At 36.1% G+C, this 72,089-nt stretch overlaps 1 protein-coding gene and 2 long non-coding RNA genes across 3 annotated transcripts; 1 reads left to right on the top strand and 2 right to left on the bottom strand.

Annotated features, from left to right (window-relative positions):
- The first annotated feature begins 32,120 nt into the window (after positions 1 to 32,120).
- Positions 32,121 to 51,080, top strand: LOC123879075. The gene is made up of 3 exons (XR_006798943.1): positions 32,121 to 32,192; positions 42,462 to 42,469; positions 51,070 to 51,080. It is a non-coding gene; the product is annotated as an uncharacterized LOC123879075 (long non-coding RNA).
- Positions 51,081 to 62,733: 11,653 nt separating this feature from the next.
- Positions 62,734 to 67,985, bottom strand: LOC123879026. Its single transcript, XM_045926513.1, has 4 exons — positions 67,981 to 67,985; positions 64,854 to 65,307; positions 63,364 to 63,531; positions 62,734 to 63,122 (listed from the first exon to the last, which is right to left on the bottom strand). Exons 1-4 carry the CDS (start codon positions 67,983 to 67,985, stop codon positions 62,763 to 62,765), a joined length of 987 nt encoding a protein of 328 aa, XP_045782469.1. The 3' UTR covers positions 62,734 to 62,762.
- Positions 67,986 to 68,593: 608 nt separating this feature from the next.
- Positions 68,594 to 69,856, bottom strand: LOC123879069. The gene is made up of 3 exons (XR_006798941.1): positions 69,813 to 69,856; positions 69,495 to 69,563; positions 68,594 to 68,887 (listed from the first exon to the last, which is right to left on the bottom strand). It is a non-coding gene; the product is annotated as an uncharacterized LOC123879069 (long non-coding RNA).
- Positions 69,857 to 72,089: the final 2,233 nt, after the last annotated feature.

Here is a 72,089-nt window from a genome sequence, read left to right as displayed (position 1 = left end):
CATGGTAACCCGTAAACATGAAATACAAATACATTATACAATATTCTCCATAAAGAAAAGAAAAATCATAGTATTGTAGGTCCCCTCTATTTTACAAAATCTCGAAATAGTACTCATGTTAATTTATTATTAATCTCAAATAAAACAAACACGCACTATTGCTATATTAAAAATATGTCACGACTAGTTAGCAAGCAAATTTCAAACCAAGAACATGCCATTTATTTATATGATGGGTGTCTTTTACATTTTCCTACACAGGAGAGATTAGAAACCCACCGACAAAATGTGTTCATATCATTACAGAATTACCAAACAGTGAACTATCTAAAAAAAAAAAATTGGTTTGGACAACCATCATCAAACAACAAAATAAAGTTTGATAAGCGTTTTTAAAACCAATAAATTCATGCTCAAACGATCCCTCTAAACCTTTTACTGAGAATATTCAGAAATATGAAGTGTATAGTTTCGGATATTATATTAAATGTTCATACGATGATAGCCTTTCAAAATATGAAACATACAGTGGTCCAGATTGCACTAAAGTATTAGAGGACATAAAACTAATATGTAGAAACAATACTTTTCAAAAACGTCCAAAACCACTAACAAAAGATGATGAAATAACTATTGCAAATTCTCATAACTGTCACATATGCGAATCAAGACTGATTGTCATATTCCTGTAATTTTACATAATCTTAGTAATTATGATGCACATTTCATTGTTCATTCATTAAATTTTACGGAAGGTGAAATCGAAGTAATACCTCAAAATAAAGAAAGATATATTTCATTTTCAAAAATATTAAATGTTAATAACCAACAGATAAGTTTGAGATTCATAGATTCTTTCAAATTTTTGCCGTGCAGTCTTGATATATTAGCAAAAAATCTCAATGACGATCAATTTAGATCGTTAAAAAGAAACTTTCTTAACTTTTTTAAAAGGTATTTATCCTTATAAATACATGACTTCCATTGAATGTTTAAAATCATCATCACTCCCATCTCAACCTCAATTTTACAATTTGCTGTCTAATTCCCGTTTCCGATGATAATCATGCAAAAGATATTTGGAATCATTTTTCTTGTCAAAACATGTTGGATTATTCGAATCTGTATTTGCAAACGGATGTTTTGTTATTAACGGATATATATGAAAATTTTCGTGATATTTGCATCAAAACTGGGTGTCTTTTACATTTTCCTACACAGGAGAGATTAGAAACCCACCGACAAAATGTGTTCATATCATTACAGAATTACCAAACAGTGAACTATCTAAAAAAAAAAAAAAAAAATTAATTGGTTTGGACAACCATCATCAAACAACAAAATAAAGTTTGATAAGCGTTTTTAAAACCAATAAATTCATGCTCAAACGATCCCTCTAAACCTTTTACTGAGAATATTCAGAAATATGAAGTGTATAGTTTCGGATATTATATTAAATGTTCATACGATGATAGCCTTTCAAAATATGAAACATACAGTGGTCCAGATTGCACTAAAGTATTAGAGGACATAAAACTAATATGTAGAAAAAATACTTTTCAAAAACGTCCAAAACCACTAACAAAAGATGATGAAATAACTATTGCAAATTCTCATAACTGTCACATATGCGAATCAAGACTGATTGTCATATTCCTGTAATTTTACATAATCTTAGTAATTATGATGCACATTTCATTGTTCATTCATTAAATTTTACGGAAGGTGAAATCGAAGTAATACCTCAAAATAAAGAAAGATATATTTCATTTTCAAAAATATTAAATGTTAATAACCAACAGATAAGTTTGAGATTCATAGATTCTTTCAAATTTTTGCCGTGCAGTCTTGATATATTAGCAAAAAATCTCAATGACGATCAATTTAGATCGTTAAAAAGAAACTTTCTTAACTTTTTTAAAAGGTATTTATCCTTATAAATACATGACTTCCATTGAATGTTTAAAATCATCATCACTCCCATCTCAACCTCAATTTTACAATTTGCTGTCTAATTCCCGTTTCCGATGATAATCATGCAAAAGATATTTGGAATCATTTTTCTTGTCAAAACATGTTGGATTATTCGAATCTGTATTTGCAAACGGATGTTTTGTTATTAACGGATATATATGAAAATTTTCGTGATATTTGCATCAAAACATATGGATTAGATCCAACTCATTATTACACAGCTCCTGGTTTAAGTTGGGATGCCATGCTTAAATATACTCAAATTGAGCTAGAGTTATTGACCGACTATGATAAAATAGCTTTTATTAAAACTGGAATCAGAGGAGGCATATCTCAATGTAGCAATCGTTATGCAAAAGCAAATAATCAGTTTATGGAAGATTATGATAAGGAAAAACCTAAATCGTACCTAACATATTTAGATTTACCATGTCCCAGTATCTTCCAACAGGTGGATTTGAATGGATAAACACTGAAACAAACTTTAAAGTATCAGACACATCGAATATTGGCTTTATTCTTGAAGTCGATTTGGAGTATCCTAATGAACTTCATGATTTGCATTCCGACTTACCTTTATGCCCTGAAAATCTTCGTATCGGGAATTCTAAAGATATCAAGTTAGTACCCAATCTTAATAATAAAACGAAATATAAAATTCATTATAGAAATCTAAAACAATGTCTTAGTATGGGTATAAAGTTAACTAAAATTCATAGAATATTAAAATTTAACCAAAGTCCTTGGTTACAAAGATATATAGATTTAATAACGAATATGCGAACTTTGGCTACCTCAGATTTTGAGAAAGATTTTTATAAATTAATGAACAATTCCGTTTTCGGCAAGACTAGGGAAAATATTGAAAAAATAGTCAATGTTAAAATGTTAACGCATTGGGAAAATCGTGGTAAAGTCTTAGGGGCACAAGACTTTTAATTGCTAAACCTGAATTCCATAGCTTAGCCGTTTTCAACGATAACTTGGTAGCAATACAGTTGCGCAGAACCAAATTAACTTATAACAAACCAATTTATTTGGGTTTTTGTATTTTAGACATCCCTAGTCTTGCCGAAAACGGAATTGTTCATTAATTTATAAAAATCTTTCTCAAAATCTGAGGTAGCCAAAGTTCGCATATTCGTTATTAAATCTATATATCTTTGTAACCAAGGACTTTGGTTAAATTTTAATATTCTATGAATTTTAGTTAACTTTATACCCATACTAAGACATTGTTTTAGATTTCTATAATGAATTTTATATTTCGTTTTATTATTAAGATTGGGTACTAACTTGATATCTTTAGAATTCCCGATACGAAGATTTTCAGGGCATAAAGGTAAGTCGGAATGCAAATCATGAAGTTCATTAGGATACTCCAAATCGACTTCAAGAATAAAGCCAATATTCGATGTGTCTGATACTTTAAAGTTTGTTTCAGTGTTTATCCATTCAAATCCACCTGTTGGAAGATACTGGGACATGGTAAATCTAAATATGTTAGGTACGATTTAGGTTTTTCCTTATCATAATCTTCCATAAACTGATTATTTGCTTTTGCATAACGATTGCTACATTGAGATATGCCTCCTCTGATTCCAGTTTTAATAAAAGCTATTTTATCATAGTCGGTCAATAACTCTAGCTCAATTTGAGTATATTTAAGCATGGCATCCCAACTTAAACCAGGAGCTGTGTAATAATGAGTTGGATCTAATCCATATGTTTTGATGCAAATATCACGAAAATTTTCATATATATCCGTTAATAACAAAACATCCGTTTGCAAATACAGATTCGAATAATCCAACATGTTTTGACAAGAAAAATGATTCCAAATATCTTTTGCATGATTATCATCGGAAACGGGAATTAGACAGCAAATTGTAAAATTGAGGTTGAGATGGGAGTGATGATGATTTTAAACATTCAATGGAAGTCATGTATTTATAAGGATAAATACCTTTTAAAAAAGTTAAGAAAGTTTCTTTTTAACGATCTAAATTGATCGTCATTGAGATTTTTTGCTAATATATCAAGACTGCACGGCAAAAATTTGAAAGAATCTATGAATCTCAAACTTATCTGTTGGTTATTAACATTTAATATTTTTGAAAATGAAATATATCTTTCTTTATTTTGAGGTATTACTTCGATTTCACCTTCCGTAAAATTTAATGAATGAACAATGAAATGTGCATCATAATTACTAAGATTATGTAAAATTACAGGAATATGACAATCAGTCTTGATTCGCATATGTGACAGTTATGAGAATTTGCAATAGTTATTTCATCATCTTTTGTTAGTGGTTTTGGACGTTTTTGAAAAGTATTGTTTCTACATATTAGTTTTATGTCCTCTAATACTTTAGTGCAATCTGGACCACTGTGTGTTTCATATTTTGAAAGGCTATCATCGTATGAACATTTAATATAATATCCGAAACTATACACTTCATATTTCTGAATATTCTCAGTAAAAGGTTTAGAGGGATCGTTTGAGCATGAATTTATTGGTTTTAAAAACGCTTATCAAACTTTATTTTGTTGTTTGATGATGGTTGTCCAAACCAATTTTTTTTTTTTAGATAGTTCACTGTTTGGTAATTCTGTAATGATATGAACACATTTTGTCGGTGGGTTTCTAATCTCTCCTGTGTAGGAAAATGTAAAAGACACCCATCATATAAATAAATGGCATGTTCTTGGTTTGAAATTTGCTTGCTAACTAGTCGTGACATATTTTTAATATAGCAATAGTGCGTGTTTGTTTTATTTGAGATTAATAATAAATTAACATGAGTACTATTTCGAGATTTTGTAAAATAGAGGGGACCTACAATACTATGATTTTTCTTTTCTTTATGGAGAATATTGTATAATGTATTTGTATTCATATTAGTTTTATGTCCTCTAATACTTTAGTGCAATCTGGACCACTGTATGTTTCATATTTTGAAAGGCTATCACGTATGAACATTTAATATAATATCCGAAACTATACACTTCATATTTCTGAATATTCTCAGTAAAAGGTTTAGAGGGATCGTTTGAGCATGAATTTATTGGTTTTAAAAACGCTTATCAAACTTTATTTTGTTGTTTGATGATGGTTGTCCAAACCAATTAATTTTTTTTTTTTTTTTTAGATAGTTCACTGTTTGGTAATTCTGTAATGATATGAACACATTTTGTCGGTGGGTTTCTAATCTCTCCTGTGTAGGAAAATGTAAAAGACACCCAGTTTTGATGCAAATATCACGAAAATTTTCATATATATCCGTTAATAACAAAACATCCGTTTGCAAATACAGATTCGAATAATCCAACATGTTTTGACAAGAAAAATGATTCCAAATATCTTTTGCATGATTATCATCGGAAACGGGAATTAGACAGCAAATTGTAAAATTGAGGTTGAGATGGGAGTGATGATGATTTTAAACATTCAATGGAAGTCATGTATTTATAAGGATAAATACCTTTTAAAAAAGTTAAGAAAGTTTCTTTTTAACGATCTAAATTGATCGTCATTGAGATTTTTTGCTAATATATCAAGACTGCACGGCAAAAATTTGAAAGAATCTATGAATCTCAAACTTATCTGTTGGTTATTAACATTTAATATTTTTGAAAATGAAATATATCTTTCTTTATTTTGAGGTATTACTTCGATTTCACCTTCCGTAAAATTTAATGAATGAACAATGAAATGTGCATCATAATTACTAAGATTATGTAAAATTACAGGAATATGACAATCAGTCTTGATTCGCATATGTGACAGTTATGAGAATTTGCAATAGTTATTTCATCATCTTTTGTTAGTGGTTTTGGACGTTTTTGAAAAGTATTGTTTCTACATATTAGTTTTATGTCCTCTAATACTTTAGTGCAATCTGGACCACTGTATGTTTCATATTTTGAAAGGCTATCATCGTATGAACATTTAATATAATATCCGAAACTATACACTTCATATTTCTGAATATTCTCAGTAAAAGGTTTAGAGGGATCGTTTGAGCATGAATTTATTGGTTTTAAAAACGCTTATCAAACTTTATTTTGTTGTTTGATGATGGTTGTCCAAACCAATTTTTTTTTTTTAGATAGTTCACTGTTTGGTAATTCTGTAATGATATGAACACATTTTGTCGGTGGGTTTCTAATCTCTCCTGTGTAGGAAAATGTAAAAGACACCCATCATATAAATAAATGGCATGTTCTTGGTTTGAAATTTGCTTGCTAACTAGTCGTGACATATTTTTAATATAGCAATAGTGCGTGTTTGTTTTATTTGAGATTAATAATAAATTAACATGAGTACTATTTCGAGATTTTGTAAAATAGAGGGGACCTACAATACTATGATTTTTCTTTTCTTTATGGAGAATATTGTATAATGTATTTGTATTTCATGTTTACGGGTTACTATACAAGTTCAGATTTTGTAGATTTATTCAATAAAAATACAGTAGAAAAAAATATATTTTTTATTTTAGTGAGTTATGTATATCAATATTCGAAGGCAAATAAAACCCATTTTAAAACCTTTGAAACCCATACAATAAAGCATAGAGCCAGCGAACAATAGAGCGTCATTAGTAGGTGATTAAGCAATTAGATAACGAACTAGGGATTAATTTTTCGAAAAGCTAACTTTGCAACCGTTAGAGATACGACGTCGGGAGTGAGCGCAATCGATTCAGCGTACCCCAAAACCTTTTTTTTTTTTTTTTTTTTTTTTTTTTTTTTTTTTTTTTTTTTTTTTTTTTTTTTTAGGTTTCGATCTCGACCGAGGCACGGAGGGGGCTGAGGAATGGGAGGGCCAGGGCCTGGGGCAGAACCGGCGAATCCCTTACTGTTATTGAAAACGTTTGCCCGTCATAGACGCATGTTGTGTGACAAGGAAAACTGCTTAGGTACGTACCTATTTACTTTAATTTAAGTTATCCATTTACTTTTATACCTATTTACTTTAATTTAAACAGAACACACGAAGAGAACTAAGGTCTCATCGATGCTCTAGGGACTCCGATAAGTCAATTTGGGTTTATCCATGAGCGCTTTGCACCTTTAACTGCCAGTAGTCAAATGGAAGGAGGTGCTACGCCTACGGCCACATGAGTGGATTCTACGGCCCTTTCGGCCATCGAATCCACTAATGTGGCCGTGAATATAATGTGGGCTTTATATCATAACAGAAGCCTGTGCTTTAGCGTGAGTAAGTAGATAAGTAGGTTCAGGTAGGTAGGGTAGTTTTGTCTTCTTGTCCTGACTGAAGCATTCGGTTTACCTTTATTTTTGAATAGGAGGAAATCTTCTCAATATACCCGATCGGGTACGTTGAATTTCTACCCACTAAAACCTCCTCGGTGGCCATCCTCAGAGGCCCCTGGGAACTCTAAGGAACGTGCGCATTCGTGTACTTACCTACCTAAGTACCTTTTTGCACTTTGAAATGCACACCTAATATACTTACATACTTACCTACCTATACCTGACTGCAGAATTGCAGTTGGGATGCAGTTGTGAGTTGACACGACTGCTGCGTCACCATTATTCTGGGTTGACCAAATATCTAGTCCACGTGCAATTAACATGCGTAGACCTAGGTATGTCCATACTTACCTACCTATATTCGACTTGCAGTATAAATGGAGTCCGTCTGTCTATCTATAGACCTTGTTTATCTTACTCTACTAATTTACCGCATTATTTACATTGCAAGCAAGGGTAATACCTAAGTAAGTAGATTAAACTTACTTAGTTAAATGTGATTTAATACTAAGTAGATAGTAATGTAGATAGATACTCGTACCTATCAGGATTGAAGAGGGTTATCTAAAGGTACCTCTATAGTCCATAGGTACTTAATTGGATTTAGCGAGGTATTACAAGCTGATTTACCTGACTTCCGCAAGCTTACTCTACAAACATGTACCTGAACAACAACACGGCGGTAACATCTGATTAGGTTGTTAGGTAATCTGTACTTATAATATACCTAGGTATAAAAGGAAAAGCTGACCGACTGACTGACTGATCTATCAACGCACAGCTCAAATCACTGGACGGATCAAGCTGAGGCATGCAGATAGATATGACGTAGGCATCCACTAAGAAAGAATATTTGAAACTTCATCCAATAAAGGGTAAAATAGGGGTTTGAAATTTGTCCAGTTCACGCGGACGAAGTCGCGAGCAAAAGCTAGTTCTTCATATTTAGGTATTATTCCATACCTGTTACCTACTTCGTGGGTATTCCATCTGCATTATGGCTCGGATAAATCTACACTAGTGGATCAAACAAGGTAGGGAGCCGACAGTTTTTTTAATACAAAACCTTGATAACAAATCAGCTTCAGGTTTATTTTTAATCTAGTAGCTTCCGATTGATCATTAATGGCCATGATATTCAAGACATTGGTGCTGGCCTTATCTCGCTGGATTGCCAGGTTTAGCCGTTAAGCTACGAGATAAAGTTGAAAACTAAAACCCGACTATGCTACGATCATTTCGTACTATGTCACCCGTGCTATAATAAGGAATCGATTGGCAACTCATTCATCAAAATCGGCTCAGTAATTTAGGCGCCACGGTGGACAACACATAGGTAAGTACAAACCAACATATTATGTACATAAGTAGATACATAGACTGCTAAAATCATAACCCTTCTTTTTGGCTTTGCCGTAGTCGGGTGAAAATATAAGTGGCTGCAGCGTTTGGGTCACCTAGCAGCTACATAAACACTTTCTTGGATATCCTCACATAATTAAAGTACCTAGTCATTACGACTTGACTGATTAGCACCTATCGTAGGTATGAATAATTAATTATTATGAATCAGCAACAAGCACACGAGCTAAAGAACAGACGAGCCGAATGCCGATGCGTCGGCTCGCCAGTGGATCACCCACTCTTGTATCGTCTTCGTCTATTCGCGGTAGAATAGGTAGATACTTATAGGCATAAGTACTCCGTGATCCACTCCTCTGCGGCGCCGTATTCGCATCGGAGCTAGAGGCATCAGCCATGTGAAGAGATAATGCCATAGGTAATTGTATCTTCTTCATATAACAAGCTGGTTTGTACTTAGTGAATGGTTTTGTGAGCCATCGGCAGCGGTGAAGTAATAGACGACGCGAGGACGTCATGCGGTTGTGAGAAAAGCTAAACATGCCATAAGTTCCTACCTACGCTGTAAAAGAGATTGGCAATTGAAAGTGCCCAGGTCGAAATGAAGGCGGGCAGGGCATGACCACAGATGACCGATGGACCCGTTTGCTACTTGAATGGAGACGTATCAGAGAGGCACGATGACGTACTTACCAGAAAAAGAAACGTTGGAATGCAACCATTTTGTTAGTTCAATGACATCACCAAGCTTCCGGGAAAAACAGAAGAAACTCGCCCAACACTGGAAGAATGGTGTGCACATGAGGTCTAAGCCCGACTATATATAGGTACTTGCCTTCATTGTTCTTCTTCATGGGCAACCATGGGTAGGTTTACAACGAAGAAGGAAGAGATATAAGAGGAAAGAGATTGACCAGAAAACGGTAGGAATATAAGGCCGTGCACAGACTATACCTACCTGGTTGGATAGGTAGGTATGATCACACCAAAGCGTATAGGTACCTACTTACCCGAAGCTTTCTAACAATATTGCCGGATTGCTCTTTATCGGTCGAATGTAAATTACTAGCGGCCGGTATCTAATGGGAAAAACAAATATTGGAACACACTCAGCTCGGCTCTCGAGCGATGCACCTCGCGCTTCGCTGCGTAGGAGGGTTGGATGAGTGGCGCTTATTTGTCTCAGCTCTCAACGATGCAGGATTCATTCGAAAAACAATCGAAATATTCGATTTTATAATTCAACTAGCGACCCGCCCCGGCTTCGCACGGGTGGACATTTATTTTTTAAGCTCTCCCCTGCGGTTTCGCGCGAGTCGTGAGACACCATCATTCATTTTAATACCAATTACAATTTTAAATTCGTAATATCTTTTGAATGGATTGTCCGATTGGAATAAAATAAAAAGTAATTTATAGCTATTGAAACAATCTTGCTCAATAAATAGTTTATTTGGATAAGGATTAGTATTTGACGATAATATGATCAATAAACATAGGCTAATAATTTTAATTACTTTTATTCTATGGAAAAGTGGTTATAATGGCTAAAATATAAATGTTTGGTTTATACTATCGCGGACTTTTTTGTAGGCATTATTGAGTTCTACAACTTTTCTATAGAAGTCAACCATACATCTCTAACCATTTAGGCAGCGTTCGCGAGAATCGTTAACGTACGGTAGTTTTTTCGACGCCTTACTCCACAATTTTCACTACCACGAAAAATCCTATCTATTTTCCGGGATAAAATATAGCCTATACGGATTTGGCAGAATCCCTCTAAGTAATGGTAAAAGAAATTTTGAAATCGGTCCAGTAGTTTTTGAGCCTATTCAATACAAACATACAAAAATACAAAAATACAAAGGTTTCCTCTTTATAATATTAGTATAGATAACCTCGAATTTAACAATCGAATAACAATTGAACGATCGAAAAAGTTGTTACTTAGCGCGCGAATCTGGGGCAAATAAATCGAAAATCGAATACAATAATCGCTCCAGATCGATTTTTATTGTCAATTTATTCGCTCCAGATCGTACGTACCTAATACGTTCCATATTCGTAACGAATAGAGTTTAAAAAACAATCAATTGAATCGAACAACTTGACCATCCACTGTCGATTTATACCTAAACTGTTTTTTAGGAAGACAACATTTACTTACATCACAATTTTTTTTTTAATTTTTTTATACCAAGTGGAATATCATTATGAAAGGGCTTTACCTGTACAATGTAAAACAGATTTTTATTTATTTTTATGCATCATAGTTTGGGCGCTGACGCGACGCGCAGTTCCGCTGCAGTGCAGTTCAAGTGCGTGGGCACCTTTATCGTGCAAAACGTCGGAAAGTACGGAACCCTCGGTGTGTAAGTCTGACTCGCACTTGGCCGGTTTTTTTGCTTCGATCGCCCATCCTCCACCTAAATTCCTAGTACCTCTACCTTATGAATGAAGTACGTGGACACGACGTGGACACTGATGGTGAGGCTACTCTACGAACTCGTCGCTCAACGTGCTATTATATGGAAATATAGCTATGCTCGGAATTTCTTTGAGTGAAATGAAGTTATTCGCCAAAGAACTAGAGTGACCGACTCAGAAAAGAAGTATTTCATACGTACCCAAAACATGATTTTCATAATTATGTATAAGGTATTCTTAAGGATCAGCCAATTAAAACAATCATGTGTTGCTCTGAATTAAGAGAAACGACATTAAAGTTTTTATTTTCACTAAGTTAATTGCTTATTAAAGAATTTTTACTATTTCAATTTAATCTTTTCACGTCAGTCCTCTCATGTTGTCACCACAGAATACTTCTATTCGTTATAACCTCCAATCTTGTCAAATGCTTTCTAACTTCCAAAACACAGACAAGATACAACTCGCTGACAAATGACAGTCTTATTTTGGAGCGCGGTAAAATTCAAATTCAAAGATTACTAAGAAAATGGGAATGTATTTTCTTTACATCTCCCCTCCCGGTGGAGAAAATTTAAAATTTTCTCTCAAATACAGCAATTCCTTAAACATCTAACGTAGGGACTGGTATTAATTTTGTAATATGGAAAAGGTTCGATTCTGTTTTTCTGTGCCCTGTATCAATTTTGTAAATTGAGTTTGATAATTTTTGTATTATTTCATAAGGTCCAATTTTTAGTTCATCTAATTTCTTCCTGTTTAGCTTGTTTCCATTTTCCACATAAACCATGTCTCCCACATTAAATTCATGGTGTATCCGATTCCTATCAAATAGTGTTTTGTTGTAGTTGTGTGACTTTATTGTGTTTTCTAGTGCTGTTTTTCTGTCCTCTATCCAATCACTATTGGATATCTCTTGCTTTAATTCGTTTGGTAAAATATTGACATCTGTTCCATATAAAAGATATCTTGGTGAAAAGCCAGTGACTGAATGTATAGTATTGTTGTATATATTTACACATTCTTGGGATATTGTTGTCCATGCTCTCTTTTCCCCTTTTTCATTTATTTTACATCTGATTTTATTCACTAGTGTTTGATTGAGCCTTTCATTTAAGCCATTTGAGAATGGGGCATTTACTGCAGTGAAGACCATTGGGATTCTCTTGTCATTTAAGAATTTCTTGAATTCTTTCGAATTAATTCCTGGGTACTGGTCGGTGAGAAGCATGCCAATATCCTCCACCTCTGATATGTTCATGACTAGTTTTACAAAATCGTCTGCTGTCTGCGTTTTCGATGTTACAATAAATGCATATCTTGTAAAGTGATCTACTAAGAGATGAAGATATTTCTTTGTTGATCTTGAGCCCCCAAAGCCACCAATTGTGTCTATAGAGATTATTTCGAAAGGCTTTTTGGCCGGGCCCAGATGAGACATAAGTCCAAATTTGTCATGTCCTCTTGATTTATTTTTAATACAAATTTCACAATTACTACAAACTTTTTTAATGTTTTTCATCAAATTTTTGGCAGCATAGTGTGGACTAATTGTTTTCTGCATTTGTCCAATTCCAATATGGCACAGGTTTTTATGTATATTTTCCAATAATTTAATGCTGAATTGTTCTGATAGAATTATTTTTTCTTTTTTCCCCCTCTTTTTTAAGTAGACCATGTTTTTTTCAATCAACTTGCTTTTTTGGTTTTGTATTTCTTCATTGTTTTTCTGATCTGTTAAAATATCTTCAAGTTTAACCAAGTTAACAACTTTCAATTGTTCATCTGTATTTTCTTCAGACTCTAACACTGGGTTCCTGCTTAGGCAGTCTGCTTCCAAATTTTGTTTTCCTGGAGCGTATTTTATTTTAAAATCGTATTGGGAAACATAATACATTAAATCGCCCAGCTCTTCATCCGTTCTAGATTTCAAATTCATGTTTTCTAGTGGTTTGTGATCTGAATAAACTGTAAATGATTTACCTATTAGCCAGTACTGCCAGTATCTCAGTGCTTCCTTGATAGCTAAACATTCTAAGTATATTGCCTTCTTTTTCTTCTGGGCTTCATTTAGTTTTTTTGAAAAGTATGCAACTGGTTTCTCTTTTCCATTAGGCTGGGTTTGCTTTAAAATTGCTCCAATACCTTCTATAGAAGCATCAGTGTAAATGTTGATTGGCAAATGTTGGTCAAATATTTCTAGAACTGGTTGTGAGCAAAGCAAGCTTTTTATCTTGTCAAATGCTTTCTGGCATTTGTCTGACCAAAAAAATTTTTGATTTTTCCTGAGTAAATTATGCAATGGTTCGAGTATTATTGCCCTATTTTGTATATACTCATGGTAAAAGTTTATTTTGCCCAGAAATTGTCTTACATTTTTTTGTGTTCGTGGAACTGGAAAATCCTTTATAGAAATCAGGTTATCTTTTAATGGTTTTACAGAATTATTCTGTATGATGTGGCCCAGGTATTTGACAGAGTTCGATGCGAATGTGCATTTGGTAAATTTTAACCTGAAACCTTCTGTTTTGATTGCCTCTAACAACATTGTTAAATGATTAATGTGCTCATCGAATGTTTCAGAATAAATGAGTATATCATCAATGAAATTAACTGTAAAATCCGTAAGTTTATATTTTCTCAATATGTTACTTAATATTCTCTGAAAAATTGCTGGCGATGTTTTCAGTCCGAATGGTAGGCATGTCCACTGAAAGTGGCCATCTTGTGTTACGAATCCCGTCTTTTTTCTATCTTCGATTCGTAAAGGAATGGACCAAAATGCTGAGTTTATATCTAATGTAGAAAAAAATTTGCAATTTCTAGTTTTTATTACCAGGTCTTCAATTAACGGAAATGGTTGAGCTTGAGGCACTACTATCTTGTTCAAGTCTCTGAAGTCTATGCATAGCCTGGATTTTCTGTTATCCTCTTTTTTAAATGCCAATGTAACAGGTGCCGCAAATGGACTGTATGATTCTTCTATAAGTTTATGATCCAGTAATTTTGCTATTTGGTTCTCTATTTCTTTTTTATCTTCTATAGTGCATCTATAGGGCCTCTTACTGCAATATTTGTCTACCAATAAATCTATTCTCGCTTCATATCCCTTAACAGTACCAACATCATACTTATCTTTTGCAAAAACTGATTTATATTTGCAAATCAGTGTATCTATTTTGTTTTGTTGATACTGATTTAAGTGATCTATCTTTATTTCAAAATCTTCTTCTTTAACATGTTCATTGAAATTTATTTTGTATTCTCTTGAAATGTTATTATTGTATTGTATATTTACCAATCCAATATCTGTTTGCGTATTTTTTAAAACTTCTTCCATTTTTTTTGTTTCACTCAAACATTGTTTCTGTGTTATTGTCAAGTCTTCATTTTGAATAAGTTTAAACATTTTTATCATGTCTAATCCAATCAAAAAATCATACTTAAAGTTTTGTTCATCAATTATGTATACATCCACATTTTTTTCTAATTCAAAAATTTTTATTTTCAAATTTGTCAAACCAGTTGTCTTTTTAACACCATTAATTGTTACTAAATTAGCTTTATTCAAATTGTTTCCTTTTCCTTTAAGTTTCAGCAATCTTGAATTAATCAAAGAAACATTTGAACCCGAATCGTAAACTCCAAAAATTTGTAATTTATCATTTATTAGTAGTTTGACATTTATTAATGGTGTTACTAATCGTTTTTTTGATCAGTTTCATTTAATTCAGCTTCGATCACTGAATTGTTTACATGTTTGATTACATTTTTCTTTAACTTATCATCCTCTTTTGTTCTAAACCAACAAGAAGTTTCAGCGTGGTACCGAGTGCCTTTATTTAATTGTTCACAAATCTTGCATGGGTATTTATCTTCATTTTTAGCATTAATTTTGGAATTTCCATATCTTTTCTTATTCAAAAAAACCCTTTTATTTACCATATGTTCATACTTGCTTACTTCATTGAACAGATCAACTGTGTCTTGCAATACTTCCCTATCGATCTTATTAAGAATAAATTCTGGTAAACCAGCTGCAATAAGATCCACCAAAGTACCTGTATCGATTGTTTTTCTCATTTCTAGTAAAAGTTTCTCTTTCCTCATAGCGTAATCCAATAATGAACCTTCTTTGTATTTAAATAATAATGCGTATGTGACTGGGTTCCATCCCTTGTTTGCGAATGTCTCACAGAATTTGTTTTTCCATGTCAACCATTCAGAGTTCATGGTTAATTTTATGATCATTGAACTATACCAATCTACGCAACTTTTATCCAAAAACAATCTGAGTATTTCTATTTTTTTTTCATCCGTTGTTATATCAAACCGCATGCATTCTTTTTCAAATAATTCCATCCATTGGTTCGCATTGGAATGTTTGCTTGTGAATTTATCGATCACAAACTTTTCTGCTATATGTTTTAGGCTTTTACTCGCCTGTGAACTTTCTACTAGTTTTTCAAACAATCTTTCTAACGTACCTGTTTCTGTTTTCTGAGTAGCAAGTTTTTCTTGGTTGATTTCTTCAAGAAATTGATCCCCAAATTGTAAATTACCATCCTCATCCATGTAGGTCTTTTCAAGGTCTTTTGTCAATGTTATCCATATTCTTCTTACCTGGTACCTTTTTTTTAAACTGTTTTTTACTTTAGTATAAGCAGGTGTTTTCACAATTTCCTTATGAAGACTGGCTGACTGTAAATCTTCCGGTATTGCATACACTTTACTATCACTCGTAGCTATTGAGGTTATAGAAGTAATGTTTGATTTTCCATCACTTCCAGGCAATAGTGTAAATTCAAAACGTAGTTTCTCCATTTTCAATTGACTTTTACAAACAAAAATGTCGTTTTATAAGGTATTCTTAAGGATCAGCCAATTAAAACAATCATGTGTTGCTCTGAATTAAGAGAAACGACATTAAAGTTTTTATTTTCACTAAGTTAATTGCTTATTAAAGAATTTTTACTATTTCAATTTAATCTTTTCACGTCAGTCCTCTCATGTTGTCACCACAGAATACTTCTATTCGTTATAACCTCCAATCTTGTCAAATGCTTTCTAACTTCCAAAACACAGACAAGATACAACTCGCTGACAAATGACAGTCTTATTTTGGAGCGCGGTAAAATTCAAATTCAAAGATTACTAAGAAAATGGGAATGTATTTTCTTTACATATGTACGGACCCTAAAAGAGCGAGGCACACTCCCACTTGACTGGTTTTTATTTATTTATTGCGGCCACACATATTACCCAAATTATTATTATTTACCAGTAATTTTTTTGTTTAACAAAATGATGCAAAGTAATAATATAATTTCGTACTCTTATTTTCAGTCTCGTAAATACCTGACGTGCGGCTCGTTTGGTATTTACGAAACCATTTCGGGCTGATAATACGTCGGGTATTTACGGTGGCACCTTTCTTGTAAAATTATAAAATTGGCGTTACCGAATCCTAGGTTCTCCTAACGTTTTACTTCACATTGTGAGGATGTTGTGATAAGTCAGATACTTATTTAGGTAGATAAAATTTGTATACTTTGGTTTTTGATCTTGTGTTCTTTTTGTGTTGTAAAAATTTGTTCTTTCCCTTCGCTTATTATTCTAGTGCAATTCCATATTTTAAATAGGTATTTGGAAGGTATTTGCTAATCTCATCATCACTGTTTACTTAAAAACTTCTGACTCATAATATTCCAACAACCACTAATTTCAAACAAAAACAAACAAAAAGTGTTAATTGTAACGAGCACACCGATTGCGTCTACGGTAGTATTACTGAAAATTAGGATCGATAATATAATGAAATGTAACAATTTGCTATCGATTTTTGAGAGTTCAAAAATTTCTATGGATGTTTCTAGGATTTTTTTGGTTTTTAGTATTTTCTACTACTTTAACTTGATTAGTTGATTACTAAAATGACAATTAAATATATTGTGTATTGTAAATCTGAGGATTTTTTTAAATAAAAACATATTTATACTTCCACTTTTTTTTAATAGGCGCAAGTTCTTTACTAACGCTATGACATTCATGCTTATGTATAACAACGATCATACAAAAACGACGATTAAAACCTCTTGATGTTTTCTGATCCTAGAAACGGACTGTAGTCATTCAATAAATAAATGGAATTAGTTTAATAGGCCTAATGAGCTTAGCTAATGAACGTTTTAAACCTGTAATAAGGGATTTTTATGAATAAGACTGTTTGTTAGTTTCCAACAACCCAGAAAGACCCAGACGCAACCTGTTGCATTATACGCGAGTTACTAGGAACGCACACTCCATAAGGAGATCCTGCGTTCCATCAAACCAGTTGTAAAAACAACTCTCGTACAGATTGTAGCTTTTCAGAATAACGCATTAGAGTTGATATTCAAAGGTACGCGGGTCTTTCTATAGTGGTTTTTGCACTGCGCAACAACTGACTTGTATCGTTGCCATCACATAAACATTCCGATTGAGCAAACAGAATACGATGAAAAGAAGACTTGTTATTTATTTTTAGTTTCTGAATAAATAAGCAATTATATAAAAACGAATTGCTAGTATCTGTAGATTCTTTACAAACTACTTAGTTGCTTTAGTTCCATTTACGGTTACCTAAGTGAGTGAATTTCGTAATTTAATTGCTACAATTTTTATCACATGATTAATAATATAATATCTAATACTGTCTAATATCTATTACATCTGCAAAGTGTTGTATTTACAAAAAAAAAAACTCATTTTGCTGAAAATTACCTAATGACACCAACTTACCCTAAAAATAGTAAGTATGTATTATAACTTGCCTAATCAATGTGTATAGTATTGGAATAAGTCTCTTCCAAATAATGGAAAAGGGTAGGTTTACTGTAGTAAGCAAATCTATAAGGTGGCTAATCCAAATCTAGGTGTGATCTTTGAAGACCGTCAAATGGAGAGAAATCAACTCTCAAAAAAGTGCCAGCAGAGCATACAAGAAGAGTCGTAAACGGTAAATTTTCAAACTTAAAAATCACAAGTTACTAAAAAAATTCCAGCTGCTAGAACTCTCTTCTCAGGGGCTAGAACTCCTCGATTTCTTTAAGATTATTAACATAGCTATTAAAAAAAGCCAAAAACTAGACCAGAACTCTCAAAAAAGTGGCACATTAGATACTTACCGGCTCTTACAACTAAAAATGATAGACAAAGTAGCTGAGAAGAGGCAAGTTGATCTCAATCTCAAGGTAAAGTCTTAGTTCCACAACACCAGAGAGTGGGCAAATAATTTGCTAGTTGGAGAGGCACTTGAAGAAGAAGAACTGATTATTGCTTGCCATTATATACGATTGTAGTCAAAGCAACAAATTAACTTTTAGGACTGTTAGATTCCATAGTTGTACTCCCTAAGCAATGCCAACACGAGACGCTTAGATGATTTAGTACGGAGTGGTTCGAGTAGGCGCTTCAGCAAAATTTGTAGTAACAGGTTCTAATTAAAATAGAAATTCAGTGATTGGCTTTTAAGAATTAGATTTCAAAAGAGGCAGTGGAGGAACTTCTTTACCTGCCGGAACCAAATGACCGTGTTTAAATCAAATACTGGTTCTAAGTTCTAACTACTCAACTTCTTCTATTACGACGTCGGATTTAAGAGACTCAGTCGATTTCAGGAACACTAGACCAGAAAAGAGAATATGCCTTCCATAGGATTCTATATTGAGTTTTCTCTATTCCCACAGGGTTTCATTTAAATGCCCAATGTGCCTACTCAATGGTTCTTTAGCCCGAAGCTTGAAGACTGCGAGGGACTTATTTCTTTTAATCCAATCCTCATTAATTATATTTTCTCGGTTACTCCAATCTTGCATTTTACATTGTTGATTATAGCCGTATGTATCTACTTGAATTTTTGAACATTGTTTTGAACTGTTTTATATTTTTTAAATATTAATAAGTATAATATAATTTTATATTTTTAAGGTTGATAAGATCTTACCTACCCTGGATAATGTAGAATTACAGGCCAATAAATATTGTGGTGAGGCTTTATCATTCCGTTATTTTATAGGTAGTACTGCTTGGTTCTAAAAAGCTATCTTTTTAAGCTTTCTAAGCTTTTACTTAATGAGGCATAAGTTTGATTGTGGTTAAAATTGTTTATGATCGAGTGCTAGCTGCAAAAGTTTTGTCCAATAATTGTAACAAGGTAGTGTTTTTGTTATATTATGAACTCCTGTTTAGGTTCGAATGTAATGAAGATCCCTATCGCAGGATAAAAAGAATATGTCAAGCATTTATATAAAGACCACCTACAGAATACAATTCGATTCCTGTACAGGAATCAAATAAAAAAACACCAAATGTCCCAACAGCCACGAACAATGTCGACTATGTATGTTCAGAATGACAATTGATTTGTGTTTCATCGACGCATGATCGCGATGGCCTCGTTCTCATTGAATTTCAACAGGCGGCGATCACGAGCTGCTCATCTGCATCCCGCATTTAAATTTGTAATCAGATTCGCGGGACCCTTCATCCATCATTCATCGCCTCCACTCGTCGATGCCTATTAACATCCACGCTAACATCCTTTGACGGTGCCTTCCTCTAATCAATTAAAGGTTGTACGAAAAAAGATGAGATCGCCGCTCTCGGTTCTCGACTCGCCAGTAACCGCTCATTATTTCTTCTCACACGTTTTTTATTGCGGCAACATTATATGTGGGTGTGGTTGTAATTTCCTTTCACCGACGTAAGGGCACACACGCAATCTTGTTGCCGGATAAATCGTTTCCGACCTTAGGAATAGGTTGATTAGGTTCTAATTTTTAATGGCAGGGGCAACACTGATGAGGAGATGACTGTAAAATATTAACGCAGCCATCCCTTTCCGCCCTGTAGGGTTTTCTCTTTCGCACTCGGAGCTCGGCTGACGTGAATGTTTTTACGCGCGCCGGGGGGCAAAATGTTCGTTGTTTTGGCGGCAAAACGCTTCGGGGATCGCGTAACTTAATAATGTGAATGCTTCGAAGGGTGATCGTTGCAACATGTTTTATTTACGGCGTTTCAATCGAATCTTGTCGGTTTTCCGAGGAGGCACACTCTAATAGTTTGTGAGTCAGCATTTTCGACGCAACGTGTGCGTGACAGCTCTGACGATATTGCTTTTATTTGCACAATAGTTATCCTACTTTATTTTGGAAGGGTAGCCTATTTCGGAAGGTTAAAGGAACATTCATATTGCAACAGCTTATCTCATTAAAAGCATTGATAAGAAAGCAGGTAGGTAGATAGGTATCTATATAGTGCTCTATCTTTTTATCGCCGTTTGTGGTTTAGGTTCCAAAATTATTTATTTAATGTTAAACCAAAAACTCAAAAGACGGGCTGATAAATTTTGTCTTTTTCTTATAGAAATGTTTTTACTTTTAAACTAGGTAAGTAAATAGTAGATAGAGGTAGATTATTTATTGTTAGTTATCAAAGTGCTCAGAGAATTCGTTCCATAAACTACGTTCAGTCATAACCTCTATTTAAAACAAAATCCAATTCCAACACAAAAAATTCAGATAGTGTGTCGAGATAATGCACTAACTAAAATAAATGGCCGCTTCAACTCGGCTCATACAATATTAAAATGCCAAACGAATTCATGCATTACCCCAATTTAGGCGCGCAATTAGTGCACGCAAGCCCTCGGCCCCGGGGGTAATGGGGAGGCACCCGGTTCACCCACTTTGCTCGCTTTACCCTCTGAGGGAGGCAGGGGAGCGGATAGCCTTTGTGATCCCCCTTTGTTCTGTTCCATTTCCACAACGATACCCGGTCAGAGGAAATGAAATTGGAAAATGATTTTGCTTTTAGCTGATTGCTGCCTTTTTTCTGACGAAAGCACTCAAGCACATTGCTTATTCAAATCATATTCAGATTATCGTAGACTCTACCTATTTATGATAATTTTACAGGTTTTCTTGGGAACTCGAGTATCAAATATTCGATAAAATCGATTCGGATAACATTGGACATAGGCCTATAAAGAGCACACCATTCACTTACCCTCTATCTTTGTCATCTTGCCACTTCCCGCAACCTTCTTACGGTCCTACTCTAGAACACATCTGCCCCAGTGTACCCAGTATATGGTTTCTGCAATAATTATGACCTGCGCACTGCCATTTCAGCTTACTAATCCTAATATTACAAGCTATAAAATCGTCAAAATTTTCTCAATTCTAAAGAGGTTGCAATTCTCTGTGCCTCTGATATTTTTTTGACAAGTAATCAAGTTTTCAAGAATTACACAGATTCTGCTAAAAAAAATTTGTAAAAAAAGATTCCAACGAATTGAGAACCTCCTCCTTTTTTGAAGTCGGTTGAAAATGGTTTGATTGGAAATTGAAATGACTCGAAGGAAAACGTTCCGAATCAGCAGTGGATTCATTTGATTACTATCAACGGGAAGGTCTGATGAACTTGTTCTACAAGTGAGAAATCAATGTACCTATTTGATAAAAGCAGTAAAGCAGTGATATTGATCTGAAGCTTTGAGAGATTTTCAATTTGACATAATCATCAATTAAGGAAAAACGACACCGATGCGGGTTTGTAATTCTAAGTTCCAGAACTTTCAAACACTTCTTTTATGGTGGTACCTAATCTAAATAATAATTGTATGTCTCTTGATGGTTTTGGTTTTCTATGATGTCTGTAAAACATTGCTCATTTCTTTTCATTGCTCATTTTAAAAATTTATTCTTTGCTACTAACTTTAATGAACCAATAGTAAAACTTCCGTTCTATTCTTACCCACACAAGAATGAATCCGATCTTCATAAATCGAAATTTCGAATAATTCAACTTTATTGCCTGCTTCGTTGAGCTCAAGTCCCAAATAATCCACTACGGGAATTCAGGATACTTTCAAGATTTGCATTGGACATCATTGTTCCAAAAAAGATTTGGATTCCAGCTCCTGAATCCTCATGCTGCAGAGGACATGACCCACGGGATTTTTTAAATTCTAAATCCACGCGGGCGAAGCTGCGGGCGTCATCTAATCCTAAAATATTGGAGTGTTGACCCTACACCGGGTGGTATAGCTGGTGTTACAGAAGTTGAAGCTAGGGTACCTACGTATTTAGGTAGGAACCTATTTTCTGGCAGGTCATGATGAAAAAAAGCAATGAGTTTTTAAAAATAGGTTAAGCAGTGTTTTATACCTTTTTATACCTATGACCTGCACACCACTGAGTAGGTATAGTATCTCTTTAAACTCCTGTTTGATCCTTTACGATGCATTGAGGTTCCATATTATGACTTGTTTGTTATGACATAAATTCACGAAACAAGAATCCGGCTCGTTCACAATTGTTTTTATTAACCCCCGACCCAAAAAGAGGGGTGTTATAAGTTTGACGTGTGTATCTGTGTATCTGTGTATCTGTCTGTGGCATCGTAGCGCCTAAACGAATGAACCGATTTTAATTTACTTTTTTTTGTTTGAAAGGTGGTTAAATCGAGAGTGTTCTTAGCTATAATCCAAAAAAATTGGTTCAGCCGTTTAAGAGTTATCAGCTCTTTTCTAGTTTTCTTGTAGAAAAGAAGGTTAGATAACCGTTAGGTTCTTAATATTATGTCAATTGACAAATTTATGTCAAGCTGTCAAGATGCCTTCACTTGTCGGGGGTGTTATAAATTTTTAATTTACACTTGTTTCAATAATCGAACCGAATTATATGCTAGTGAGTTTACTTATTGTATAAATTAGCGAATCATAACAAAGAGAATGGATCCAAGTATGCATCACGTAATTCATAATACCTTGTAGGTTGAGTAATTGTAGACGGGTTAATTAGCACGTTACGAACAGTAATTATGCTCCATTATGAGGTTTAACAGGCTGTTCGTATGCTACTGTGGAGTTGTTATTAGGTATATCGTGTTTGTTATTTCAGTTGTTTCCACACCAAAATGTTCGATACATTTCGATGTGGAATGATTGAAATGATACTACTTTAAAAATGTGGAAAAAACCTTTGCTACAAGCCGAGACTTTAGAATATACCTACCAGGTATAGAATCGGCAAAGAAGTGAGGTCTTGTCGCTTCGGGGATGTTACCTACTGTAAAAGTAGACGTTTTATAATATAGTGTCTGTAATATTATGTTGCATTTAATGCTAAAGATATCCTATATTTTGTAACTATATTTTCATGAATTTGCTAAAAATCTGCGACACCCGATAAAATACCTATTAGTTAGTAAATGCCCAAAGTGTTCGCCCGAAGTATAGCTTCGTAAATACCAGACTCGGCCCCCCGCTGACGAATCAATGAATGGCTCAATCATTATCATCACTATAATGATGATGATGGTGACAATGATGTGATGGTTATCGCCATAAGTAAAATTTCGCAATTTAATTTCCAAGACTTAAATACCGGACGTGTCGTCACGATACATCGGGTATTTAGTATTTTAATTAAAAAAGTTTTTTTTCTTGTACGATGGGACCTGTGGATGGGACGGAACCACAGATCATGGAAACCTTCGTGTGCGAATATGACTCGCACCTGACTAATTTTTTTGTGATTTAATCACAAATTCACGATTTTAAGGATTTTTTTTAAAATCTTTATTTTATGCTGGGGCTTAATCAGTTTGTGATTATGTCGCCCCCATGAGCAAATCAACTTATATTAAATCTTAATCACTAATTAGGTTTTTCCACTTTTAGGTTGTTCCCCTTACTTTAAATGCAATAAGACATTGCTACCTGCCCATGATTCAAAATCAACGGGAAGTAGGACGGACAGACAAACGTAGTGATCCTGACTTATTTCTTTTTATCTGGAGATACAGAAAAATCATTCTTCTTGTCGAATGACTGCGCGAGCGAGCACTCAGTGGCACGTACTCGGCGGGTAATTTAGCAACATTACGGCAGCCCGACGACAGGTAGGTAACTGTAATTTCTCTGCATATAGCCACGACAGATCATGTAGGTACCCACTCAACTAAGTGCCGCAATTCACATTCTCACGGACTATTTTTCCCATAATTTGATTGCGTTGCGTTGCTTAATTTCGTTGAAAACGCTATGCTTTAATTGTACCTACCTGTTTCTGTTAATAGTAGGTAGGTATGTGACTTCGAGTTAAATAAAATTTAGGTTAGGTAGGCATTTACATCTAGTAAGCGGTTGTATCTAACTATAGAAAATTGCAGTCATACTTATTGGCCACTAGGTAGGTAATTTTCATTTTGAAAAACAATGTTTCTTTTCTAAAATGATCATTACTAGCTACCTAGATAAAGCCGAAATCTTAGACTTATCTATCTATTAATTATCATTTAAAGTTCTATAGGTAAGTACCTACCTACTAAGTACCTAATCTTCTCTACTTATTCTATTCTCTATGTATACTCTATTTATACTTCTAAAACCTAAAATTTTATTTTTTCTCAATTTCTCCACATCTCATTTTCTTTTTACTAAGTTACTCATTTAGATTTATTATGTATAATATAACGTTCAGAAAAACTGTAAGAGGTAATAAAATCTGAAGATTGCGAAGGTGACAGTGTTCTCGTTAACACAGACCTCGAGGCATTGAAAATGCGAGCTAGGTACTTGTATTTTTAACCCCCGACCCAAAAAGAGGGGTGTTATTAGTTTGACGTGTGTATCTGTGTATCTCTCTGTGGCATCGTAGCGCCTAAACGAATGAACCGATTTTAATTTAGTTTTTTTTTTGTTTGAAAGCTGGCTTGATCGAGAGTGTTCTTAGCTATCATCCAAGAAAATCGGTTCAGATCGTTTGAAAGTTATCAGCTTTTTTCTAGTTACTGTAACCTTCACTTGTCGGGGGTGTTATAAATTTTTAATTTACACTTGTATTAGACTTTTTTTAAAGATTTCGCATTCTATTATGCATATTGGATTGGTCTATAAAGAGTCTGATGAATGTATCGGCCGCTTCAAATGCCAAGCGGATGTGCGCTATCTGTCAAGGTGATCGCGCGTCGTTGTTGCATTCCTACTTGATTCCTACACGACTACATTGTCGTAGGACGGAAAAATGTCTGTCCACCCACTGTTTTGCACCATAAAACATTTTTTTAGGGTTCCGTACCTCAAAAGGAAAAACGGAACCCTTATAGCATCACTTCGTTGTCTGTCTATCTGTCTGTCTGTCTGTCTGTGTCTGTCTGTCTGTCCATCCGTCCGTCGTGTCTGTCAAGAAAACCTATAGGGTACTTCCCGTTGACCTAGAATCATCAAATTTGGCAGATAGGTAGCTCTTATAGCACAAGTAAAAGAATAAATCCGAAAACCGTGAATTTTTAGTTACATGATTAAAAAAAAATTAAATGTGTTTAAATTTTCAAAGTAATATAGGTAACTATACCAAGTCGGGTATCATAATATGAAAGGGCTTTACCTGTACATTCTGAAACAGATTTTTATTTATTTTTACGCATAATAGTTTTTGATTTATCGTGCAAAATGGTGGAAAAAATACCCGAGTACGGAATCCTCAGTGCGCGAGTCTCGCACTTGGCCGGTTTTTTTCTAAATTCCATTATTATTTATTACAAGTACTTGGCCCTTTACTGCGATCTCACCTGGTGGTAATATGGTTCAATTAAACATTGAAATAAGTATGTAGGTACAATATTACCTAATGTAGAGACCTAACTGAGCCATCATCATCATCATCATTGTCAACCGACAGATGTCCACAGCTGGACATAGGTTTCTCGTAGGGACTTCCACGCGCCACGGTATTACGCCGTCTAATCCAGCGGCTCCCTGCGATTCGTTTGATGCAGTCTCTCCACCTGTAGGTGGCCAGGGGGGGATTGGGTCTTCCAACACTGGGCTTTCCAGTGCGAACTGAACCATAATGAAACTTATTCTAGCATAGGTAGATACCTACCTGATAACTTAAAGAATACCACGTAAAACCATTTCGGTAAGAAAGAAAAGAGAAAATAGAGAAGCCTTGGGCACTGGTGGTGTGACAGTGCCTAGTGCTGATTGCTGTGTAGGTATTTCATGTTTTAGATACAATTCCACAAACTAATAATAGACTTAGGTACTTATGTTTAAATGTGCTATAAAGATATAAAACATTAAAGTAAGTAAGTATACCTAAAACAAAGCCATGTATGATATAAGTTGCATTGGATTCTTGGCTATCTATCTGTGTGCTGTAGGCATATAATTTAAGCTAAAGTATGCAGTAATTATCAAAAAGGCAATCCAAAATAGGGATTTGTAGCAGTCTGCTACAGCGCCGGGAGCCTGCTCCGTTAGCCATATGGCCCTGCTAAGTGCTAAGTAAGAAACAAGTCACGACTAAGATTTAAAGGAAATCAATACCTAGGTAATTATATTCTTGGGTTTGGTATAAAATTGGTCACTACAGGTGGTCGGTATTTGGTATTCTATGCTATAGGTAATTTTTAGTTGCTCTTTTGGTATCCGTTCTTAGCTTCCTTGTTTTTAATCCCCGACGCAAAAAGAGGGGTGTTACTTTTTCTTGCTTCTGTCTTATCGAGACCCAAAAATTGAATAAGAAGAAACATTTCAAAGCGGCTGGACTTTCTTCAAAAGCAATTTAATAGTACTGTTTCGATACGTGGTCGGTTCGCATTGAGACACGTTTATGGGCCATAAAGTAATTTTAATCGACCATTAGTATGCGGCGGGCGGTCGTCAATTAGGCGAGTGTCGATATCTCGGCTAGTGCACGCCGTACAAGGATTGGGTTTTTGTTGGACATAATGTACACTACAGGGTTTTGTCTCTTTCTGCTAACGATGACTGGACGACTTGCAAAGAGAGGATTTAGGTATAGGGTTATGTATAAGGCTTGGGACCTATCAGGCAAATAGTTTGTGGCTAACTGTGGGCTAGCTGTGTCTGAGCTGAAAATTGGATGCAAACCCTTAGAGAAAATAGCCTTCTTTTATAATATAGAAGCCGACTGAATGAGACGGCAAGCGATACGCAGCAAACTGCGTAAGTAGATAAGTAGTTTGGTACATTATGAATTGTATGAACTTCTACTTTGTTAGCCTTTATTTAAACCTAGGCCTTACGTTAAGGCCTAGGCCTTAAGGATATACTTAGGCCTTAAGGATATACTTAGGCCTTCTCAAGTGCACGTTATTCCTCCTTGTGTTGAGCGAACCTCCTCCAAGTTATCCCTGCAAGCTTGGTGATGTCGCTGACCAATGGGATGGTTGTCTACCAACGTTTCTTTTTCCGGTACGTGGTCTCCATTCCAGTAGCACATAAGCGGGTTCCTCGATGGTTCTACAGAATGCCATGCCCGTCTCCATTTCAACCTAGACATTTGTATAAATGGAGTATGGATATTATATGAACGCTCCATCAGCAAACAGGTCAAAAAATTCTTATTTGCCTAATAGATCTGAAACCTTAATATCTGGATGTTCGAAAACCCCAGTAGATGCGAGTTATTAAAAAGAACCCTTTTGCTATTCACATTTCATACATTATTTTACATTAGGTAGGTATATCCTGGGAGCATCGTATCTACTCTATCATCGTATCTATCGCACTAAGTCCATAAATAAGTAAGTGCAAAACAAAGTCGCTTCCCGCTGTCTGTCCCCATGTTTGCTTAGATCTTTAAAATTATTCAACGGTTTTTGATGCAGGTTTTTTAATAGAGTAATTCAACAGGAAGTGTACCTAATACACGCATAATATAGCAGAGAAACACTGATATAATTTTAGAGTTTTCTAATGTGATGTTGTAAATAAACACATTTTTTGCGCTTACGTTGCAAACACTGGCTGAACCCTACGAGATAGATCAAACTAATGTACCTACCTACTACAGTTTTGTATACCTTAAAAAGATCTACAAAAAATCCGCAATGGTAGATATATTATTATAATATGTCTATCTCTTAGGGATGACCAACAATAATCATTTTTATCATCCTCCTTTTTTCGAAGTCGAGTAAAATAAATCGCTCGAGATGCTGGGATGGTGCAAATGTACTAAGAATGCCCTCCGCCTATTGGGGGAACATAGAATTAAAAACAATTTAAATAGTTTGAATTTAAATTGTTAAACAGAAAAAATCCTGTACTAAAATTTAAATTTAAATTGTTTCATTTAAAATTTTAGGACAGGATTTTTTCTGGCCTAAAATTCTTAGTATCAACATGGACGCACTAGTTTTACCTAATGAATCGTGTTTCACGAACTTGCAGAATAATAAACCGTTATCTTTTTACATAACAATGAGTTATTTTACATTGGAATGTTTAGGTACTTAGGTAGGTATATGATAATTTTAGCGATCGACTAGCGAAAGTTATCGGTGAAATAAATTATTTTGTATTATATTAATTTGTAATTAAACTAATGAATAGGTTGGAATTAGTACTGTTTGTTTTGCCTATATAAACACCACAGTTAGGTTGGACCTAAAGGCGGAGTTCGACTGTGGTATCATACAGTTACCAGCAGTAACAAAATATGACTATGACAGCTTGATAGTGATACTACACGTCACACTTCTTCTTTTTAGGGTTCCGTAACTCAAAAAGAAAAAAGGAACCTTTGTAGGATCACTTTGTTGTCTGTATGTCCGTCTGTCGTGTACCTATGTCAAGAAAACCTATAGGGTAGGTACCTACTTCCCGTTGACCTATTATCAAAATTTTACATGTAGGTAGGTCTTATATCACAAGTAAAGGAGAAAATCCAAAAACCTATGTGGTTACTCACAAAAAAAATTAAAAGTTCACGAAAAAATTAATTTACTACTTACCTACCTATACCTAATCTAATACTTTGTGATTATTATAACTTGCAGTGTTCTACATAAAGGTGTTAGGTACGTATATCTTGTACGATCGTACGGAACCACACCAGCCAACAATCTGGCCCACCAGTTAAGCGAGCTAAAAAATGTAAGATTAAAAAAAAAAAAAAACCCTCCGTGTTCGAGTCCGACTCGCTCTTGACCGGTTTTTCCCGCAAGCTTGCTGATGTCCTCGGAACTACAACGAGACGGGTATCATACCTCAGAATAATAGGTATAATAGTACTATACGTACTACTTATACCTATTATTTTACTACACGTACTTACAGAGTATACCTACTCGTATTTGCGCGATGCGCGTGCGTTGCCCGAAAAAACGTATGCACCCGTCCTGATCCGACCAGTTTGGCGTTCGCAGAAGCGCGCGGCGAAAAAAGCACTTGCCATTTAGCGGGAATGTCGTCAAGGATTTCAACTCGACAGGCGTATTTTGCTGAAACTGACATTTAAAAAATAGCTTCATCATGGTTATACGTATCTTTTAATAGTTTATTGCTAAAACAAGTCTTTGATGACTTTTATTAAACACATTAATCAATTTGCCAATCAATTATTTAATTCGAAAGTGTGAACAAGGTAATATGGCTGAGGAGCAACAGTGGATCCTGTTCTATTCTAAGTAAGTAGTTAATTAAAACGATAGAAAAGGTTAGAATTTTTTTAATTAAAACCAACTAAGTAGGTAGCTACTCTAGCTGTATGGTCAAGTAGCATAATAACTACAAAGTTGTGTCAGTAGTCTCTCTCTGTCTCCTTCGGCGGAGAGAGATGCTTCAAGCTTTACAGACGCGACTGTCTAATTGCGGTAACTTTCCAGTACGCACCAGTGCGAGGATAAAGATAAAGATGCAGGAAATCTGACCTCCAGCTAGGTAAGACATCGGTAACTAATCGAAGAAGTTCGGTAAGAGAGTTAGTACTACAACAAGCAAGGAGATTAGGTAACTACGACGGATTATGAAGACTTGTCTTGTTTACTCAAGTAGAACTTGTAGAAGTCTTCATGAAAGTAGGTAGGTACGTAATCATGCAGTGATTGATGTATATATGATTAGTGATCGTTGATCGAACCAAGTAAAAACTTGCTCGATTAAGTATAATAATACCCCAATGAGAAGTTTTTCATCATTATTACCCTATCTAGGAGATAACCGCTACTTTTTAGGATTCCGTACCTCAAAAGGAAAAACGGAACCCTTTGTTGTAGGATCGCTTTGTTGTCTGTCTGTCTGTTTGTCTGTCTGTACGTCGGTTCCGTCCGTCCGTTCATCGTGTCTGTCAAGAAAACCTAAACTTTTATTGCAATAGGTAAACATTTAATACCATAAGGCAGCTGTCCCACTGCCAACGATTGCTTAGCGAGAAATGAGTTGAACTTAAATCTACAAACGAGTTGGCGAGGAGCGAGTGTATTGTTGGGATAGTTTTGTAGCTGGGCTATGAGCTAGTGTGCCTCTGCGAGTGCGGCGGGTGAACTCGTACCGATCGCTCGATAGGTGACCGAGACAATAACATTATTTTAATAATCCTTACGCAGTCTACGCGAATGTTTTGACCGTCGCTGAGGGAGACAAACTGGCTGGCTAGAGAGTTCTCGCCGACAGTGTGCGTAGTCATTAGTCAGGGATCAACTATTAATAGGTACATTTATCTCTTTTACTGTAACGGAATCATGGATCGAATGTACCTACGTTTCTTGAGCAAGAAAATAGTTGATAGCTATTCGCTTCCTCGTCAGTGGTGGGACAAGGGCCTAAGGTGGCCTAAGTCTCTAAGATATGATAACCATAAGATTCCAGCTCATAAACGACTAGCGTGTCGCGTTTATGGTGCAAACAACACATGGCGTTAATGGCCATAACTTAGCGCAGAATGTTGTTAATTGCTTTAATATTATATACCACAGTTATTATATTTATACAGTCTTATATTTTCATGCGCTGTAATTAGCTACCGGTTTTATTAATTCATTAGTTATTATAGATAACCAAGCTTTACTCCTTATTTGGTTTGACATGTTTTTTTACACGCATAATAATTAGGTATGTGTTATAAATGTTACGGCTAAAAGTGGAAGGTTTTTGGTTATCCCTAGTTTTAGTCGGCTAATAGATTCCCCAGAGAACCAAGGTTATTGGAAGGTGACCTGGTCGACCAACCGACATCTTGAGATAGTCCATTGAAGCAGAATTTAAAAGAATGGAACTCTCGTGGAACCATGTCAAGGAAGTAGCCAAAGACAAGAAGCAGGACATATCTCCATCTTATTTGAAATAATACCTAATTGGAAATTAGATAAAATAGCTCTCTTAACACATTAAAAATCTTTTCACTGTCTACGCTGTTACCGTTTAAAGTCAAAAGATAGTAGCTGAGATTGAAAATTTACAAAATCCACTAAGTAAGTGGGTACCTACTTAGATCGCAATTACCCCAAACGAGTTACGATTACCCCGGAAAGGTCGCCCAACAAATAACCTGACTATTTTACTGTGAAATATAAACGTCCTTTTAAATAACGTGTGTTTCGGACGAGTGATTTAATTCATTTTACGGTAGTCACCATATTTGGAACCGAATGTCAGCGCTCATACTTAAGCGGTCGCGATTAAAATCATTAACATACAATTTATGCTCGTACCTTACTCTTCTTGGCTTTATAGGAAAACTAATTAATGCCCTTTTTTATCTGGGCATAGATAAGCGTGTTTGGAGTGAGGTTTATGGTGTTGTTTCCAGTTTTCGCAGTTAGCAATCCTTTTACAGTCTAGCGATTTGAGAAGGACTGTAAATGGGTGTTCTTTATTGGAACAGACGTAATTACAAAGTTATTTTAATGAATAATTATTTTGTTTGAACTTCATCTAGATAGGCAGTATTAGGTACTAAATGATGCCCGCGACTTCGTTCGCGTGGATGTAGGTTCTTTAAAAATCCCGTGGGAACTCTTTGATTTCCCAGGATAAAAAGTAGACTATGTGCTAATCCAGGGTACAATCTATCTCCATTCTAAATTTCAGCCCAATCAGTCCAGTAGTTTTTGCGTGAAGGAGTAACAAACACACACACACACATACAAACTTTCGCCTTTATAATATTAGTGTGATGCATGAGGTTTATTTTATAATGATTTAAGAAAAGGTTTTTTTCTTATTTATGAAGACTATTTTAGGCATTCAGTTCTTGTTTTGTACCCACATAGAGTGCGCATCTTACATATTTCAGCGAAAAGTTACTTGTTTACCTTTTAAATAAATTAAGGAAAACTAAAGTAGGTCGGTACCTACCATACCTACTTATATTAATTTGTACCTCATATCTTTTCGACAAATCAATTTAAACCTTTACATTTCGTGATATACGATCTTAAATACTTAATTGGTGTGTGTGGTCTGAATTGATTTATTATTTTATTATAAATACCTAAAGGTTTTATAAAGGTCTTTATACTGCCGTCACAATTTATGTTTATTTAAAAATCCTGCGGTAGGCAATGGAAAACAGTTGCCCCCTGGCCTGATACATAATACAATAGCCGCCGATGTTGCGCAGGTAGGTATGTCACGCGTAGGGATGCCACATCGATGTGCATTCAAGAAATATATTTTTTTGGCTATATTGTAGGTGTATTCAAGTCGCCAATGATGTCTTACTAAAGCCAAATGCATATTTTTGGCCAAGGTTCAATGTAATAAACATTATAAAAATACTTAATCAGTAATTAATATATTTCTGATTTCGATTTAAGCGAAATTCTATTAAATTATTTTAAAAAACCGGCTTCAATAAGCACAATTACTAAAAAGTACAAAATAATTCAATTTTATTATGTATACAAGAGTTAATGTAGTTCTGTAATAACATAATTTGGAGCCGGTGCCAAGTAGCCACACGAACCATTCACTCTACATATTGTTTGTCACTTCAGATTGGCACTTGATTGTAACATTTTTCGTACCGACTGATAAGAATGTACTTCTTTCTCCGGAGTTTCTTGCCGGTTCTTCTCGCTTGAATCTGTTTTCCGAATTGTTGTGGTAGATTAGAGTCTTCGCTCGTCAGGAGAGCCACGAGTTGGCCAACATAAAATATAGATTTTTGGATTAGAAAACTTATTGTACGGCCGTTCCAAATATCGTCACTGTGCATGAAAACTCCGCTGTTCCGCTAAAAACACAAGATTTCATTTTGAAAAAAAAACATGCTTTTCTTTTACGTCAAAATCACATAGCTAAAAAGATTATCTCTTAAACTAGCACACATGCTAAAAATGGGTTTCTACATATAGGCACACCTTTTAAAACTAAACAAAATTACATAAAAAAATAAAATCTTAAAAAAATACATAGCGGATTTTGAATGCGCAAGGACAGTTATATACTTATACGTTTTTGACATCTGTCAGTTACATAAAAAATAATATTGTGTGCCCTCTCGCACTTAATATGTCAAAATCGCATACTCAAAACAGCCGCTCTGTACATTTAAGAAGTTGCGCGTAAATATTATAGTATGTACCCTAGGTACCCTACCTTGCATATATCTTATACCGACATAATATTGTATTGAGTGTACTGAGTAGTCTCACCCGTATTTCATACAGTTAATTTTTAGAGGAATGTGCAGCGCCCAGACAAGTTGCCAAGACTTCAGGGCGCTAAGAATACAATGTAAATAGTTGTAAGAATAATGTAAATACAATAAATAAATAAAAAAATAAAATGTATTACATTTAAGGAAACGATGTGCAACCCTAAGTTTTTAGTTGTGTTTGCGTAATGTGTGAGTGGTGTGACGGCGGTGCGCAGTGACTCATGTAATCAAACATTAGGTACTAGCTGGTCTTACACTGGCTGTGTTTTTGGAATGTTGTAGATTTTCACCGGATTTAATCTTGGAAAAATCCCCAAGGTCCTTAGTTACAGAATCACCTAATAAGTATCACTACAAAACTGGAGAAACTGCAGATTTTACTTTGAGCCTATATTTTTAATGGAGATGTGAAGTGAGAACCCTTTGATTTTGTAGAATGAAAAGTAAGTAGAGCTTGTCTATTTTGAAATGACGCGCCCCACCACCGCAATTTACATATAGAAGTGAACAAAATTATGTAGTGGGGCGCGTCATTTCGAAATAGACAAGCTCTACTTAGGTACCTACTTAAGAGTCTGTCGCTTTCCAAAAGTCTCCAGGTCTTTAACTAGGTATAGCCACCTATTGTATACATACCTACATAAAAAATCACGCCGATTCAATGCTTCGTTGAAGCGTGATTGAAGGACAAACCAACAAACAAACACACTTTTGCATTTGTAATAATTATGGTAGTGATTTAAGTATAATTAGTAAATAACTTCATTCTTCCATCATTTTTAAGTAATCAATCGTTCACTTAATTATGTAATTTTTGGTCAAGTTAATGCTCTTCGACTGTCCTCACACCAGCGTATTTTAAACTAAGATTTTCTCGTAACGTAACTCAATGCCCTCCCTAAGTAGGTACTTTGCGGTGGTCTTCTTTGAACAATTCAATAGTAAAGCGGCTCATATACATCCACATCTGTTTTAGAAGATTTAGAAGTTTAAAGGCTATGCATGGAATAAAGAAACTCAGATAAGTAGATAGATACCTACCTACATGAACCCTGAAAACATTACACTCTTTTTCTGAGCCGCCGTGTAATAAAGAAGTTTCCGTTCTGTATATTTTGAGACGTTCAGGTACCTACTTATATGGATTTTTAGGGTACCTAGCCTAGTACTTACCTAATGACAAAATGTGGTACAGGTTTTTTTCCCTTTAATTTCTGAATCTCCTCTTCCTCTTCTGTGGATTGGTCTTTACGTCACTAGTTAAAGCCAGCTACAATGTAATAAGCTGCGACCTACGATTTATGGTCATAATTTCATTACATTTTGATGGCCCTATTCAAATGTTCTTCTTCGCGTCGCGTCTGTAATTTTATGGCGTTGTCTTGTAAATAATAAAACCTTTTTATGTCTTTACCTATACACTGTTGATTAATAGCAAAAACGTACCTATTAACGTGAACTTACGGTAAGTTGGTAAGTATACTTTTCACTTTGAGAAGAAGAAAACTATAAGGCGAATAAGGTCTGCGAATCTCAGCCGGTAAGCACCTTGTTAGTCTTACTTATCCTTAAGCTATCCTATCTAGCTATCACTGAAGAAAGATGACCTGCAGAGAAAGAAATTCATTTGAATTTACAGATTTCTTGTTCTTCTGGGGGTTATGATCTCTACAAAGAATTACTTCTTTAGCAAATACAGCTATTGTGGATACGAGTCCTTCAGGCGTGGGGAGTACCTTTTACCTTCTTTCGCAGCGCTTTGTGCAAACCAATGCTTGAGATACATCCTTTTGCAAAATGACGAAAAATATGACTAGTTCTTACGCAACCCTCGGTGCGCGAGTCTGACTTGCACTGTCCGATGAAGTGGGAGAAAAATGAATAGGTAAATATCGAATATCGAGGATTAACAAGTCAACAAGGTACGATAAGCTATATCTACTAACGAACGTAACTACATATACTTATATCATCTAAGTACACGACCACCCGCAGTTAACTTAGTAGGGACGTCGAAGTGACGAGGCACATTTTACTACTTGCCTACTGGTGCAGTAGCGATAACATCAACATCACTTACTCGTATGACGTCATAATTATGTTATACTTACCTTATAACTTAGTGTTAGGTACTTAAATGTTTATAGGTACCTAGGTACTTACAAGGGTTTGCTCAACTCTGCAGTACATGAAGCGTCACTTTTAAATTAGGTATGTTTTCCGCTATAATTGCTAATGTAAAAAATTAAATCTAATCTCCATTGAGTGACCAAATCGTAGGAGAACCAGAGACCAGAGTAAACGATATGAGCTACACGGGGGTGAACGAACGACCCTAAAAGAAACTTAATATTAAGTCCAGCTGTGGACGTTTATCGGTTAATATTGATGACGATAACTCTTAATTAGACTGTTCTCTCCCAAGAACTGGACAAAAGCAGCCCCCTTTTGTGAATGGTATCATTCCATAACGCACACATACCTACTCATCAAGTGACGGTTACCTTTGCTTCCTTTGACTTTTCGGAGCATACTGTCCTGAGTATTTATTCGTCCAAGGACTCAACTAAGTAATCGATCTTGACCGGCACAGAGATGGTTTGTATGAGGCGTATGTTTAGATATTGGGATATTTATATTTTTTTTACACTTACTCGAAAATCAAAGACTCTATCAACACGAATGAAGTCGCGATTATCAGATAACGTGTTAATCCCTATCCACCACCCAGTTACGGTAAATTAGCAAACATCGAGGGTAAGTACGTACCTAATATTTTGAAGTAGCTACCAAAATAGCTAACCAAAAATTTTGATAAGTATCGATAATTTAGATCACATTTTACTTTAATAAATTTTAATTTAGATTAAAATACGTTGTACCTACTATATACCTAGACTGTAGTTATCTCTAATGAAGGAATTTAGTAGTCGTTGACTCATTGAGTGATAAAGTGTTTGAAAACATAGCATTATCTTCGAAGATAAAGAGAGTTATTGCGTTCGGTAATTACCAAGTAGGTATTTAAATTATCACAGACTGGAATATTAAGATAAAAGGAAAATAATAATGAAAGAATAACTATCTAAGAAGAAAAGTTTTTATAAGAAGATCTCAGCTCGCGAAGGAGCCTTGTATGAAGCGAGCCTACGAAGGTTGAGTAGGTGAGCTGAGTGAAGGGGCGACGGAGCGAGTCTTCGATCTTTACCAAAATATGGGACCACACTAAAGATATACCTACCTACATACCTACCTACATACCTACCTAACATAATAATGCAATATGAAATTAATCATTTTAGTTCTCTCTATCAAACGGTACTTAGGTAGGTACGTGCTTAGGTACTTACCTGCCTATAAGACAAAACTAAATATAGGTAATGAAAACACCTAGATAATTGATATGGACCGAATAAAATTGAGAACCTCTCCTTTAATGAAGTCGGATAAAAAATTTAAAACAATAATGTAAGTACATTTTTATGCGACCACAATAATCACCTAGGTATATGTATTTATAATATTCAATGACCGAACGAGCATTGAAAAAGGGGTAATAAAAAACTAATAGAAAAAAAAAACAATTCTAGCGCATTTGAAAACAATTTAAAACAATAGTGAATGTCTAATAGCTAGGAGCCGTGGCGTTAGACAAAGAATCCGAACAATGCCAGCCGCTACTGGTCTCGAATAGTTCGAACAACAATGACTGTGCAACTATTGGACAATGGAAAAGTTAAGTGTTTCAATGTTCCGTCGTTTTGAAATCAACAGTGCTACTGGAAGTTAAGGGGGTTTCTAAATGTATTTGCTGAGAGAAATACCTAGTTGGATACACAGAATTTAGAAAAGGCTTTGAATAAAAACCCATAGAGAAAAGGTATAATAGAGATAAAAGAGCGAGAGTCTGATGATTTGTGAAGCAGGATGCATCATTGCAGAACCTAAGTATTAGGCTGTCTCAGAACCGATGGCCGCTGGGGCAGACGTGTTCTGGTCTCTGGAGTGGAGACCGCGTATCAGCAAGCGCAATGTGGGACGACCTCCGACCCGCTGGATTAGGAGTAGTGGGAAGTGGGTGGATGAGAATGGCGGAGGACCATGTGTGGCGCGCTCTTGGGAAGGCCTATATCCAGCAGTAGATGTAAACAGGCTGATTCATTGATTGATTGATGCATCATTGCGCGTATTGTAACGTAATACATAGTTTAATTTACGTTGTTTTAGTGCTTACCTATCTAGTGCTTACGGACGTGAATATAATTATATTATGTCCGTAGAAAGAATAAAAAAGTTGACTGTACTCTTACCATTTCAATTGTTGTGATTGGCTGAATTTAGATATATTGGGTAAGTATTTTGCTGCAACAATGCGTTTTAGCAAATAGCGTGAGAGTAGAGCAAGGTGCCAGCCAATCAGAGTCGATCGTCACACTGTAGAGCTGTCAAACAACCGCGGCAGGGCCCCATAGAGCCCTCGAAAATTGTCCATGATTTGGATAGAACTACCATTACGTAAGGGCACGCGAATGAAAGTCACTACCCAGATGATAGCCACGAACAGTCTGTCCAGATTGAGAAGAAGTTTTCTAAAATAAATATTGCAGGTAGTAGTCAAACAAAAAATGTTACTTCTTCTACTTGATTAAAACAGTTTATTGCTATTTTTACCCGACTGCGGTAAAGCCAAAAGGAAGGGTAATGATTTTAGTTATCTCTTGCAGAGTTCAGCATGACAGAGATTGAAATGAGTCCTAGCTCTCTCTATCTCTATATAAGTTACTCAAGTATCCGATAGGTGCTTAACTCTACACGATTTATAACTCTCCTAAGATACTGCTAAAGGGCTACTTTATTTGCAAAAGTTGTTTAACAAAAGGTCTTGTTGAAAACCTTTTGTTGAAAATTTTCTCATCGCGATGAGAAAATTTTCCAACTAAAGATAAAAGGCGATCTAAGAAGAAGGCGAAGGACTAATATAGGTACCTACTTACACAGTTGTAGAGCCGCGGGAAGATGAGTAGCTTAGGAATGATAAAATATATCTATTTACTATCTAGCGCGCACAAGTTTTTTATAATATTTCGGCGTCGGTGTGTGTGACATCATCTCGCAAATATGAATTCCCTCTCAGACTTTTGAAAGATCTATAAATTGTTAACGATAGGAATTCTTTGTTATTCGTCGAAATATTTCTGATATTCCTCGTAACTGGTGTTCCTCCTATGTAAAACTGTAAATATTACCTACCTGATAAGCACGTCTGGAATATAGGGCATAGATACAAATCTATAAGCCAGTTACTTAGCTTTATTTCTTCTTCGAGAAAGCGTTTGTCTATTCTAGGCTCTTGGTTGCCTCTCGAAAAACTGAAATTGCCGATGCTCTATGTAAATTGTAAATCATTATTCAGCGACCAAAATGGATCCCTGTTACTTGTTAGTTGTTGGAGATATCGTAAGATAAATTGATCGGGTATTAAGTATTTGGCCTTCTCCTCATTCTGAGAGGAGACCAATGCTCAGTAGTGGATGGGTTGATGACGATGATGGGAATGTCATTAGGCAACGATTAGGTACTTATTCAAATCTACCCAAACAAAGCGACAGAGACAAGCTAGTTCCTCACAAGCTAAGCGTGTTTGTATAAAACGAAAACATAAAAATAATTTATCAGGTTAGTCGATTGAAACGGGTATTTATCCAAGCGTCGTAGATAAGAGCCGACAGACCTTGGGCACAAGGCTGCGCCGCGTTTTTAATTCAGAAAGGTTATTTGAAAGCGAGCCGAACTCAACCGATGCTTTTTATTGGTCAATTAATTTTATTGCTCGAGATTGTCGTTAAACTAAATTCGAAAGGAACCGTTCTTAAACATATTTGCGGGTGATTGTATATTTTGGCGGAATTATGCAACGGATAAAATTATACTTACGGTAGATAACGTGAGTTTCAGATAAACAGCGTAATTAGCTCGGGGTTCTCATATTATTTTAGTTTCGGGGTCTAAATTTTGAATCTCCTTTATTTAGGCACCTTAACTATTAAGTAAACCTTCCTATCCACACTGAACTGTTTAATATCTGATATGAGGTTGCTTTGACTGGAGAGAAAACGAGAAATTCAGGCATTAGGCATAGTATGTGGAATAGGGAACTTTCTGAGAAGATTTTGTCGCGTTCTAAAGCGAATTCTGTTTGAGTTTTTCAGGAACTTTACTTGGAAGTACTTACTTAGTGGCTAGTACTTACGGCTGGGCATTGATCAAGAAGACCACACGATTTCCAAGAAGAATCTCAAGACGCGGCAAGTAAAAAAATTGTAAAAATCTGTGAATTTAGGTTTTGCACAATTTCGAGGGAACTCTGATTTTCTAGGATAACAAATAACCACCGTCTTTAACCATATTATCCATGTCAAAACACGTTCATCTGTTGCTCCGTTACGACGTGATTGAAGGACAAACTAACAAGCAAGCACACTTTCGTATTTAGGTATAATTTGTGATGTCCATCTGGAATACCTTTCAAATGGATAAAGAACCTTTCAAAAAGGTGCAGTGGTTCTGGGAAACTACCCTCACAAAATAACACTTCTATCTTTGTTGTACCTATTCTACTCCCTTTACAACCTCTCACACTGCCAAGGGTCACTGGTAGAGATCTCTTATACTCGTACTTACCTACTTACTTACTTAGAGATAAGTGCTTCCCTGTCCACTTTTTCTTTCTTTTCTCTTTATTGTTACAACTTTCTGGTACAAATAAAAAAAAAACAATTCGTACTCTCTCATTATAATATTAGTACTTACTTCCACTTACCTAATACCTATTGATGATCAATAAATAATATTAAGTATATTATTCGGTGATTATAAGGTATAAAGGCATAGATTGCAAATAGGTCTCAGTTAATCATCTGTCAAGTGGATGTGCGAATTGAGCTCGTGCCGGGCCCGCGTCAGAGCGGCAGCTGCGTGCAGCGGAAGCCGATAAACCCGCCACTGATAACACTATCAGTGATAGGCGTCACGACACTCGACGCTCGCCGACGGAGCGCCACCTGGGCTAACAGAAGATGGTGGAATTTTAGCTCTTCACTCTTTGTATGAAATTAATACATACCTACCTACCTACTACCTATAATATTATATGTGTCTGTCTGCCTGCTAGCTTTTCACGGCCCAACAGCTTAAACGATTTTGATTAAAGGCACAGAGTTAGCTTACATCCCGGGGAGGACATAGGCTACTTTTATCCCGGAAAATTAAAGAGTTCCCACGGGATTCTTAAAGATCCATCCGTTTAACCGTTTTATATGAAAGTTTCAGAGCTTTGCTTGCGTCCCGGGAATTGACAATATGCAACTTTTTATCTCAGAAAATCAAAAAGTTCCCACGGGATTTTTAAAGACGTAAATCCACGCGGATGATTCGCTGGCATTAGGTACCAGGTAGGTAAGTACCACATAAACATGTCTGAAAAGAAGACTGTAAAGAAGTAAGTATAATTAATTAAACACCTACCATTTTAATTTCAACTGAATTTGTTGTGGTCTTGGATAAGGAAAATCTTGGATAATAAGGAAAGCCTTAATTAAATGCTTGGTTGCTTATCACGGATTTTTTTAATTATGCTCAGGTAGGTAGATACCCATTAATCTTTTTATTTTTTTCTTTAACAGCAACTCAACATCAACTGGCAACAGAGATTTATTTGTCTTTTTTGGTATTTTTCCACAACGTTAATTTTTAGGATTCCGTATTTAAAGAGAAAAACCCTTTTACTATTTAAGGCTTAGCATAGGAGCTCATCTTCGCGTTGTCTGTCTATCAAGACTCGTCAAGAGAATCAAAACCTGTAGAGTATTTCCCGTTGACCTAGAATAATGAAAGGCTTACTTATACAAAATTATAAGGATATTTTATAATAGGTAGGTATTATAGGTAGTAAAGGAAAAACTGGTTAGATAAGTAAGTACCCAGATCACAATTTTTTAGGGCTCTTGTTAATTCCGTGATGAACGAACTGTTTATAACACCACCTACCTACCGGAACCCTCAGTGCGCGAATCCGTTTCGCACTTGGCCGGTTTTTTCCGCTTCAGCAAGAATCATTGAGAGAGGTGGGTGCTGACAGCAAGCACCTATAAAAACAAGGAAAATGAAGATAACAAATATCTTAGTTTGAAGAAACGCGGGTAAATACACAGGTATCTACGAGTAAAAAGACGTTCTAATTACTTATTTTACCAAATGCAGAACGCTGGGCATAAAAATTAAAAACTAGGCTTTCTACCAACTTTCTGCGCAAAACACTCGAATAGGAGCATGGTCTTTTCATGTCATCTTTTCATTTCATGGTCACATTTTTTTTTTTTTTGAATAAAAATAGCGAGCAAATTACTGCGGTCCATGAATATTTGTAGTAGGTACCAGAAGAACCGCCAATGCGTTGCAGGCCTTTCAGGATATTGTCGGTCCGCGGTCCGCCCCTTGAACAACCCCATTACATAATCAGAAAAGATGCGACAAGCATAGAAAAGCACAGGGAAGGGGAAGGTAGATGGAAAGAAGCCACGCAGACGTAGCCCGAGACCTTTTCGACGGACCAGGTGAAGGAAGCATTGGACTCTACTGTGCTTCTACACGGCGGAGAACAGGTTACGTTAGAGTTATGTATAACAAGAGGGTGTTATCAGAAACCTCGATCCTCAATAATGGGAATGAGCGAGTGATTTAAAGAGGAAGATTCTTTACCAAAAGCTTAAAAAAAAGAGATACTAGAAATACTGCAGGGAATAGGGTGTGTGGTACCTAAGCTACTTATTAAAACTGCCAATTATTTGTAACGATTTTGGGAAGTTGGCTTCTTTGAAAGCGTGGCGTCTATCCTACTGCGACATCTATCGGTACTTTACCAAAACCAATTTGTACCTATTTACTGCAGGTAAGTATGTATACAATATTTGTAATATGGTAAGTGAAGTCTGTGTGTATTGATTTTGGGAGTTACGACAGCACAGCTGAACTGACATCAAGTAATATTAGACTACCTACTGAAATCAGAATTCAAAACCTCTCTTGGCTTTGCCGGAGTCTGGTAACAAAAGAACCAGCGAAGTACGAGTCAGACACGCGCACCGAGGGTTCCGTACTACAGTCGTATTTTTTCAACATTTTGCACGATAAATTATACGCATGTTTCGCCCCGACACCGGAGCATCCTCAGGAAAGTTGTAAGTATAAGTACCTACTACCTACCTCGTGTGTCTTTGCAATTTGGCATTGTAAGGTCTACATCTCTTGAGGATGTTCCGGTATCGGGGCGTAACGTGCGTCGAGTAGTTTTGGTATTTGTGTAGTGCTGCGTAGTGGTGGTGCGTATTGTTTGCTTGGTGGTTGGCTTTTCCTGCATGTTTTTAACAGTGGGAGGGCAGACGGTGCATATCGCATGCTGCATGTTGCACCATACAGGTTTATCTGGTTTAGCGCGTTTGGTCTTATTTGTTCATGAACACATTTTTTTTCTTTGTGATGTAACCCCAAATTCACGGTTTTCGGATTTTGTTCTTTACTTGTAGACTTGCTATAAGACCTACCTGCGTGTCTTTCATGATTTTAGGTCAACGGGAAGTAGGTACCTACCTACCCTATAGATTTTCTTGCAGACACGACAGACGGACGGACGGACAGACGGACAGACGGACAGACGGACAGACGGACAGACGGACAGACGGACAGACGGACAGACGGACAGACGGACAGACGGACAGACGGACAGACGGACAGACGGACAGACGGACAGACGGACAGACGGACAGACGGACAGACGGACAGACGGACAGACGGACAGATGGACAGACGGACAGACGGACAGACGGGCAGACGGGCAGACGAACAGACGGACAGACGGACAGACGGACAGACGGACAGACGGACAGAAAGACAGACAGGCAGACAACAAAGTGATCCTATAAGGGTTCCGTTTTTCCCTTGAGGTACGGAACCCTAAAAATTACCATAGCGGCGCGCTGCAGATAAAATATGCAGTGGTATTTTAAAACAAAACCGCGCCGAAGTCATTGACTGCCGAGTGCCGCCAGATTAGAAACGCGCTTTCTACTAGCGCGAGTCGATGCCGGCGCGGCGTTGCCAGCTCGCGCGGCAGACCAACTCGGAAAATCTATTGCGTCAACAGCGCTGCTATACATTGCTGAATAATGTTGTTCGGTTGTATCTTGTATTTCGTTATGTGCTTGAGTACTATATAGGGATTCTTTTTGTTTATTATAATATATACCATATATTGTCTCTGTCTAGTAATCTATCTATTTTATTATGAGTTATGACTAATAGTTTGTAAGTATATCTAATTAAATCTACCAAGGCTCAGTTAAATATCAATCAGACCCAATCCACTACAAACTGAGATGTAAGTAGCTGTAAGATGATCAGAATAAGTATATTAGAGTGAGCAAAGTTGAAAGGGAAAAATTAGTAGGTGGGTTCAATGTAGAAAAAACATTCGTGTACAGCCTATGATTCTGTAAAATAATTTCATAAAGGTTTAAAATTACTCAGCAAGTGATGAAGAGAGGTTGACAACGTCTCAAAGTTATTAAATCAGAATCCAGTAGGTACCTAATGAAAAGATTTCGCTCAAGAACCAAGGATTATAAGTGGCTGAAGTGCTGAACTGGCAAAATAAAGCGAAAGAGTGAGTTGAGCGTGTAGCTCACCCCAGAGTTCATATCCTCGTTATCCTTAAGTATACTAACTAAAGGAATCCTCAGTGCGTTGATGATGCAATAATTAAACGGCACGAGTTCCTTTGTAAAAATTAGTTTTTATTTTTCTCACAACATGAAATAAACAACGTTAACAAAACAGTCTTGACGTATATAATATTGAGTGATGATTTTTTCTTTTTCTTTTTTTCAAACATTTATTTTTAAATAAGTAAGTGTGTACAGTGTAACCTACACTAACCATATTTACCTAATTACCACTTTCCTTGTACTTATATTCTATCTTATCTTTTATACTGTACGAAACTTCTGGCTCCACAGGAGATCAGCGCTATGCCTGTGTTGTCACTTCCCGCCACAATACAGCAAATGCTAAGTGAAGTTCATTTTCGTACCACACACCACGCATCCTATTTCAAGCAATTTTATCTGTATTCTGTACTTTCTGTGGCACCAAATAAACACTTTTTGTTTCTTTCAATTTGCATAGTAAATACGTCTGAGGACCTTCAGATGTTGGGATCCCAGATGCTGTAATGTAATGTGAACTTCGTATCAGGAGAAATTTGCAGACCTCCTTCTGGGAGGACAGGACAACATCAATCATCGCAACGAACCACCAAAAACATATACGCGACAAAGAACGTGTATTGTAGAAATCTCTACAAGAGACTTAAGCCCAACAATTGTTAGTCATTGATTGAGATGACCACAATAGTTTTTCAAAAAAGATAAAATTCCTTAGAAATTTTGAAAGGTTTTTCTTTAAAATCGAGACCGTAGATGGAAAGTTTCGAGTATCGTACATGATTTGCGTGTAAATAAATTTTGCGTAAAAGTCATTAACCCTTATAAGAAACCTTAGAATCCTTAGAAGAACCTTTAGAAGTTCTTAAAAGTTTTCTGTTAAATCGAGGCTGTAGAGTAGAATTTTGACGGTTATACATATTTTGCGTGTAAACAATTAGTGTAAATTAAAAATTCATAACACCCCCGACAATTGAAGGTTACAGTAACTAGAAAAGAGCTGATAACTTTCAAATGGCTGAACCGATTTTCTTCGATTATAGCTAAGAACATTCTCGATCAAGCCCCACCTTTCAAACAAAAAAAACTAAATTAAAATCGGTTTATTAGTATAGGAGCTACGATGCCACAGACAGATTCACAGATACCTGATACACACTTTAAACTTATAACACCCCTCTTTTTGGGTCGGGGCTTAATAAATGCTCCGTAGAATTCATTTATTCACGCTTCTGAAAAGTCAACAATCTTCAAGAACATCTTATGATTGAATCTGCTAGATAGAAAAAGGAGCTATCTAATACTGTAACTTAAAATTAAAGCTTGCTAAGAACCTATATTATACGTACTCCATCAGTTCAAAAAATATTGCTGAATCTTGATCCGCTTTGTTGGGATAGAATTTGGTCGGTGTCACTCCATAACTTCATCAAATCTGAACTTATTTTATTCGTTGGCAAGATTGTACGTGTACCATCAAGTTTGTTTTACTCTTTAATAAATAAGAAGGTACTATCAGAGATGAAGGACGGAACTCCTCAATGGAGCGCAGTAAATCGCTTGCAAAAAACATATGGATGGATATTAAACGGCATTCATATGAGAATACATGACGATCTTGGATACAGATAAGTATACTCTAGTCATAAATTATATTACAATGGCAGGAGTTTTCTTGGAACTACTATAAGGTGGGCTTTTATATCCTTATCCAATATACGGCTCAATAAGAGTACGATTTCGACATTAAGTTTTAACGATTTGTTTTAGATTTTAGTGTAGTTAGGGCCGACAGACAACAAATTCCTTCTCTTCCGAACCTCCCAAGTTGATCACCCATCCATTTGCAGACTACATGATGATGATATATCAATGATGCTATAACAACTCCCACCAAGAAAGAGTATTCTGCAATTCCACTCGATCAAAGCCAGAATGGGTCAGCTAGTATGAAATTTTACTAAAATATCTTTATCACGATATTAATGCAGCGTAATGTAGGTACCTACCTACTCTTTGATAACAGCAGCCTTGAAACTGATTGTTTACGAATCCGCATTTAAATTACGATTGATATAGGTACCTACTTACCTACCGAAAAATTGTTTGTTAAACACCAAATCTAATTATGTACCTATATCGATTCTTTAAACAAAATTTAGTGCTGCATTAGGTTAGATGGAAATGACCATAGAGCGCCATTTTCTGCGTGTCTAATTTAGTAATATGATGATGACATAGCTTAGTCAATTAGCCAGCTGAAGTAGCAGTGAACAGGCCACGTCTACCAGAGAACCGATGGCCGCAGGGGCAGACGTGTTCTGGAGTGAAGATTGCGTTTCAGCAACCGCAGTGTGGCAAGACGACTTCCAACCCGCTCGACTGACGAAGTTCCTTCAGAACATTGCTTCAGAAGGTAGTGGGAAGTGGGTGGATGAGGAAGGCGGAGGATCGTATGTGGTGGCGCGCTCTTGGGAAGGCCCATGTCCAGGACGCGAACAGGCTGATTGATTGATTGAACTATTACATACCTACGCTGTACTTTGGGCTATTTGTAGATGCTATTAAAAAACCTTTAATTTTTACATTGTTTCCAGTCTATAAATAGCAGGAAGTGCATGAATATGTTTTTTCATCCTTCATTTTATCCCCTTACATTTGAACTCTACTAAAAAAGCATTTTGACTCTATGTTTCCAAGGCCAATCTTTAGTGGTTTAAGCTGTAAGTAGGTTTTTAGTCAGCCATGAGCACTGTCATTTTTTAATCGTGATTTTGACTCAGCAAGTTATTAAAGGTGATTTTCAAGAAACTAAAAAAATGATTTTGTATAAATTTAACATTTAAGTGGGGATGGACGTGAAAAATTCACTAAACTGGTTCGTAGAAACAAAAATATGTATCGCTTTGTGAAGAGATCTGAAGGAGGCCGTACTAAAGATTTATATTTAAATTAGAATTTATTGTTATTATTCATGCTTGTGAGTTTTAAATAAGCAGCTATCGAAAGTAGAAACATATAGGTACAAGCACACAATTGTTAGTTGATGGAAAGATAACCATGAAATCCAAACATTTAAAGAGATTTTAAGGCGATGCTCAATAATTCTGGCTGGTTTGGCTTATCTACTTAAAGTAAGATAATATTATCTTTGTAAATTGTTATGTCGCTTTAAATTTCTTTCCTCTATAAGTATAAAGATTAATGTTTTTTTGAAGATCAGATTCAGGCATCCAAAAAAGTTATTCTATTTGTCTCATGCATTTTCCTTTTACTTCCTTCAGGCTTCAGTGGACAAAAATATGAACACGGTTTCTATGAAGTATTTAGTACTTATCATTATTTACCAAGTAGATAACTACCGACTTTTTTATAATGCTGAAGCATTATCATCTTAATTAGGTATTTGTACTTAAATTAGGTATTCTTTTATAACTTAGTAACTAACTGAATGGACTTAAGTGAGTGATAAATTATGCATTTCTTGTCCACTTAGTTTTAATTTTAAATGCTAATTTGACATTCAGAATACAACCCAAACAAAAACTTGAAACGTAATACAACACTATAAAAACTGTGTTTATACATCTTATTAGTAATCATTTATGCAATTTTAAGATCCTCGCTAATACCACGACCTAAACAGGCATTCAAATTATCTACCTACCCACCATCCAAATTAGCAAAATTACGTAGGCACGAATTATCATGCTGCATCCAAATCTCGAATATCGTCTCGATTAATTAATTACCAAGGATCACGAATAATCCTCCACGTCCAGATAAAGCCGACGTGTTATTCGTATCGAACCGACCTATACATAGCCACCTGGACGGTCACATAGAAAAACACCCTATTAGAACAAGGTCGGATTCTACTTCAAACGAGATCAATATGGACCCTACTCCCAAGACTCAAAGTACAGTTTATTGCTCCCTTAGAAAAATAGAACCCTGTCGTCCTAAGCGTGCGTCAGTATTCTGTTAGTATACAATAAATATTCGGCGCCAGTTGTGTCAGGAGTACACACATATACATAGCAGTGAACACTGAACAGCGCTGTTGCTTGCTCGGAGCGGCAACGTCGCATCGCTTGACGACGGATTCCAAGCTAACTTTAATTTACGATGATGAGATTGATAGAGTTCTAATGATGCATTGCCAGATAAATATGAATCTTATTGACAATAATATAAGGTGTAAATTAATATTATATTCAATAGTTAGAACTTTGTAATATTAGTGAGTTTGAAAGTCGACGTTGAGGGTAGCGGGACGTGTGGCGTTGTCGACGCATTGTGTTCGTTTTTTTATAAGCATAATAGAATCGATGTCAGTTGGCAGATTTTTTATTTTACCGTTTTTTGGCCTTGTTAGATGCGAATTAGATGAACAACAATAGACGCCGATAGCTAGGCAAACGCTTTAGCGCGCGTTATTGTGACGAAACGCATTACGAAATCTTTTGTTCGTTCAAAATGTCCAAATTGTTTGGTGTGATGACACTTAACCATCACTTAACACTTAGCTGTGACGAAGGTCACACTGTTAAAATTGCCTACATTACATAAACTTGATTTCATTTCCTTCAATGAACCTAAAAGCGTAATTGAGCTGATTGATCTTCATCTAACAAGTGTAATCTGGTAGTAGTCATAGTTTCCTTTCAAATGGCAAAAGAATTGTAGAAATCGGTTCAGATTTAATGGAGATATGAAGTAAAACGCATCGTAAAGAGATAATTGCGTCGAACTCTTTCGAACGGCAGAAGAATTTAAGAAATCGGTTCAGATTTGATGGAGATATGAAGTAAAACGCATCTTAAAGTGATAATTGCGTCAAACTCTTTCAAATGGCAGAAGAATTTAAGAAATCGGTTCAGATTTGATGGAGATATGAAGTAAAACGCATCGTAAAGTGATAATTGCGTCGAACTCTTTCAAATGGCAGAAGAATTTAAAAAATCGGTTTAGATTTGATAGAGATATGAAGTAAAACGCATCGTAAAGTGATAATTGTGACGAACTCTTTCAAATGGCAGAAGAATTTAAGAAATCGGTTCAGATTTGATGGAGATATGAAGTAAAACACATCCACAAAATATGATTGTAGAAATTGGTTCAAAGACGGAGGCAGGTAGGGAAAATTGTGTCAAACTCTTTCAATAACATAACCGAAGAATTGTACAAATCAGTTCAGATTTGACGGAGATATGAAGCTTAGACTACTTAAATATTATGAAGTATTTACTTCGCATCAAATAGAATTGCATCGAATTGATACCTAATATCCCCCTTTTTAGGTCTCAAATATACCTATTGGGCCCCTTTTGCCGCATTTTATATATTATACAAAAACATACACACACACCACAAGAAAGAAGGAATGACAGGCCCGTTTCGCAAACAAAACGCCAGAAAATTTTCAATGGTGCAACATGCAGTATTCGCTAAGGACCGTCTACCCTTCCACTATCTTGGTAGTATTATACAATGCCTACTCATTATCCTTATTATCAACCGATACCTACTTAGGTCTCCACCGCTGGACAGACATAGATCTTTTGTAGGGAGTTCCACAGGCCACGGTTTTGCGCCGCCTGAATCAATCGGCTTCCTGCAACTCGTTAAGGTGCATGACACGGGCCGCGAAATTCAAATTTAATTTGGTTTTTCGCAAATTGTAAACTAATACGACTAAGTAGGCATACCTATGACATTCTAATAGCGCCTATGGCAGTAGGTATCATCTGCACAGGTTTATATAAGAATCTTTACTTGAAAGTGCCCAGCTTAAGATATTGCGATGCGCCGCCGCCGCCGTGTAGAAAACCAAAGGAGTAGGTATTTACTTATGGGTTTAATGGAAACTGCCATACGCCTACCAAACTAGCCTGCTTTCATCTTAGATTGCATCATTACTTTCCACCAGGTGAGATCGCAGTCAAGGGTTAACTTGTATCTGGATTAAAAAAAAAACGATTTCCCTGCAATGTAGAGCTCCGCTTCCCAACATACGAATTGCGCTACCCATCTTTCTTCGCTTATGCTTTTTTTGGTAAACGAAGGTAAGCGATCATCATCCGAAAAGGTTCTCTATCTAAAGCGGCTTCCAACCATTTGCGTCTTCCTTGCTAAACAAGGCCTTTGGGGTAGGTACCTAAATGGAATATCGCACCGCAGGTAAAACTGACCCCAGATCGGCTCTGATTATTATTTACTTGTTTAATTAAAGTTGAAACTAAGAACTATACAAAGGTTGCCTGGTAGAGATTGCTCCAAGCAATAAGGCCGCCTTTGCACACAATTGTTTTTTCTGTTTTCTTCTTTCTGTGTTGTGTTCCTTTACATGTGTTTTTGTGTGCAATAAAGTGTTCTATCTATCTATCTACACATACCTACCTACCTTGAGCCATGATGCGAATCATGGGCTGCGACTGCGCCTGTTCACTACGCATGGGTAGATAGTTACATTCGGTATACATCATTGATTGTTTCAATCGCGTCGGTTAAAACTTTCTTGACATTGAGAGAGCCCTCGGATGAATTTACCACTGCAACTGTGTTCTAATGGTATGCCTATGCCTACCTAGCTGTCTGCGAAACAACAAAACAGGCGTGTCGAAGTCGTAGCACTTCTCTATCAACCTAAATATTATGTAGAATGTAGATATACAGATTTTGAAGAAAGAAAGAAGAAAGAAAATTAGTCTATTCATATTGTGTTGTGTCATTTTCATAATAAACCTTGAAAATAATCAGGCACTATAAAAAAACAAGGAGTAAACATTAAATAGCGACATAGAAAACACATTTTATGTTCAAAAGTCAATCGCGGTCGGCGAGTCGTAAACCGCTCACAATGGCTCGTAAAAATGCTTTATTGCGATTGCTGCCTGCAGAAAAACTACTATCGAAACGGTTCTGCAACTCGAAAGTAAGTCGAAAGATATCATTACCAGCCTCAGTACATCCACTACTTGACATAGGCCTTTCCAAGCGCGTCAAAACAGGCGTCCTCCCTCCTCCTCTTTTCTATATGTTTAGTGAGAGGTTGACGACAATGATGGGATCTAGGTTGAAGTTACCTAGAAGATGCCTGTTCACTCTTGTCTTGAAGGTATATAGTTATACTTTCCTATCCACTCACCTCCAGTCACATTCTTGAATTCGTCGGTCCAGAGAAATGGACGACGCTCAACTTTTGCTGGTGCGTAGTCTCCACTTCCGAACACGTCTGCCCCAGTTGTCATCAACATAGGCAAATGTTCGGTAGATAGGCACTTGAAATAGTATTCGCTAGATTATTTCAAGCGATAGGCGTAGAGATAGAATCTGTGGCATCGTAAAGCTCGATCAGATAGACCGATTTGAATGCGGTTTTAGTCAAAAGCGAATAAGTATATAAAATCGAGATAGATTTTATTTCTTAGCCATGTTTGATTGAAATCTTTGCTGCCGTTTAATAATAATGATCAGCTCTTTTCTCGGTCTATCACACTATCACACTAATATTATAAAGGCGAAAGTTTGTGTGTGTGTGTTTGTGTATGTTTGTTACTCTTTCACACAAAAACTACTGAACGAATTTGATTGAAAATTGGAACGGAGATAAATTATACTCTAGATTAAGACATATGCTAGTTTTTATCCTGGAAAATCAAAGAGTTCCCACGGGATTTTGAACAACCTAAATCCACGCGGAAGTCCCGAATGTATGAAGTCGTGGAAATCATCTAGTAGTCTAATCATTTCACATGTCAGTGGCGATTTGAATACTTATTTATTTTGTTTTGTCCATTAGTAAGGGTAACAATGACCACCCGCCGAAGAAAATATGAGCGGAGCAGGAACAATGACGACTTAAGTAATAGAAAATGAGCAACAGCCTCGTAAAACTCACCGCTTAATAATCCTTAATTAACTCCGGGCCGAGGGCAATCTGAGTGACAAAGGAATGTGTATTTTGTACAGCGCTAAATGAGGCAGAAACGCTTGGAATCTATATTCTATTTCTCTTATCTACATCAATAATAGGTAAGAACGTAACAGCTCATCAGGCATGAAAACTTAAAAGATTTGAAAATAAAGCACGATTCAGGATACTCCTAGCGTCATCTAGTGGATTCATCACAAAAACATACGTATGTACCTATAGGTAGGTACATACCACAAGCTGCCTGTCTCCGCGTCTCTACGTGGTTTACACGGACGACATCACTACCCTCGCCAGACATTTGCGCAATAACGAGCCCTTAAGCCAAGAATGGCAGGCCCTATAGCCGGCAAAATACTGGCTTAAAGCACATCACTAGGGCACTAAGTTGCCCTGCGCCCCATCCGGGTAACCAAGGCGGTCATGCCTCGAGGGCCGAGGCCCGTACCTTTTCGGCCAAACTGAAAGAACCTCCTTCAGGTGGATAACGTAGGCACCCACTAAAAAAGGATTTTCAAAATTTCGCCCCCAAGGGATAAAAATGGGGATGAAAGTTTGTATGAAAGTCCTTTTTTTTAAGATAATCTATGAAAATTTGGTCTTTGGGCTAAAAATTAACGTAGGTACATCCCTTCCCTTCCCACCCCTTATCAACAAGTTTTCAAAAATTTCACTTGTGCAAAGTATTTAAGCTTTGGGCTAAAAATTAACGTCGGTACGTGTTAGACAATTGTGGTAAACTCCACCCATTATCTAAAGGTTTTCAAAAATTTTACTCGTACGAAGTCAGGGCGGGTCAGCAGCAACAAAAGTAGCCCTTAGTTAATTCATACTTAGTTGTTACTAGTATGTATGAAACGCCTAAACATCATAATGATGTCATCCCTTGCAAAACTACATACCTACCTAATTAGGTATAATGATTGAGCCTGCTGCCTGATAAGTTTAAATTATAAATGTAGCTCTACTATCGCTCAGTACCCACCTACCGGCTTACTGTCTGATAACAACGCAGTACTGATAAAGACAAACTAATTATAGAACTATAGAAGTAAGAAGACTTATTTCTGTGAGTCTGTGTTTTATTGGGTCGTAAGTTTTGAAATGTCTACCTATTCAGACAGGACACTTACGACTTAGAATAATAATAGATATTTAAAGTTCTCCAGGTTCTCAGGCATTACTGGAATTTTTACTTTGTGGGAGGTACCTATGAAGGTAGATAGGTATACAACATAATACTTACCAACCTGTCCAAAACGTTTTTAACCATTTTTTAGATATCCTTTTAATTGAGTTTCTTGACGATGCTTAAGTATATTTATGCTTCAGTATAGGTAGATAATAATAGGTAGGTATGAGTAATACGCTTTTACGTATTCTTTTTTGTTCTTTGTTTGATCTCTAGCATAGCCCATAGGTAGTTACTAGGTACCTAAAGGAACGTGGGTATGGTAAAGAAAGGATGTTGGATAACAAATGCTTTATTAATTTGTAGCAAGACAGCAGTACAGTAAGCAACTATAGCTATTAAGCAACGCTCTTGGAAATAAAGCCACTGGTGCGCTTTTAGGTAGGAACTAAAAGACGGATAATTTCATTATCCTGCGGCACTACAACCCTTTATGGGTCCTGGCCTTCTCCACAGTCGTTCCATTTATCTTCTCCAGTTCGTCTGTCTTCTCCAGTTTGTGTATTTACCCGTTCTCTGCTACACATTCCATCCAACGTTTTTCCGGCCTACCTTTTGGTCTTTTCTCCTGAGGCAAACCTACACTTGTTCAAGGCGGGTAATTATGAATTATACTTAATTATCGTCATAAATCAAGTTCTGTAAAGAATTTTGGACAATAATATTTGTTACCAAGTGTATTACCGATTTACTTACCGTTCCTTGTCTTGTGCTTTCAACTTTATTAGGTTGGCAATCAATCCACCGATATTTGTAACTGTCACTAGGTACTTACTTATACTTATCGCCTGCAATGACCTACTTGGTTCTTTCTGCTCTGCTGTATTTTTTTAAAATAAGTAGGTACCTACTAACATGCCTTGCTGGATAAGAAAGTTCTCTTAAACATATGTATTTAATAAATATCTTGGAGGTAATAGAATATGCCGATAGCTTTTATTAAGTTTTAGATACATACCTACACATATAGAATGATTATTATGCTCTGTCTTTTCAAACTTTATGGACAGAATTACAGTTTTAATTTCATCGATTAGGACAACAAAGCGGTAAAGAGGTAGGTACGATTGTACTTAGGTTGTTAATTTAATGCTATATAATGCATACGATAGCATATATTATTTTCTGTGACGATTGTTAGCCATATGTGCAAACAAGCAGCCATGTAAATTGCATATTCAAATTACACTCCATCGCGAAATTAAATAGAGAGAAACAAAAAATGTGAGTAGCACGCTTTATTTTAATAGCTGCCCCACCCGCCTCGGGACTTCAATAGACACGAACCGAAGGGCGCCTCACCCTTCACAATCAATTGAAACCCTCTTCTATTACTATTCACCGTCTCACTCTAACAAAATTAATTGAGCAATCGCTGTCCCTTTCGAAAACACGATTTGAACGCAGCGAAGAATTCCGAACGACGCCTCGGGCCACGTTGCGACTTTCAAAGATAGAATTTTTAGTATTCAAACGCAATGTTAATTTTAGTCCTAAAATATTCATTACTAAATCGTATGTGGTTAAAAATAAGGTTGAAAATAAACGTGGATAACGGCAAAGCTAAATTAGCATTATTAAGATTGATGTAGAATTGCGTGGAGCGCTGAAAAGCAAATTACATTGCGTTGACGCTTTGGGCGGAAAATGGAAATAAGTTGGGAAGTTTATTGCTTTTCAATTTTATGTGAAAATTGTTGTAGAGATTCGTTTTACTTATATTTATTTATTTTTCTACAGTCCGTTTTCAGGAAGCAAGTCATCTCTGTGCGAAGTAGATGGTCCCCGCAACTCGTCCTTGTGGATTAATGTTTTTTTTAATTCCCCTCTATTTCCCCAGAATGTAAGTTATTTCTGTACCAAATTTCGTCAAAATCGCCCTGTGAAATGCTAGCAGACAGACAGACATTCAGTTTCTCATTTTTAAATTAATATACTAAATATATTTATTATTGTTTGATCTAAAATTAAGTTCTAAAGTTCGTGATTTCGATCACTGGATACAAACTTGAACTCATTTTCAAGAGACACTGCGTAAAATTGAGTCTAAAGTTCGTGATTTCGATCACTGGATACAAACTTGAACTCATTTTCAAGAGACACTGCGTAAAATTGAGTCTAAAGTTCGTGATTTCGATCACTGGATACAAACTTGAACTCATTTTCAAGAAACACTGCGTAAAATTGAGTCTAAAGTTCGTGATTTCGATCACTGGATACAAACTTGAACTCATTTTCAAGAAACACTGCGTAAAATTGAGTCTAAAGTTCGTGATTTCGATCACTGGATACAAACTTGAACTCATTTTCAAGAGACACTGCGTAAAATTGAGTCTAAAGTTCGTGATTTCGATCACTGGATACAAACTTGAACTCATTTTCAAGAGACACTGCGTAAAATTGAGTCTAAAGTTCGTGATTTCGATCACTGGATACAAACTTGAACTCATTTTCAAGAGACACTGCGTAAAATTGAGTCTAAAGTTCGTGATTTCGATCACTGGATACAAACTTGAACTCATTTTCAAGAAACACTGCGTAAAATTGAGTCTAAAGTTCGTGATTTCGATCACTGGATACAAACTTGAACTCATTTTCAAGAGACACTGCGTAAAATTGAGTCTAAAGTTCGTGATTTCGATCACTGGATACAAACTTGAACTCATTTTCAAGAAACACTGCGTAAAATTGAATCTAAAGTTCGTGATTTCAATCACTGGATACAAACTTGAACTCATTTTCAAAAAACACTGCGTAAAATTGAATCTAAAGTTCGTGATTTCAATCACTGGATACAAAATGGAGCTAATTTTCAAGAAACACTGCGTAAAATTGAATCTAAAGTTCGTGATTTCAATCACTGGATACAAAATGGAACTCATTTTCAAGAAACACTGAGTAAAATTGAATCTAAAGTTCGTGATTTCAATCACTGGATACAAAATGGAACTCATTTTCAAGAAACACTGAGTAAAATTGAATCTAAAGTTCGTGATTTCAATCACTGGATACAAAATGGAACTCATTTTCAAGAAACACTGAGTAAAATTGAATCTAAAGTTCGTGATTTCAATCACTGGATACGAAATGGAACTCATTTTCAAGAAACACTGCGTAAAATTGAATCTAAAGTTCCTGATTTCATCGTGAAATCGTACTTTTGACATGACAGCTGTTGACACATGAAGTTAAAATGGGGGGTTGAGATCTCATTTTCTAGGTAGTATTTATGTAGGTATACCTTTGTCCGTAACATTTCAAATAGGTTGTGTAGAGTATAGACTGTAGGTAGGTATGGCGTGACCTTTCTGAATAATTTATTGTAAGCAATGCGGAAAACGATTAATTTATTATTATGTGTAGGTAGTCCACAGAATTAGAAATACAGCTAGTCCATAAGGTAGGTATTATAGAAAAATAATAATTAATTGATAGCTGTTTTCAGGAAGCGTTGTTATCAACAACCTACGTGGTGGGTTTATTACTATTATCACGGCGCGGTCGTTGTCAGCCAGTTCAAAATGAACGTCAAACGTGTAAGTACCCTTATTCTTGGACCAGTGCATTGGTCCAACATGCTGGCCAAATAGGGGCCAATGGATACATTTATTTATTACGAGTACATAGGAGCGGCGCGGGTGGCGGCATGGATGGAGCGGTACAAACAGCGCTGCGCCACCGACCACCGCGCCACCTCGACCGACACGCAAGCGATCTCAGCTACCAGGACTCCATAACTTAGCTGAGCTACCGCCGCGTGCCATTCCAGTGCGCTCGTACACGCTCTACTCCCTCCCTATCTCACTCACGCTATCGATAAAATTAACCCAAATGACCGAACCAGAATGCCGTTAACAGATTACATTTGTTCATTCAAAATACTGCTTTTATTCTGTTGACATAAGAATGATTATGTTATGATAGGAATCTTTTTAAGCGCTGTCACTGTCACCGAACCAAGCGACTTTAATGATCGAAAGTAGCGATGTGCTACTTGAAAATGGAAGTAAATTATTGTAAAGTACTGGCTGAATTCATGTAATATTTCGTAACTTATGTGATCCTATTCATTCTGATGCTTAAGGATCATTTTAGCGTCTTTAGCATTCTTTGCGGCGCGGTAGTCTCGTTCGCCGTCTTTGTGGTGTTGCTGTTTGTGTGACTGAAAAAAATTGGCAGAGGGGCTGTCAATAGAGGTGTAAACTTAAAACTATGAAATATTAGATGATTTTTATGGGGTTTCTAATTGATTGTAGCATCAATAATAAACATTTCATAATTCATTAATTTAGTTTTCACATTGGCAGTGGCACTCTTAGCAACAAGTTATCCAAGAATCACTCAACGCTTCACTAAAGAAGTTTTTTCTTTTCAAAAATTGGGCGATAGAGATTTGAATTTTCAAATTGAGAATTTGTTGAAAAAAAAATTTCACAATTTGTTGGCACTCCGAGCAAGTTTTTACTTTTTTCGTTATACCCAACGTGTTTGTTTGAAATGCCACACACGCATTTTAGGCCCTTGTTGTTTTAAGACGTACTTATATTTTGTGTTTAATAGTAGGTATAAGTATGTGTACTCATCAACAAATAAAAAAAATTATATCCAAAATTAACTTTTGCCGGCAGTCCCCACTAACTGCCAATTTTTTTAGCAGCTCGATTGGATTTTGTATGCAAACTTATCCGCGGAGTCCGCACGACATGTTACGCGAGAAAAGATACCGCGTGCCACGGCTTAGCGGGCATTGTTATTAGGCGAGCAGAAACACAAGGCGATAAACTCTTCGAATCGAAATGTTGTGACGTTGTTCTCGTTTCCAGACAATTGCGCATGTGTGTAATTACCGCATAAATAGCATAAAATGCTAATAGCATTATAAACCTTAGAACATTGACTCAAAGCTCAATTTTCAACGATGAATTTAGTAGTCGGTAAGATATTTGAGAGGAATGTGTCTGCAAGCTGCATAGAGGCTATGATTGCCGGGTGGACAGCGCGCACTGCGCAACTCCCCAGACACACGACGTCACAAGTGTTGTCACGACACACAAGGCAATCTTGTCGGGCGGGGTACGAGGTTATTTATTATGCAAATAATATCCGGTCGTCGAGTCTGTCCAAAAGTTGAATGCTACGCGGAATTCATACGTAAATAACGTAGGTATTGGTAATCATGTACGGATAAAAACACACACAAACAGTGCTTTATTTTACTTTGATTTATAATGTAGGTATTTTTAATTTATTGTCGGAGTTGGCATGTATTCTGTGATCTTGCCTTTACCTCTTCACGTTCTAGTGCGTTCTTACAAATAAACCTACAACTACAGCTACGTATGTATATTCTATAGATTTATTTTAAAAACTCTGCTTATTTTAAATCAGTGTAGAGACAGCGGCAGCCTTTCCAAATAGAATGCTATCAGTCTATATACACCTATATAGTTTTCCCCGTTAAGGGTATTCAGGTCGGAGGTAGGCACTAGTCGCTGAAAACAAAAAACTAAACAACTAAATACGTATGTACTATAATGGAAAGTACACTATGGATGCGGATAATAGAACATGGTGGTGTCACCACAAAAGATGCACAGGCACATCGCTCTACACCTGCGCCAAGCGTGCAAGCCGCAAGCTACCGGGCTCCACGCGAACATTGCAAAAAACGCAAACGCAGAAAAACCTATGTGACGTAGGAATCGTTTTGGGACCTCCGGAGAACTGGCTACACAGGCGGAGGGTTCAGTGTTATTTCTTACAGGTAACTCACTGAAGGTATTATATATTATTATGACAAATTGGGCAGTTTTATGAAGTAAAAAGTTCTTTAGGTGCGTTTGGGAATTCTTGGATTGCATCGGTAAAAACTTCAAGGTCGCTTTATCGACACACTATTAGATAAAAAACGCACTTTTCCAGATATTATGAACTCAAGAGAAGTCTTCTCGTAGGTCATTGGAATCTTCTACAAATAAATGCTAAATCTCTATCACCATCACCTAGCATATCTAGCACCATCTATCAGCTATCAGAGATTCAGCATTTAGCCGACAGCTTTGCAGTCGCATTTTGTCATGCAGCGGCTAAGACATACAAGTTTACTTTTTCAGCGCTAAAAACAAAACATTCATAATGATTTATTATTATTTATTAAAATTATTTATTAAATTTATTTAAATTATTATATTCACACAATAATAATTTAAAATATTCCGTTCAATTTGTTGTTTGTAATTTTGTAACTACCTACCTACTCTGCTGCCAAGAGATAAAAGAAACTAGAAATTCAAGTGTGAAGCTCGCCCGACTTCATACATACATTACACGTGTAGAGCCAAAAAATATTTTTTACTATATAGTGTTTGTGGTTTTTGAAGTCGGTTTTATTTTTCTTTTGAATTTTTTTTATTTCACATTTTTTAGTGGCCCCACTGTAATATGCTATGCCCAGTTAAAACCCAACTGTTTACTAAGCTATTACACTGATCGCGAGCAATTCGCTCTTATCCATTGATGAGTTCTGTTCTCCATCTCCGAAGATATTCATCAGATCTTCACCTTTATATGGGACCACTTGCAAAGTATACCCTTTCAAACAAAAAAAAATCCAAATCGGTCCATGGGTCTTTGAGTAATCGGCGAACATACATAAAAAAAATTAAAAAAAAAAAAGGTTCTGACGAATTGAGAACCTCCTCCTTTTTTTAAAGTCGGTTAAAAAAAGATTCCGACGAATTAAGAACCTCCCCCTTTTTTTGAAGTCGGTTAAAAAAATCCCAGTGCTGAGTGAACGCAGAACTTTTTTAGTTTACCATTAGTTCACTCTGACCATATGCAGAGGCACAGTCGTGGCTGGCCTCTAGGACCTCTCTCATCTCTCACTCTTTTCCTCTCGTTCCTTGGTTTGTCCTCGCTGAGGCCGCCACGCGGTCTATGATTACGACCGCAACCTGTTGTGTTGTGCGCAAGTTACTAGGAATACAGACGCAGTAGGGAGATCTTGCATTCCACTTTGAAGTCTGAAATTAAAACGAGGGAGGGACTTGCTGAAACCAAACACAAAGGGAGGGTCTTTGGAGAAATGTTTTAGGGGTTCAGCATTGAAGTTTCTAAATAAAAATTAGGCACTCCCACTCCTAATTTTCGATTAGATATTTGTTTGTCACTTTCGATTTAGGAATAGGTAGGCGAAGGTATTTATTTACGTAGTAGTACAATTCAATGGTTAGGTATTCATCAGTGATTTATGAATGCCTTAGAATAAAAACCCACATGAATGCTTATTCATTGTTATTTGTAATTGAAAATCTTAAGATAAGATAAGATAAGATAATTTATTTGCGAGAAAGTTGGTACAATAAGATGGAAATTTATGATTAGAGTCCTTAACTTTCTACTAAATTATTAGTGTGCAAATATTTAAGATAACAAAATTAATTTAAATTAATGTCAAACAGAATTAAGAGTCAAATTTCAAATTTCATTAATTATAAATATAGTCAAGTGCATTATTTCAAATTTCATTAATTATAGTTATTACAATAGAAAAAGACAAAACAAAGTGACAAAATATTACACTATGTTATTGATATCATCCTCAAAAAACTCATTTACCGAGTAATAGCACCTATTCAACAAGGTTTTGAAGAGTTTAGATTTAAAATGGCTTATATTGAGTTTTTTAAAACGTTCCGGTAGCTTATTGTACACTCGTATGGCCATGCAGTATACGTTTTTTTGATATAAATTAATTCTTTGTCTAGGCACTACAAGTTTATTTTGAAATCTATTCGACCTTGATATTGTGTCAGCCATACTCGGAAAATAATTTCTATGTGTCTGTGTAAACATTATTTTATGAAAGAATCTGAAGCAATGAAAAAAGTCATGATAGAATTTAAAACAATTATTATCTTATTCTCATTTTTTGCATATGGCATTGTTAATTGTTATCATATTCAAAAAAAAAAACGGAAAAAACAAGCAAAAAACTATAAAATAACAGAAACAACAAATAAGAAAATAACAGAAACAACAGAAAATTAAGTAAAGGGGAAAAAACATTAATTACATAACCAAAAATATGATATAAAAAAAATCAAAATAAAAAAGAATAAAATAAAACCGACTTCAAAAACCACAAACACTAAAAAGTAAAAAATATTTTTTGTTTCTACACGTGTAATGTATGTATGAAGTCGGGCGAGCTTCACACTTGGATTTCTAGTGTTTGTGGACACAAAAATTATTTTTACTTTTGAGTGTTTGTGGTTTTTGAAGTCGGTTTTTTTTAATTTTTTTTCAATTTTTAGTGGCCCTATTGTACTAAAATATGCTATGCGTCGTTAAAAACCTACTGTTTAATAAGCTATTACACTGATCGCGAGCAATTTACTCTTATCCATTGAGTTCTGTTCTTCATCTCCTTAGAACTCTGTACAGTTGAAGTGTACCTACTACTTACTTATTTAGTTTTATTACAACGATCACACTGTAAAAATACTGTACCACTTCTATTACTGCATTCTATTGTCTTCGTAATATGTGTTTACGCTATTCGCGCAATCGCAATCATATAATATATGCTGTGATGGGAATTTAAATAAAGTCCAATTCTCTGTTGCTATATTCATATCAACAACCAGAATACAAAGGTCCCTTGGATGTAGAATGTAAACTCTATTTACATCAACACAAGGCAATGAGTATCAGATAGAAGGAGATTCGTATTTGGAAGCTGATGACTACAGAAGACCCTCTTTGCAGCTTATGTGCTCCTAGTAACTTGCGTACAATGCGTCGGGTTCCGACCGCATCGTATCCGAGCGCCGGCGGGTGCTCGCGGCATGGCGACCGATCGGCCAAGCTGGGGGCTCAATACTGAAGAACCTAACTACAGACATAATTCATAAACTCGGTACAACTCACACTATCTAACAATAATATTTTCTTGTTGATTGATATTAAAATTAGGATTTTCAAACAATAGGTTCTTTAGCTTTAGGACTTTTCAAAGTAACTCATCTGTAAAGAAAGATTCATGAAGTTTGATACTTAACCCCCGACCCAAAAAGAGGGGTGTTATAACTTTGACATGTGTATCTATCTGTGGCATCGTAGCTCCTAAACTAATGAACCGATTTAATTTAGTTTTTTTGTTTGAACGGATCAAGAGTGTTCTTAGCTATAATCCAAGAAAATGGGTTCAGCCGTTTGAAACTTAACCTTCACTTGTCGGGGGTGTTATAAATTTTTAATTTACACTTGTCAATATTACTTTTGAAAGGAGAAGTATCCCAAATAAAACAAAACATCTTATTAACCGAATCTATTAATTTGCTGCTAAAGATTAGTAAAATCAGAATTCAATTGTATCGTGGAATTGGTTGTCAATTTGTTTAGCCTAGCGTTGAATATCACGTCCGATATCAATTTCTCTGCTATGGCTCTTTGTATGCCTTCTATTTCTTTAAGTTGATAACCAAGTGCTTTGCCAAATGCCACCGCTTCGCTGTTCTCATTGAACAATACTGGTTCTTCGTGCTCGGGATTGGTTAAGAAAACGCCGGATATGCTTGGTTGTGTATCCTCTTTCTTTACTTTTTTTGTTACGATACTGTGGGATTTTCTTGATTTCTTTGGTTTTGGTTCGTCTTCTAAGTATTCGGCGTAATATGGGTATTCCGTTTCGGTGTGAGTGTCCTGAAAATCACAGACAAATTATTATTATGAAGGTCAAATGTATAATCCGTACGAAATGAGAAATCACTCGCCATTTTAGTTCTATGTGCTACTTGTTATGTCAAAAGTATGATTTTAGTCCTTATTCTAGGGGTAACCCGTATTTTTGACATGACCGTATTAACACGTGGCGTAAACATGGCGAGTGAGAACTTAAAATTTATGCAATATATAAATTTTTTATTCAAAAATGTATGCTTACATCATTGTCCTGGTCTTCGTCTTCTTCATTTTCTTCGTCGTCATTATCATCCGTGGTCCTGGACGATTGGACATTAGTTACACTTCCACCATCAATGAACGCCATGAGATCAAAGTACCAAAGCGTGGTACGGTATCCATCTTCGCCCCTCTGTCTGGCCGCCATCATCTGTATAAAAAAGATAAATTAAAAAAAAAAATTGATTTATAAATAATTTAAATCAAAATAAATTTTCGTTACCTAATTCCTATACGATAAGAACTTTCATATTTTGATACCAAACGTAATAACAACGTAACGTATAACCAAATCTTATTTTTTGACGTAGGTACTTTTGTATGTCATAACCGCCATATTGGATTTGTCATACTATTGTTCACTCTACTATAGTTCTCATCTAATTATGATAAATTATTAATAACAAACTCGACAGATTTATCTCAAATCTTTTTTCTTGACGTATTACAATTATTTAGACCTATCCATCATCTTTTCTTTAAAAAAAAATTTTTGTTTGTTATATCCGCCATATTAGTTTTGTTATATCCGCCATATTGGTTTTGTCATATAATGATATTATAGCCCATGAATAATTTATGATACGCGAAACAAATGACTACTTTCTTATACTGATACTTCATTTATCAAAATGTAATGGGTGGTTTTTAATCAGTTACTGATTAACCCGACAATATACTTGAAACACAGTCATAGGTATTATACAACGTCCTATTATAAAATTAAAAATAACATGACGTTATGACAGAATGATCAGATACGGATTAGCTCTATACTTACTTTAATGAAGTAAAAAGTATTAATTAGGGCCTTATTATATTACATTCAAATCGAAAAAATCGTATTAATTAGACATGCAAAATACGTTTTGTGACGTCATAGTTGCCACCTCTTTATTAACCCCCGACCCAAAAAAGAGGGGTGTTATACTGTGACAAATTTTAAAGTTGAGTCACACAGACAGTTGGAAACACCCAACCCCACGTCGTGATACGTGTTGACTGTTGCTGATTGTTGTACAACGTGAAGTGTTGTCGGGTGTTGGCAACTTGAGTGCTGAAAAGTCAACAAGTGCCAACTGCCATCGTGTGTAGAATCCCAACTGCCAGCCTCCAACGCCACCTATTCTAAGCTAATTATAGTCGAATTTTTAAATAAACACAGCAAATTGGCATTTTTCTGGGCTGCCAGTTTTTCCTAAAAATAAATAAATAGTGTTGGGATAAAAAGAGACATGAATCATTGACTCAATGGATACAATAAGGATTCATAGATAGGGTGAAGTAAAAATTCTGACTGATGACTTCGGAATGACAAACCTTTGTATGATAAATGGATAAATACAGTTGTTTATACAGCTGACATTAGCTCCTGTCAAAATATAAATATAATTTGTTGAATTAAAAATCTACTACCGTAACTAATTATTATCATTAATATAAATAAATAAAATAACAAAAAAATGTACCTACCCTCCTTACTTCCCTCTTGTACGTGGCTCTCATGTTTTCTAGCTTCCTCTTGACAATATCCAGTGTTATGTCTTCGTGATACGTTTTCATTTTTTTTAATATCGCCTCAAAAGCTTCTTTTCGTGCTTCTTTGTTCATATAAAGTAGATCAGTTTGGTCCCAGAGACAAGGGGCTTCTCTGTACATTCTTAATAAGTCTTTGATCGCCTTTGGATCTAGCGTTACCATCCGGACGTCCATTTTGGAGTGAGTGACGCGGCGTACTAACTTGGGAGCCGATTTGTGCCCGACGCGAACGGCACGACCGGTGATAGCGGCCGACGCGTATCGCTGCGTCTCTCTCGTTCGCGTCAGAAGAAGCGAGACGGTACGCAATCTAAATTGCCATAACAAGTTGACCCCGACTGTCGGCAGCTGCCGCCCGAACCCGTGTGTGCCGTGAGGATTTTGTAAGCTGTGTCCGAATATTCATTTTAAAACGTTGGTTTTAATAAAGATAAATAAGTACAATTTTGTTATCAGTTTCATTTTTGATCACCACGTAGGTAGTTAATTAAGTAAGTATCTACCTACCTACTTTTGTATTATGTTAAGTAGGTAGGTAAATTAACTAATAATATTACCTGTTTAGCTACTTGTGTGTTTTTTTCGAATTTATTTGACCATTTCTGATAAAACGGGCCTTAGTTTTTTAATTAACAGGTAGGTAGGAAATCACACTATCACACTAATATTATAAATGAGAGAGTTTGTATGTGTGTGTGTGTGTGTGTGTGTGTGTGTGTGTGTGTGTGTGTGTGTGTGTGTGTGTGTGTGTGTGTGTGTGTGTGTGTGTGTGTGTGTGTGTGTGTGTGTGTGTTTGTTACTCCTTCACGCAAAAACTACTGGACGGATTGGGCTGAAATTAAGAAAGGAGATAGATTATACCCTGGATTAGCACATAGGCTACTTACTTTTTATCCCGCAAAATCAAAGAGTTCCCACGGGAATTTTAAAAAACCTACATCCACGCAAACGAAGTCGCGGGTATCAGCTAGTTAGATAATAAATAACAATTTTCATGGCCATATTCAACCCATTGCTGGCCCACTACTGAGCAGGGTCTCCTCTCAAAGTGCGAATGGTTTAGGCTATTGTCACGATGTTTTCCCTCACCGCTGTCCCTGTTAACGGGGACAACGGGACTACACCGTTATTATTCTAAGGAAGTAAAACAATAGTGTAAGTAGGTAGGTAGGTTCATGGTTTCGCGGCTTCACGCTTGCGATGTTTCCCATCCGATTCAGAAGGAAGATGTCTACGACAAAGGGATTTCGGAAACGACTAAGAAAATATGTAAAGAAAAGACTAGCTGATGCCCGCGACTTCGTTCCCGTGGATAGAGGTTTTTAAAAATCCCGCGGGAACCTATTGATTTTCTGATATAAAAAGTAGCCTATGTGTTAATCCAGGGTATAATCTATCTTCATTCCAAACAGCCAAATTCGTCCAGTAGTTTTGCGTGAATGAGTAACAAACATCTATACATCCATCCATATAATATACAAACTTACGTGTTTATAATAGGTATTAGTACCTACTTACTTAGAACTTTTTTTGCGCAGAGATTGAGGGTGAATTAGGTAAGTAGGTAGGTACGGGAAAATTTACGGCAGCGATTCACGCGTAGAACGCGCTTTGGATGTTAAGATTTTAGGCAACAAAGCCTCAATTAATTTTGTTAGTGGCCAAAGACGCGAACGTTTGGTCAAAACATAGTTAGGTAGAAGTGATCGAAAGAAGTTTCTGATTAGATGATGATAAGAAAACTTATAATGAGTACAGTTCGTCAAACTTACTTTTGAAAAACAAAATGTGATCGTGGTGAGATACTATAGGTACTTACTTAGATTCCTAAACGAAATAGTATGTAATTACTCTTGTGATTTTTTCCACAGAAAGTCCACATTGATAAAATGTGTGCTCCGAAACAATGGTTTTCGTCAAACATGACGCACAACTTGAGTTTTCACGGTAATTACTATCTACCTACTTACTTTAACAGGGCTCTCTCCGTCACTCGTTTCCACTCGTTTCATACAATCATACTTAGTTCCAATTTCATTTGAATATTAAGCAAGCAAAGTCCATGAAATTTTGCAGACATATTCTAGAAACTAATATCTATGTCTGTGGTGTTTTAGATTTTTCTAAAAATATGTAGTTTTAAAATTACAGGGGCTCCAAGATTTGTATGAAAATTTTAAGACCGCGTAACTTTGAAACCGAATATTTTAACAGAAATCTGGAAAACCACAGACATAGATATTAGTTTCTAGAATATGTCTGCAAAATTTCATGGACTTTGGTTGATTAATATTCAAATGAAATTGGAACTACGATTGTATGAAACGAGTGGAAACGAGTGACGGAGAGAGCCCTCTTAACAAGCGTCCAAAAATGCGAATCTGCTTAGTTCATACACACAAAGCAATATTTACCTACGCTCTACAAATCATCCGTCGGTAACCAAATACAGCATTCACGGCTTTCAGCCTCACAACTGATGGAAGTCCACAGCTAAACATAACTTCATAAGTAGGTAAGTCTCTTCAAGAGTCCTATTACGCGGTTCTTGTGTATCTAGCAGGACCCTCCTTTGACAGACCTTGATGTTATTTGTCCACTCGATAGAGACTAGAGACTAACGCTGCAATCTATAGAGTGCACTTTGACATTGCTCAGACTTCAGACACTGTCAAAACTAGAAAGAGTTATACCGCTGGCATAAATCTGTCTCATTTTAACTGAAACTTAAGTCTAAGCAAAAAAGTGCGTTCTATAGATTTCAACCGGAGAGTCTATTAGCCCTGGATCTTCTAATGCTTTCAAGAACACATTATTAGCCACCACAAATGGCGCTATCAGGTGTGATGATGGAAAGACACAAGCGTCACTCATATTATTTGACCTTTTTATGAAAACTGGTGACGTAAGTACTTATTCCTTTTATCATTTCTGTCCTGTAGTAAGATCTAACGATGTTTGTCTATTCGCTCGAGGATCTATTAAGGCTGGGTCTTGGATGAAGGATTATATGGATAGGCACTAAGTTCAAAATGCGTGTCAATTATTTATGTGTGCGCACGTCATTTTGTCACTGTGTGCACCATCTAGAGTTGGGACGGCGAATTTGGGTATATCGATATTACATCAAAATTAATTTTCTATGTTACTACGACTGACCACGTGCAATATATACTCCATACTAATATTATAAATACGAAAGTGTATCTCAGTCTGTCTGTTAGCTTTTCACGGCCCAGCAGCTTAACCGATTTTAATGAAAGGTACAGAGTTACCTTGGGAGCGGACATAGGCTACTTTTATCCCCGAAAAATCAAAGAGTTCCCATGGGATTCTTAAGGCCCATCCGTTGTACTGATTTATATGAAATTTGATACATAGGTAGCTTACGTCCTGAAAATTGACGTAAGCAACTTTTTACCCCAGAAAATTAAAGATTTCCCATGGGATTTTTAAAAACCTATAAATTCACGCGGACGGTTATTATATATTCAGTAAAAACAAGAGTAAAATGAAACACTTTTCAAATAATTCAAATCAATTTATTAGTATTATTACTATATTTAACGTAGGCATATTTTATATTATGTTACTTTTGTGGCGGAAAGTTTCTGACAGTATTGAATATTAATTATTCACAATCTTCTGTAAAACATACTTACTTATATTATATCTACACTCAGACTTTAAGAAAAGTGAGTAATGTTATACATATGTACCTTTAGTAGGCAGCAGCTGATACTTATAAATTGGCCGTTTCTCAGAAAATAAGTACATAAATACAGTCTGGCGCTTCCGGGATCTTGCTCTATTATAATATAAAAAGCCAAGTAAAAGTCAAGAATTCTAGGTCAACAAAATTATAGAGAGCTGGACGTAGAAAACTGACTGAGGAAAATGCTCAAAACCTTCGTTTTTGTTTCATTTCTAGCCAGCTCTCGAAGTTTGTTTCGTTCGTCCTTTATAACCTGAAATTAAATGAATTAATGTAAGTCTTGCTGTTACCTAGTCAAAAATGCATAATTCTTTATGATGATAATAAAATTTAAAAAAATATCAGTAAAACAATTAGGTAATTTTTAATTTTAGAAATTATTTAAACTCACTTGTACCTCAAACCTTAAAATTAAGTATATATTATAACATGATATCTACTAAGTTTTTTTTTCCATAATAATTACTGTCTCTCTTTGCTGTACCTATTCTACTCCCTTTACAACCTCTCGCACTGCCAAGGGTCACTGGTAGAGATCTCTTATAGAGATAAGTGCTTCCCTGTCCACTTTATACAAATATACTTGTATAAATAAAAAAATTAATAAATTAATTAATTGTTGGTGTCTTTTTGTTTAACTATTGTCAAATAAAGAAAAGTGTAACATTACTACATATTTATTTGTAGATAAGTACCTACATACAATTTGAAAGAGCTTAGTGCTTACTGGTTGATGGTATTGACTATTGAGGATATCTTTCAAATATAGTTGGTATTGCATCTGATTTCAATTTATTTATTTTTAAACCAGAAACCTAACAAGACTCTTCCAAATGTTTGGAGCATAGACGAAAATATACCTTTCACTTCCAGATTTTCGTTTTATTGTCCAAATCCACGCAGTTCTAATTTCAGGACATTTTGGAAATCTACAAAAGTAAGCAAATGTTATTTATACGATAAAAGACAAATTTGATTTTATCGGTAAAGTGTGTACACATCACTACAAATGATGCCTAAAATAATTCATAAATTAAAATTAAATTGCGCTGTAAAACGTGATTTTTGTCAGTATTACACGAGATAATTACTCTTAAAACATGTAAATCTTTAATTTTTAGCGATTTTCGGAATAAAAGTCGCGGTTGGTATCGATGAAATAGTTATTAAAGACTTACCTATGAAAAGGCAATTCAGGAACTTGGACGCCTTCTTTCTTATATCTGGAGGCACAAAACACAGCGCCACACATTTGGTTTTTAGTTTTTATCTTAATTTTAACCCAGACTTTTGTGATTTTTAGAATTTTATAAAAACGCTGCATCAAATCCCAATGTTTTGTCTCCAAATGCTGACAACTACTGTCACCAGTTACACATACAGTGCGTTGTTGCCAGACTTATATGAGCTATCGCTTTTACCCGAACGGAGGTTCCCTGAAATAGACCGAGATAACAATATCTATTTGACAAATGGATGTACAAGAGCGGCAACAACCTATGACTACCTCTATTGTTTATATACTATCTCTATGGGCTGGGTCTTCCAATGGCAACCCACTGCCAGACCCCCGGCGTCTGGCAGGTGGTTTCCACGACACTGTCTGGCAATGCGTGACGTGGAAAATTGAACTTTTCACTTTGGCGTAAGATGTTTTAACACCTTTATTACCTGTTATCTCCCAAAGCTACCATGATCCAAACTTCTTAGTCGCTGATCGTTCCTCTCTGTCTTGGAGACAGTACGCAGCTCAGAGAAACTTCCAGCTTTTATAAAATAACGAAGGTGAAGCACGGGCTGGTATTCTCTCTATAGCGCCATTTTAATTAGAAACATAAGTACAAGTTACACCTTTCCATGTAGGTAATTTTTTGCTCTCCTTCTGCGGGCACCATACACTTTTAGCCACGCTAGTTTAGGCACTGGAGGTCTCAATGTACTTATTATTATAGTACAAGAGCTCTACATTTTAACGAAATTGGTTTAGAATACAGCGCATCAACCTATCACCGGCTCACTACTGAGAGTGGGTTTACTCTCAGAATGAGAAAGAAGGGTTTGACCACAATCCACACGCTGGCAAAGTGTGATTCGGCAGACTGCACAGTTCAGACACCAGAAAACATTATGGACAGCGCGTCCGCTAGAATCTAATTGAAAATGAAGTCTACTCTACTGTGCACCACGTCGTAGGTATATAAAGACCAAAGTTTCAGCACCATCATCTGTAGATATGCCTGTCATCATCATCATCAGCCTACAGGTCTACAGGTCTACACCCGGTCCTCAGCCTTCCTCATCCAGACACTTCCCGCCAGCCACTTTATATCGTCGGTTCATCATCTTGGAGGGCGTCGTCCCACACTACGCTTGCTTATACTTACGCGGGCGGACTCCAGTCTAGGACTTTACGGCTCCAACGGCCATCGCCTCTACCACAGACATGGCCTGCCCATTGCCACTTCAGCTTGCTAATTGTTCGGGCTATGTCAGTGACCTTGGTTCTCCTGCGGATCTTCACATATCTTATCGGATCTAAGGTATCTCTCAGGGAAACTCCTAACAGATATGCTTGTAGTAGCAGCAAAAGGCCAAAGATTTATCAGTTATTTTACAAAGCTATAATATCAGCATCAAGTTAATAATTACTTAAAATAGCCGTAAATAACCTCAATCCATGCAGCAAAGGACTGCTAGCGACATCTCTGAGCAAATAAACGCCGCCCTTGTTTCGAGTCCAAAGACCCAGCCTGGCCGCGGGGATCGAGGGGACAGGGGTAGGACGGCTTCGCTCTGCCACTATTGATCTCAGATTAAACTTATCAAGCGCTTCCTGCGCTTCATGTTTCTTCTTCATTAAACGCTCATCTTTGTTGCAGCGATGTAGCAGTGCCTTGAGTACTTCAACAGGCTCACACACATGCATAAGAAATAAATTGTGTTGGCAAACGCTTTCAGCGCTTTCAAATTTAACTTCATGCTGGACAGTAAGTTTTATAAAGCGCTTGAAGAAATTTAAAAGGTTGTACTGTTGTCAATGTGTATGTAATAGAGGAATTGGTGTGAGGGCGTACAAGATATCACCGGAAAGTGTCCAGAGCAGGTAAAGACGGGGATTATCCTGTAAATAATACAGCAACATTACATATTGACGATAGCTTAGGGTTTTTATATGAACGGAAGTTTTCAAATACTTAGTGTAATGGTAATTCAGACAGTTTACCTGAAAAGTTACAATATTATACTAATAACAATACCTAATTAACTTCTAAGTACTTATAGGAGATTTGCAAGCTCATTAAGGTAGGTAGATACTGTTGAATAGGGATGTTATTATAAATCTGAAAGCAAATGCTCATTTAATTCAGATAGAATTCAAATTAGACACGTCTAGGGAATAAAATACCTGAAGGAACATATTATATCTACTTATCTATTGTGAAAATAAACTACAA

Source organism: Maniola jurtina, chromosome 3 (genome assembly GCF_905333055.1).
Source record: "Maniola jurtina chromosome 3, ilManJurt1.1, whole genome shotgun sequence".
Classification (NCBI taxonomy): Eukaryota; Metazoa; Arthropoda; class Insecta; order Lepidoptera; family Nymphalidae; genus Maniola; species Maniola jurtina.
This window is presented reverse-complemented; position numbering and strand designations above follow the sequence as displayed.

Bases quoted from the DNA above. Each gene is read 5' to 3' on its own strand.
- LOC123879026 (XM_045926513.1), bottom strand. The intron at 63,532-64,853 runs GTAGGTACATTT...TTTTTTATACAG, and splicing joins ACAAGAGGGAAGTAAGGAGG to ATGATGGCGGCCAGACAGAG. The intron at 63,123-63,363 runs GTAAGCATACAT...TGTGATTTTCAG, and splicing joins ACGAAGACCAGGACAATGAT to GACACTCACACCGAAACGGA.